The following is a 72,089-nucleotide window of genomic DNA, read 5'->3' on the forward strand; positions in this document are numbered from 1 at the left end:
AAATAAACTTTTTTCAAATTCAGTTCCGTGATCACTTCTTATAGAAGAGATCTTCAAATCCTTTTTATTTTGAATTTTCTTGCAAAAAGGTTCAAATCCGAAAAGGCTTCATTTTTGTGTGCAAGAAATAAAACCCAACCAAACCTAGTATAGTCATCCACAATCACTAAACCATAATATTTACCACCTAGGGTTTGAGTTCTTGTTGGACCAAATAAATCAATGTGTAGCAATTCAAGTGGCCTTTTAGTAGAGATGTCTTCCTTTGGTTTAAAAGAACGTTTTGTTTGTTTTTCCATTTGGCAAGCATCACAAGTGATGTCTTTGTCAAACTTTATCAAAGGAAGACCTCTTACTAACTCTTTATTTACAAGTTTGTTTATTTGAAACATACTTGCATGGCCCAATCTCTTGTGCCATAGCCACTTTTCAGATTCTTTAGAATAAAAACAAGCTACATTTTGATCCTTTAGTTCATCAAGGGTAAGTCCATACACATTATTGCAACGCTTGACAACAAAAAGCACTTCATTTATCTTTTCATTTACAACACAGCATTCAAGTCTTTTGAAAATCACTAGATATCCTAAGTCACACAGCTGACTTATACTCAAAAGATTGTGCTTTAAACCACATACCAAAAATACATCATCAATGAAAGTAGATTGTTCATTACCTACTTTTCCAACTGCAATAATTTTACCTTTACCATCATCTCCAAAGGTCACAAAACCTCCATCATACTTGTTTAGTTTGATGAAGTAAGTTGACCTTCCAGTCACGTGCCTAGAGCATCCACTATCCAAGTACCACATATCCTTTTTGTTTTTGGATGCTAGGTAAATCTGCATGAAAAACTTCAAGTAATCTTAGGTATCCAAATTAATTTGGATCCTTTGAAGTTAATCCATCTTGATTGCCCAAGTGTATTGAAATCACAAACAACATTGTAAATTTTGTTTCCCACAACTTTCTTTTCAATGAAACATTGTGCATATGAGTGACCAAATTTTTTGCAATTAACACACTGATTTTACTTTTCAAATATGAGGTTTTGTTATAAAATGGTGGTTTCTTGAAAGCAACCTCATTTTTTGAAATGTACTCCAAACCTGGCCTGTTTGAACTAGGTTCGGTTCTTGGTGAAGGCTCAGTTTCACTTGTGTATACTTCATCAAATTTTTCTTCAAATGTTGAAACATATCCAATACTAGATTTGTTTGGTGTGAATTTAGTATTTGATGAAAAAATCACAAATTTCATAGAGGAATCATTTAAAACTGCACTTTCCTTGGCTATATAACCTAAACCAGATTTTTCAAATAATGGTCTTTGGCTTGCAAGTAATCTGTCCATATCGGATTGGGTTGAATCCTAGAGAAATTGGTATTTGTAAACATTGAGAAAGAGAGTGAAAAATTTTCCATTATTGTAGGAAAAGATTGGATGTAAGTCACATTGTACATGATAATTAAACCAGGATACATGGCTGTGTGATTCTCTCTTCTATCTACTTTTCTTCTGTTTTACTTCGATATGAGACAAAATAAAAGTATCTCCTGCATTTTCTATTTCTCAGAAGTTACAACTATCCAAAAGTTAAGAGTTTCTCTATTTTTAAATACATCGTGAAGAGACAAAATAAAATTGTTCCCTGATATCTCAATTTGACAAATTTAAGAGTAACTAAATTTTTATTTCAATAAAAAACAAGAACAAAAAAATTTCAAAGAAGAGACATAAATTTAACTTCCTTCTCTAGGCCATTTACAAACCTTCCGTTAGACAGATAGTACTTGAGATTTACAATGCAATAAATATATGGGTGGTTCTAGTGTAAAGATACAACTTTATACAGATATATAGATGTATCTTCTTCTTATATATGATTCTAACACATGTTGTTTTCAATTTACAGGATCAAGCATGTCTTCAAAAGGTTACTGGCGCTCATGGGAGGCTGATTGAGCCGAGCTGGTGGCGTGAAATCGAATGGAGTTTGATTGTGCTGGGACCCGTTGGTGGGAGCTTGTTGAATTGGGCTTTGCTGAGCGGGAAAAAAAATTGGAGAAAAGGCAGTATCAACTTGGGTCTTCGTTCCACCCTTCACCTACCTTCATCATATTATATTTATTAATCTTCAAGAGCATGTGTTTAAAAGTGTCACTCATGTGTATGTATTGATTGTGAAAGATCCATACTCTAAAAGATTTATCAATGTGAAAGATACAAGTATTTTCTTTCCACAAGGTGCCAAAGTTAGGTTAATTTAATAATTTAATTTAGAAAAAAATTTATTTTCTTTTTTAAAAGATGTTAAAATAATATTTTTTTCTCTATTTATAAAATGTACATTCTTCTGAGAATTTTTAAAAAAATCTTCTCTTTAATCCATTTTAAATTTTTTGTATTAACTAATGTTAACTTTATTCAATTTTTTTTAAAAAAAAATTGTTTTCTACAAAAAACTCTTTAACAAAAATTTTATTTTTTTTGTCATTAAATTTTACTTACCAAAATATTCTTTAATAAATTTTTTATTGATTAAATTGTATTTTTATCAAAATATTTTTTTAAAACATTAATAATTAAATTATTTTTTTCTAAAATATTCTTCAATAATTTTTTAATTATTAAATTGTAATTTTACCAAAATTTTTGTTATCAATTATTTTATATTTTACTATTAATTTTCTGATATCAATATATATTATTTTAACATTAAACAAAAAAAACTTGGTAAGATTATTTTCCAATATTAATATATACTAATTGTTATACATATTAACAGTGGTATGATTTTTTTATTTAATTTTAAAATAATATATATTGATATCAGAAAAATAATAGTAAAATATAAAAATAATTATTAACGAAAATTTTGGTAAAATCATAATTTAATAATTAAAAAATTATTGAAGAGTATCTTAAAAAATAATTTAATTATTAATTTTTTTAAACAATATTTTGGCAAAAATATAATTTAATCAATAAAAAATAATTTAGTAAAGGGTATTTTAATAAATAAAATTTAATGATAAAAAATAAAATTTTTGCTATAGAATATTTTTATAAAAAATCAATTTATTTTTTTTTAAAAAAGGAATAAAATTAACATTAGTTAACACAAAAAAAATTAAAAAGGATTAAAGAGAAAGATTTTTTAAAAGTTATAAGAAAAATGTATATTTTACAAATAAAAGAGAGGAAAAATACTTACTTCAATACAATAACAAACTTATTAAATATTTATTATGAAAAAATACTATAAATTTATAAAGTTCTATAGTAATAACTGAATTATAACTTGTTGAAAATAACTTAGTAAAAGTTGATTGAATTGGCACAAGTATTAGTGAACACATCTATTTTAAATTTTAGTTTCACACTTTTGACTATTTTATATTTTTTATCTATGCAATACCAGTTTTATCGGTTTAACTAATAATTAATCGGTTAAACCAAATAAATAGTGAACTAGTAATTTTATCGGTTCGATTCTTACAACTATGATTCAACCCATTCTACTGATCGGTTTATCGGATTATGGTTTACGGTTGACTGACTTCGGAATACGAATTTCAATTTACAGATTCGGATTCAACATTCACATCTCATCCTCCATGGTTCAGAGTTCAGGGTTCACGGTTCAACATACATTATTACGATGTCCTTTTACTAAAAGAGATAAATACATCAACTGCGATTTACGATTCCGAGTATAGTTTTTACGGAATTTGGTTCTCTGGCTCCCAGACCATGGTTCACCGTTTTCACGGTTGCGAGTTTCTGGGTTCGGCTTGCAGGGTTGAGGTTCTAGAATTAATCTTGCTATGTACTGTTCCAAAAAGGAATAACCAAATCAACTGACTTTTTATGGTTCAGGATTTGTCTTTTAGAAATTTGTCTATATCGTTTTGTCTCTCAAGGGTATACGAATTATGTTTTGTGGATTAGGGTTACGATTTTCGTTCTTTGGGTCTTCCAAGTTTGGAGTTCAAGGCTCATGGTTCATATTTCTTGGTTCAAGTTCAGGGTTCAGCTTTTACGCTTTCGTGTTTACGGTTATAATGTTACGGATTAGTATGACGATTTAGTTTCAACACAATGAATTAACAACTTGTTTGCATTATTCATGAATCTCATATTCATTTTGTCTCGTCCTTGCTTCTTCCACTATTTCATAACTTCTACTCAGAATATGTTGAAGACCAACTGTTTTCTTATTTACATCCTACGCATCAACAATTCTATTTTCACATCAAAAGCGTACCCACATGTACTCTAACCAGAGTAACTTTTTCTTTTGCCTTCTTTTAATTAATAGTAAAACTTAGAAAGAAAAAATAAGACACCAGAATACAATACATTGGACTAAGGGTTTTGTATTCAGTAATGAGGAGTGTTAGAGGACCAATAGAATTTGTGATATTTAACCATCAATTAGCCATCATCAATATTTTCAATGGTGTGAGATGAGATCTAATGGTGTAGGATTAATTATTTTTCCTTTGATGGTTAAGTGCTGGCCAAATTTCAACAAAAATGCTGGCCCATAGACTTTCTCTTCAGTAATTATAGTGCCAACTAATGATGGATACTAAAAAATTTAGACTCTAAAACAAAAAGTAGTATATAAAAATATTAAAATAATTTATATTTCTAAATCCTAAACTCCAAATCTTAACCTCTATTTTCTAAATTTTAAATCCCAAAATTTAAACTTTAAATTCTAAAATATATTACCTTCAAAAGAGTTTTTTCTTGCAATTTTTTGACAATATAAACTGATTATACTTCTATTATTAATACAACAGTGTTTAATCACATATTAAATATTGGTTAAATCACATTTATTATATTAAATTAATAATATTTTTTTGCCTCATATATATATATATTTGGTCCATTTGGTTCATAAGCTCTTCAATTATATATTTTTCATAGAGCATATTTTTTCCTGCCCATAAAATCGAATACATCACCCAAGACCTTCAGTTGATTACTTTTTTGTTCTCGGGCCCATTCATTGCAAAGGCAAAGGCATGCAATGATCCAACTATCTATTTGGATATTGTCCAAAAACAAAATTAAAACCAAACAGAGCCATCCACCATTCCAGCGTAGGAAGCTCGGCTCTGTAGTGGGTTCTGCACAAATCTTAACTTTCTATGCACAATTCTACGCTGCTTCTACTATCATGGCTCATAGACACGTGTTGTTATTGTCTTCTTCTAATGAGAATATCTGTAAATCTTTATACACTTGCATCTGTACATTATAATTACCCTAAATATATAGGAGTATATCTTGAGTAAACATCCAAAAAAAACACATAATATCTATATCCTTGAGATGAAATAATGGGAGCTGGTCCCTAAACATGACAAACAAACAATTCAAGCGGATTAGAGTGAACAGTCTTAGAATGAGTATGGTAGTTGATGGAATTTAACCATACAACAAGATTGACATAGAGAAGATTGAAATTGATCTTTATTCACTAGCGAAGAGCATTCATTCACAATATTCTGTACAATTGTCATAGTTGGATGACCAAACCTCTTATGATGTACATCCAAAGATATACTTTTTAAGGGTAAATAGAAAGCAGACAACACAATGGGATTAATTTTTGGTGGAGGAGAAAGTGCATTGTACATAGATAATGAGGGCCGGGAGTGTGTTGTTGAGCATGCTAAAAGTTTTGATCATGACTTAACTTGCCATAAATTTAACATCGTGGCCAATTCATATTTGTCCAGGATCCTCTTTTGCCTCGAGATAATCTTCTTCCACGGCCTCCTCTTCCAAAACTACCTCTACCAAAATTTCCAAAAGCACCTCTTGTTAATGTTACAAGTGTGAGAAGTATATAAAATTAGTCCCACGTCAAGAAAAATAAGAAAGAATAAGAAATTTATAAGATGAGAAATCCATTAATTTATTATCTTAATTTACACACCAGTCTTTATAAATCTTTGATTCTATATTTGTTGTTTTACAAAGTGTGGTCGCAAATCTTAAAATGAATTTTTCTTTTTTTAGCAATATGAAGAAAAGAAAGTAAAACTGTATTGAATTTGAGTTGACAGTACGAAGGAAGTGATATTTTATTTATAGTATAACAATAGCACCGAACCTTCATGAGGGAAGGAAATTACCGTAGTACCCTCTATAACAACATGTTTTCTCGTCAAGTTAATTAATTAAATTGACGGTTGAAAAATGAAATGACAGCATTGTACACTACGTCTTTGGCATTGACCCCCATAACGAAATCAAGATGAGCATAGTCCTTGATGAACTGAACACTAAGCTTATCAGCATCATGAGACTTTAGGGAATCAAGTAAAGTTTGCACATCAACAACATCAGAAAGAGCATCTCGAGCACCATAGCTCAGAAATAGAGGTAGGTCATGAGGGATATTAGATAAGTTGTAAACTGGAGGGACTGCTTCTCCATAGTGCATAAAATTATAGTCTGGTCTCACGTAATTATACTTTGCAAGAACCCCACTTCTAATAGCTGAAAAACAAAATCACGAATAATAATCATCATATACGTCTCTCTACTGTGCTTGTCTGCTAGTTTAAAATTTAGATTTAATATTTAATTTTGTCTTTTAAAGATAATTTACTCTCTAAATTATTTATCGAAAGATTTTGTTAATAAAGTTAGTGTTTGAAAGATACAACCATAAATTAAATTAATGATTTAATAAGTTAGATGATAACGTATAATAACAAGTAACAATTATGTTAATCAATCATTTTGTGACATATAATATTAACATGTCATATCATCATATCAAATAATACTTAGTATAATATGTCATTCTCTAATGAATGAAATAATCGATTTAAATTATAATTATATTTTTTAAAAATTAATATGGCATCTTGTAAAGACTAATTTAAAAAATAAATTATCTTTTAAGAAAATTTTAAATATTACAAAATATTTTCGACAGTAAGCAATTACTAATAATGGACTACGTACTCTGGGCCAAGTGTATCAAATTCTTTGTTGCTGTTGACTGAGGTGCATTCTTCAATAATAAATCAATAGTTGAAGAATTGAGGCAACAATTTTTACCTGAAAGAACAACACGGAATTATACTTTCATAAAAAAAATTTGAATGTAGATAGTTATTAAAAGGAACCAGAAATCAACATGTATGTGTGTAAATTTAATGTTTTATAGTTATTATTTTTTATATATTTTTAACAAAATAATTAATTAATAAAATACGAAAATCTTTTATTATATAATAATTAGACTCTTTTATGTTCAAATAATCAAACCTTTAAACATAATATAATCAAATTTTTTATAAATATAAAAAATAAATTATCTCCTTATTTTTATATTTTAGTCATATTTCATTATATTTTTATTATGAATATAAATTTAATTTGATTATATTATTTATAAAGTTTTGTAATAAGTGTAAATCAAATTAATTATTTATAAAATTTAATTACAAACATAAATATATAATTAGTTTATATAAATAACTAATTTTTAGTGATTATATAATATAGTTATTGAAATGAAATTGTCAATAGAGTATGGTGAAGGTCAAAACCGGTTATAACAGGCAACAAGTCGTAACAATCTACTCCAGGGTGATCGCAAACTAGCTTGAGAAAGGCTTGAACAGGTATCCTATAAAAAAAATAATAATAAATATAGCATTATACAAAATTACAAACACATAAAAATAAATAAATTATCAATTCTGCTACGTAACCAATAAGAATTCTACTAACTTCTACCAACTTTTATTTATAACTGTATTTAATGAAAATATTTTTATAAATATGTCTAATAAAAATATCTTTTTTATAGATGTATCTAACAAAAATATTTTTATGTAAATGTATCTTCTTATACATATATTTTTTATAATAATTAATTATTATTGACAATAAATTAACAGATAATATATTGATATCCTATACTTTTCTATAAACTATATTACACATGCATGGAAACGTGATAGAGTTGAAGTCTACATAACATTAACGACGAACGAGTCGGCTATTTTTTGTTGTGTTCTTAGTTCTTACCCTTTGGGAATGAATTCCGATAGCCCAAATATTCGAATGAACTGTTTGGCAAAACACAAAAACAATGGGAACGGATAATGTTGAGTCTTGATAATTAATTAATTAATTAATAAGTATATATGGTTCATGAATATTAAACTTGTATTAATTTATTTACCTCGTCTAGATAAAACTTAGCTGCAACATCTAATAATTGAGTGGTTAAATGACTCAAATAGGCTATGGGGCTCAATAATGCTGCTGATTTCAGCTGATTCACCAATTTCCCTTCCGACAAGGAAGCCAAAACTGTCAATGTTCCCTGCCAAACATGCTCATTAATTTCTAGTTTTACATCAATTATATTCAATAATCTTGATTTTAAATTTCCCACACAATATTATTGTATGTTATTCACTTGTTCTATGTGATTATTTATTCTCATCACGATATCCATGGCTGTCGTAAACTTGTTTCAGTTCAATAATTCGTGTCATTTTCACATTTTCAAGTATATACACTAAGTCACTGGTATCCGCCAAACTGTTAATACGATGAATAAAGAGTAAACTATTTTTGTTAACCATCAAATTTTAAAACGCTAACATACAATATTAATCATGAATGAACAAAATTAATTTTGTATTTACGAAAGATGATTTTTATTTAAAATATCAAAATATTAATTTTATTCATGTGTAGATTTATTAATATTTAACATTTTTATAGATAGAAAATTAGAAATAACGGTTTTTCGTTTATCATAAGTGCAAACTAATTTTATTTATTTATGAATAAATTTATTAATATTCTAAATTTTTATAGACAAAAATGACAGTTTATTTATGAATAAATTAATAATAAATAGAGGTATTTTGGTTAAAAATTTGTAATTGTAAATTTTAATGAATCTGTAAATCAGTAAATATCAAAATGATAGATGTGATTAATTAAACCGTATTTTAAATAAAGTGTTTGAAAATAAATAAAATTAATACAAATTTAATATACTAAAAATTTAAAATCGATATGTTTTTATTTTTTATTTATAATATCAATAAAAAATGACACGTTAACAATACGAAAAATATATATAAAAAATAATTTTTGAAATTAATAGTATTCAATTTTTTATTGTAAAATTATCTAAAATTTAAAATTTAAAACAAAAATTAACTGTATCAGTCTCCAAACAATGTAAGATAACTGAAGGCAAAGTTGAGTAAAAGTAAGGAAGAAATAAAGTAGATAATGTAGTACCAGTGAATGGCCGACGTAATGAGGCTTTTGTCCTGTTTGGCTGGATACATACTCCACAACAGCAGGTAGATCATAGCTACCCAGTTCATCCCACGACCAATCCCAATACGCCTGTGTTTTTTACACCAATATCCTTAGCATTAAGATTAGGTTTAAACTATATTTTCTGCTTTCATATTTTTAAAATTTTATAAATGATTTAAATAGTGAAATATTTAAATAAAGTAAAAATTTATGTAAAATTAATAGTTAAAAATTATTAAATAATAATTTAATTAAATTTATTAAATTATTTAATGATTTTTTATTATTAATTTTACATGTTAATAAATGTATGTGAATTTTTATTTTTAAATAATCAAAAATATTATTTATGTATTAAAATTAATTATTATATTTAATTTATTTGTAATATATATTTTATATTAGTGATTAATTTTAATATATATATATATATATATTTGTTAAATGAAAAAATCTAGGAGTCAGCAGATTTTGTAGTTTTTAACTATCAATTAGTCATTAATAATGTTTTTAATGGTGTGAGATTGCATCTAATGGTGAAAAATCATTCAATTTTTTTTTTTATGGTTAAGTGCTGGCCAAAATTTAGTAAAAGTGTTGGTTCCTAGCACTCTTCTTGTTAAATAATATAGGTTAAAAGTAAGAAATAGTAGTATCAAGAAATTAAAGTTGAAATAAAAGAGAAAAGAGAAAAGAAAGTAAACCTTAGAAGAAGGGTCCAATGAGGTATGGCGGCGGCTGAATCTGGTGCCTCTGGTGTTAGAAATCCAAACATCGAAGCCGTTATCAGCTAATATCAGTGGCAGATTTTGCTCTGGACCGTTCAAAAGCCATTGCGTTCCGTCCTGCACCCACGTATATATACACTATTATTTATTTGTTAAATTCAATGAATATACTCATAATATGTAAATTTAGAATACGCATGCATTGGTTTCTGGGTTTGTCGGATTTCGCAAGCTTACTCTTATCAGCAGAGGTGGTGGATGATGTTGTGTAAGTGTAACACAATTAATTGGCAATAAAAGATTACCATATGCATGCATGGGACCACAAGATAATTTATTTTGGAAATTACAGAACACACTCGTAAGTCATAAATAACAATTTTTTGCGTCGTGCAAGATGGGAAACATCCACGTTTCGGTACTATTTAGGAGACACCTTCGACGTTCACTCTGTTATACTTATATCTATGAGTATATAATATAGAAAAGAAGAAAATGTGGTGATCTACTATCATCTATGCAGCAGTGTTGTAGTGCCTGTGCCGGGCGCACTCAAATTGTGGAACTTAAAGACAAATCCATTAATGGTCCTTATATTGTGACATATGAGGCCCGTTTCGATAAAATTTTGAGATTTTTCAATTTAAAATATTTTTTTCTAAAAAAGAAACGGGACATTTGACCTTAGCTTGTTTTAGTAAAACCCGATATACTTACCCTTTTTTAATAAGAATGTTTATAGATCGAATTTATAAATTCACTCTATTTATTCGTATCTAATTTGCAAATATGATCTGATCCGTAAGATGATCGAATCGTCAGATTCGATGTGATTCGCACTCTAATCAAATTGAATTGCAGAATATCATATTTATATATGCGGATCTACACTAAATAATAAATAAATAAATAAATAATATATATGTTGTATATATTTATGTTTTATTTTAATTAATAATTATTTTTATATGTTGTATTATTTTATTTTTATTATTTAAAAAAAATTGGTTTAATAATATTTTAAAAGTAAACATTTAAAATAGTAAAAAAAATTATTAGAGAAAAAAAGAGATTTTATTGATTTTTTTTTATAAAAATAAAATTTTTGATATATTTTTTATTTCATGAATATATTTGATATCTGATATGAACATAAAGAGTATAAATATTAAATTTGATCTGATAAATTTAGTACAAATCGAATCAAAATTTTGACCATATCAAATCTGATCCGATAAACAAAAACACTTATTTTCTGCTGGAAAGCAAGGAGATTTTTTGTTGTTGTCTAAAGCAGGAGATTTGATAAGCCTAATCATCCACCAAAATGCTATTATTCCATAAACAAAACTATGACCCATTTGCTTTTTCCAAAAATAATTTGTTAATTAGCTTAGTTGTAAAGCCAACAGATTGAGAAAGTGTGCCACTTTCTATGTCTAAAAGCAACATGGGCGTCACTTACGTTAGTCAGGAATCATGATATCTTCTTGGACTCAATTAAATAAAGAAATGAAAGGGAAAGGAGTAAGAGTAACTTAGCGCCATTAATTGTGTGACAGACGCGGAACTCAACCCTTTTTGTTGTCACCTTTGTCAAGTATGGGCTATGGAGTCAAGTTCACACTTCACACTCAAACAACCAAAAGATGCATCATGTTTAATTTCCCGGAGATAAGGAGAAAAACATTTTTGAAAAGTATAACTTTTTTTGTTTAATTTTTAAAATTACTTTTCATGTTAGTTTGTTTAGGAAATTTATCCAACATTTTAAATTAAAGCTATTGACATAGCAATAACAATAAGTTGATGTGTCACAAATGTGTGGCACTTGAATATGCTAAATTGCCACATTACCCATGCATGTCAACATCCCGGAGCATAATTGACATCTATTTTAAATGTGATACAATTGGTAAAATTGAAAATAAATGTAAAATGTATATCATGATGTTATTGATCAATTTTAATTTATTACGTTTCAAATTTATTTCATTAACACATTTTTCCAGTATTGTTGTATCAAATTTTGTAATAACGTTAATTCAGGAATATAGTTAAAAAATATTTAAAATATTATGGAAACAATTAAAATAAATTAAAAAGGAATAGTAATTCTAAAAAATTTTAAAAATATTAGAAAATAAAAAATATATTTTACTATTTTTTTAATAATTAAAGTTTAGGTGAGATACGCACAAAATTCAGGTGATGTGGTAAGCGCTATATGCCTCACAAACCTCATTGAGAATTTTCAGAAAATATTAATTATTAGATAAAATATAGATTTTACTTAAAATTTGCTCAGCTAAATGATCAATCAATCCAGTTTGGTTTAGTAAAACTTTTTAAAGAGTTATTTTTTATTTTATATTTGATAAATAAAAATATCATATACTTATACTTACAATTTTTAAAGATACGAGTGTTTTTTAAATTATCTAAAATAAAATTTTTTAAAATTGACTTGTATTTATTAAAATTTAAAAAATTTAACATATCTTTGTACATTAATTAATTTTTAAAATTATTTTTTATATTTATATCTATTATAGTATTTTTAAATTTTAAAAATTATTTTACTAAGTGTAATTATTATTATTTATATTTATTAAAAATTAATTTTAATTTAATTTATTAAATATAGATGCTATAATTTTTTAAAAATAAAAAATTTTACCAAATCAAGTTTTAGTGTGTTTGGTGAAAATTGAGTTTTAGGCTTTTAGCATAACCATTTTTAAACGGATATAAGAAGGAAAAAGAAAATAATAAAGGGCGGCGTACTAATTATTTACGCCTCTTAAAATCTAAAACAGAATCAAATTGGAAACAAACCGTCAACAATAATAATTGAACACGCATATGTATCTTAATAAGTTCATATTATGTGAAATTAGTTTTCGCGATAATAACCAGCATTTTCCACACATATTAACGTAATTAAACTTTACTTAAAAATAATTAATCATCTCACGAACATATTAAGGATAACACATACACTTCAAATTAAATCTAGCAAATACAATGCAGTATGAATATGATGCATACATTACACTATATCTTATATATTCGGAGAAATAAAAAAGGTGTACTGTATAGTACTTATAAATAACACACGTTTTAATTTTATAAAAAATTGAGTTTTATTTTTTAATATTTATATTTAGATAAGTTAGACAAAAATTTTATAGGCACCGTAGAATTATCCAAATAAACGATCGCTAATTATTGAACATTATATTGTACTAAGTAGGTAAAATATATTTATTGTTAAAGTAATTTATGTAAATTGGCACATGTTACATGCATGATAGGCAAATAAAGAGTAGTAATTTAATAATAATAATATAGTAGGGTATTTATTGTGTGCACTTACCACTAATATTCCATGCTGAAGTATCACTGCCTGCTTCGTCTGATTATTCCCATTGCCACTTCTACCTTCTGGGATTCTTTGGACGCTAAGAATGTACCCATCTGCAGTAGTAACCTGAGGGAAAAAAAAAGAAAAAAAAAGATGATATAATCCAATTAACATTTACCAAATATAGTAGTTTCTTTCAAGTTAATAAATAACCTTTATGTCTCCCACAATTTTAACATAACCATCACAATTCACAAATATACACTACAAAACAAATTAATCTGTTGATGACATATTTGACTAAATTTGTATTTATTAATTTTCAATTATCAACTTCGGTATGTGAATTTTCCCCCTTTACAAGGGATATTGAATAACGTTGCTACTTATAAAAAATGTCACCTAAAATTATCTAAGAGCTTTGCAAGGTCATTATATGTCTAATCTATCGTCGTATCGATCCTATTCTATAAGCAACGTTTTTCATATGCATGCGTTGCCTTTGTGGTAGTGTAGATTAACATGTGTGTTTTTTAAGGTCTCTGTTGTGGTTTTCTTACTTGAAGTTCCTGGCACTTGTAACCATGAATAACAACAGAAGAGGCGCATATGCCATCATCACCCAAGAGAGAAGGAGGAAAGGTAGTAGCACCGTTTTTTCTACCTAAGGAGGCACGGCTAGAACCCTGTGCTACGCGAAGCACAGAAGATGAAAAGAATAATAAAAGGTACAGGGTATTAGCCAAGAGAGACATAATAATAATAACTGTTTATTATTTTATGTCAATGAAGGTGTGGGGATAATTGAGTAGTAGTAATGTTGCGTTTATTTATAGAGAGAGAGAGAGAGAGAAAGGGAGGAGGTGTGTGAAATAATGAAAGAGAAGTTAGGAGGAGAGAGGAATGGAAAAACAGAGCTGGTTTCTGATTCTCATGTGTTTTCCTCTCTTTACAGGGTTTTTTTTAGGGTCTAAAAAGATATGGTTTTCTCTTTTCTTTGGACATTTTGGGAAGTCATTGAGGGGTCCACTATTATTTGGAGCTTCTTCCTTACTGCTTTTGGTAAGTAACAAACTAACAATGAGTTGATTAGATTCGAGTTTAAGGATTGGATTGGTTCTGACAACATTGCAAAATATTAAGAATCAAAAATAAAAAATAAAGATATAAAAATTAATGTTTATAAATTTTATTTGGTGATAAATTAATTCTATCTTATCTTTTTTAAAAAAATATAATTATAAAAAATTGATAAAAATAATATAAAAAATAAAAATAAATTATATTTTTTATTAGTATTTTTGTTGTCATTAGAAAAATCATAAAAGACATAAAGTATATTAATTCAACTCTCTATAAAATAATGTGTATATATATATCAAACATAATTTTGTGTAGACTAAAATAATGATAGATAAGATAACGCGTTGAATTATTTATCTTTTATATTTATCCAGGAAAGATTATTTCCTTTTTTATTACTTGAAAATAAATTAATTTATTAATCGACCACATACATTATCCTTTTATATTTTATAAATAAAAGAGAAAAATCTCTCTCCCCTTATCTAAATTTGACAAGGCATATTGTTTATGATATCGATAATACCAGTGAGCTGGGACAAGGTGGAAATGAGGGTTCGTTATGGCTAATAAATTTTGATAAAATTTCTAGTCACAGCTACTTCCTATTTATTGGTTTAAAATTAATTAATTTTCTAAATTGGCCGTAGCGTTACACAGGGAACGACTCACATTAAAACTGTAAAAACGTATTTTTTTTTTTTTTTTAAGGATCATATCTAATAAAATAACACGTATTTTATTTATTTGAGTTAAATATATTAATTGAACCGAAATATAATACATATAATAAACCAATTTTTAGACAAATAAAATAAAATTTTAATTTTGATGTATTATCAGTATAAAATCATTTACACGTATATTTAATCACATAACATTATATTAACAAAAATAATTACCTTTTATATTATTCTAAGAGAACGATTATAATTACATAACTGTCTAAAATATTTATACTATCAATACATTAAAATTAAACTCATAAATAATGGATTAATTTATACTTTAAGCTAACATTTTGGACTAGTTCTACTGAATTTCTCTTTATAAAATTGGACATTTATTTTTTAGTTAGATTATTTTAATTCAAATATTCAAATATATGATAATACGCCTTAAATTATTTTAAGAGCAGAAGAATTAGGGGAAAAAAAGAAGAAACAATAAAATGAAAAAGATAATAGAAAAATTAAAATTAAAAAAATTATATAACAGATTAATTGTTATAGTGCCTAAAAATAATACTTAACTTATTAAAATAAGTTAAAAATTAATATTTAATTTAAAAAATAAAAATAAATAAATTTTAAATATATTTAAAATTTATTATAAAAAAATAAGTTACATAAAAATTAGCTCTTTCAATTTTTATTTTTCTTTTTCTAGTTAAGTAAATTTACTATTTTTCTCTCTTTGAGTTTATTTCTAATATATACAATTAAATACGTATGTGATATTTATCAAATCAAATCAAATACGAAATAAAATAAGAAAATAAACAATATAATTTTAAATTATTATGTAAATATTAGATATAAAAATGAACATAACTTATTGGGACAATTAAATATAAACTTATATAGCATGCACATAAATACTAATTTTTCTTCTCTTAAAATAATTTAATTAAAATGTCCAATTTTGAAAAGAAAAATCCAATAGAACCAATCCAAAATATTGACTTAAAAGTATATATTAGTTCATCATTCTATTTGTCCAAAACCTGGTTTATTATATAGAAAATGCAGCTTCTCTAATTTTTTTAACACTTGAGAGAATAAAGTGTGACCTCTCACTTTTAATTTTATAAATAGGACCAAAACTAAAAAAAAAAAAAGAATAATAAAAAGTAAGATTAAACACTGAATATCATCTAATTTTTTTCATCGAAAAAGATCTACTCCCTATTATATATGCCTTGATTTCGATTTAATTAATTTATTTAACTCAAATAAATAGGATAGATATTACCTTATTAGACATCGTATTCATAAAAAGATTTAAAAAGTCGTTTGGATAATTCGTATGGCAGCATTTGATTTATGTATTTTTTTAGACAAAAACACAAAGACATAACATCAAAAAGCATGAACACAAATTATTAAGGTATATGCAGGAATATACTTAGAGGAGGGTGAGGGGAGGCTTTGGTCCTCCAATTTTTTAAAAAAAAAAGTTAATAAAAAAGTTATTAAGTATATAAAATAATTATATATTATATAATTTTTTATTTAAAAATATATTTAATATTTAGTCTAATATAGATAAAAATTTAACTCAAATATTAATGATTTTTAATATTTAAAAAATAAATAAAATAGTAAAATAATTTTATATCTAAATGAGTTTAGTGACCAAAAGAAATTTTATATTAGAATTTAAACTCAATATTATAAATTTGATGTTTTTAATCATGTTGAATTAAGTAACATGTACACAATTTTTAAGTTATGTCATCCATTAATGAAGATAGAAAAGTCTTTAACGTATCATTTGATTGATCGTTTTTTGCTTGGTATTAACTTTTTTTGTTTTAACTGCTACAATTGAGAGATTTTTCTCAGCTATAAATAGACTCAAAAATAAAATGAAAAATGAATTTCTTGCTAATTATTTTTTAATTTACATTGAGAAGAAGATTGTTGAAAGATTTTAGACAAATTTAATTATCGATGAATTTTATGATATGAAGAATCGACGTGTACCATTTTATTAATAAAAAAATACACATTTTTTGTACTTTAAAATATATTCTCTATCAGTATATTTTTGCAATGCATCTTATATTATATAATTTATTTACATAAATCATATTTTAATATTATATATGTTATTAATCCCATAATAATATTTTTTGATCCATCATGTGTATATGTATTGTGTTTGGAAAAACATTAAACAAGACATAATAAAATTAAAAAAATTCCATATTATTATTATGTTCTTTCACGGTTGCTGCCACCACCATCCAATATCTTTACCACTACAAATTTATCATCACACATAATTCACCACAAATCAGTCAGCAAAAATTTTACAAGAATCAACAAGAACATTTAATTTTTAAAAAGAAAAACAAAAGAGGAGGAGAAGGCGACAGAAGAACAGATCTGTGAAGGGGAAGAAGAAGACAGCGGAAGAGAAAAATGGCAGCGACAAAAGGCGACAAAGATAAAGGAGGAACCAAAATCGAGGTAGAAACGAAACTAACCATGGAGAGACATGACAGTGACAAACTCGAAGAGAAAGAGGGAGAGGCGGTGGTGTACACCGCGAAGAGAAGGAAAGGCGAATGTGAAGGAGGAATAGAAGAAGAGGACGGAGGAAGAGGAGATGTGACAACACCGATGAATTTGGACAAAGAAGGAGGAGACGCACAACTGTGGGTCTGGACAAAAGAGGAGGAGGAGACGTGACAGTGACAGATCTGGACGAAGGAGGAGGAGACGCAGCGACAATGATAGTAACAAAAAGAGTAGTGATTGAAGAAAAGGTTAATGGCAGAGAGAAGATGCAAGAAGGAGATCAGAATGGAGAGCATAACAAAGGATGAAGAAGAAGAAACACAGAGAGGGAAAAAAAGAGAGATTAGAGTTAGGGATAAAATTGTTATTTTAAAAATTAATAAGAGATAATAGTATAAAAATTGTATTTAATTGATTGTGTCTCTATATCTTAATATTTTAAAGAAACATTAAATACATATATTCTGTGTATATTTATGTACTAATATGTTTATAAAAAATTTATATCTCAACAAACAAATAATAAATGAGAAAGTATAGAGAGCCAATGAAATATTTGTACTGTATAATGGAGGTTTAGAAAAATACTAGAGATATAATCATTAGTGTTATCTTTTCACATCAACTGAAGTTTTTGAGATGAGTGGTATAATGACATGTTATTAGAGCTCTAAATCCAAAAAGTCAAGAGTTCGATCTTTAGTAAACCCAAAAAGATAATATATGTGATATTCATTTTTTAAATTATATAGCCCTAATATGTCTATATTTCTGTGTTCATGTCTATACAACCAAACATTGCCTGTGTAAGTCGTCCCCTTAGATTAAATTAAAGATAAAAATTTCTACTCACCTATCTAAATTTAACAAGTGTAAGCAGGGGACAAGGTGGAAATGAGAGGTCCACTATGACTAGCCAATTTTTATGAAATTTCTCTAGTAGTGAACAATTAATTAGATCTTTGATTTTTTTTTAAGGATAAAATGTCTTCTAACAAAAAGTAAGTTCAATTCAGTTCTTGTGGTTTTTAGTATTTTAGGATAATGTGACCCTTTCATTATCTTTATTATTAATTTTTAACAAAAATTATTTAGATAACACATTTTAATGATAAATTGGCACGTTAAGGGTCATGTTGTTATTCTTAAATTAGTTAGCAATTTATTTATTTCTAAATTTAAATTAGTTAGAAACCTCTTTATTTTTATTCTCTTAGATAAAACAAATTGTTTGGGCATTAAATTCATAAAGGACATATTTGTGAGAAATCTATTTATCTAAAAAAATTTTGATGCCATATTTATTTAAATTAATTTTTTATTGCTATAATATTTATTATATTAATATTTTTTAATAAATTCAAATTTTAAAAAAATTATTTATTATGAATTTAAGTAAATAATTCTCAATGTAATTTTGGAATATATAAATAAAAAATTATGTAATTAAAAAAATTATTAATAAAAATTAAAACATAGAGTAATTATTCAAATTAGTTTCTGAAATTTTTGGAATTGGACACTTTAGTTTTTTAGGTTTTAAAATACACAAAATAGTCCCTAACGTTTATTTTCGTTAGACAATACAGTCTTCTCTCTGTTAGTCACCAACGGTAACTGTTGATGTGAAATGTCAACTCGCACATGTAGCTGTTAAGTATCTATATGTGCAAGATGAACAAATTAATCTCCAAGATAAAGTACAAAATAGTCTCCGACAATTTTGAAAAATCTTAAAACAGTCCTTGAAAAATTTTTAAAATTTTAAAACAGTCCCTTTGAATATTTTTAATCCTTTTTCAAAAGTCAACGTCTTATAATATTTTTATTAATTAGAATAATAAAATATTATTGAAATTATATACAATACAAAAAATAACAAAACATAAAATAAAAGATAATTTTATTCATTAACACTAAAATATCATAAGAAATAACATTATTTAATCATAAAAAATGGACATGGTATATTTGTCTTATTTGATCGTGAGGTTGCTTATTTACTGAAAAAATCATGTGCTGATTTGTTTGGCAAAATTCAAAAGGATGCAAGTGTATGATTTCTTCTATCTATATGTTGTTGAATTTAATAATGGATATCATCTATTTATTCTAGATATAGTTGTGTACTGATGGAGATTGAATCTGTACTTGTTTCGTGATTTGCTAAGAATCATGTGTTTAAATTATTACACAGGTTGTACGTGGACGGAGATAGCTATCCTGTGATGTTCTAACAATTGTTGGTGGGAAAGAAGTTGCTTCTTAAGATAGATACTAAGAGTGTTGGTATTGACAAATATTTTGGAACTTTTCACGTGAAAAGAATTTGCAATGATGCTGCTATTATTGTCATGTTTGAATTGCCTAACTATGATGCCGATGATAAATATACTCCAATCAAGGTTGCATTTTGATATTCATGTATTTGATATGTGGATGTTTGATAATTTTGATTTAATTTATTCGTTACTTCTGCATTGTTGATTTCTTTTCCTTTTATTTTGTTTTATTTTTTGAATTCTGTTTAGGATGTTTGTTTGCGAAAGACCCATTTAAGTGACGGTAAATTTGTTGTTGGCGAGAAGGATCCATGTCAGGTCTTGGGAGAATGTATTTCTTCTGATGGAAATTGTTCCGAAGACAAAATGTGGACTTGTTATTGATTTCTTTGGTGAAAAGAATGTTAAAGTTGCTGGATTAGATGATATAAGTATTGACATTGATGTTATCAAAGACAAAGGCAAAATTGTTGAGGAGAGTGTAGATGCTATTAGGGAGTGTAGTGCTGAAATTGAACTTCTCGAGTTCTCCTCTCAAGGAAACTATGGTAATCTATTCATTGGGGATGATTTAAATTATGATTGTGTTGGTTGGTTAAATTGTTTGTTGTGTTTGATGAATTAGGAAGAATAAAAAAATTTTGGGGCTGGAAAACTAGCATAATGTGTGTATTTATATGTTTGCATGTGCTCTGTTGCATATATTTATTTATTTAATTCTTGTGCATAGCAGGGGATACTTTCCATTGTTCTTGATGCATCCTCATTCATATGGTCAAGAAAGAGATGGTTAAGAATCCTCCTAGGAGTGCAAAAGTTAAGAAAAATCTGAAAAAAAAAAAAAACTTTTGAGGCTGTTACGGATGAGGAGCTTGGTCCTACTTCCAAAATTTTCAAGAATTGTAATTCTTGAGATGTATTAAGGGAGCTGCTGGTGTTATTGTAAAATAGCTTATTAATCTATGAAATAGTTAAGTTAGAGGCACCAAATTCGAAATTATAAATGACTGTCAAGATGTTGCACTTTCGTCACATTTATTTTTTTGTGTTGTGTCCAAAAACTAGTATGGTTTGAGAATTTGCTTTTTTGCTAAGAATTATACACAGTATCGTGTATAAATGATATGATATGGTCAAATTATGAATTCTAGTTTATTCTAAAGTGCTAGTTATGTATATGTATGTTTGTATGCAAGTGCACGTGCACGTGCACGAGAAAATAAAATTCAACAACTTTTCTATTTAATAATGTAGTGTGTATTTTTAGTTTTATTAATAATTATTTTACAGTTATTTGACTATTTTATCACATTATTTTTTCCTCCGACAAGTAAATAATAATAATAATAATAATAATAATAATAATAATAATAATAATAATAATAATAATCTATCTATCTATCTATTCTATTATATAAAAATCGGATTTCTGTACTTAATGATGGAGTTGACGTGGCATGCTTCTGAGAGTGTTTCCTGATTTATTTCTTTTAACTCATTAAATACAAGTTATTACGATAAACTAACTATATCAACTAATTGATTTGATTAGATATATAATTTATTATAATTTATATCAATTTGATTTGGTAATATTTTTTAAATTATTTATTTTAATATTTTGTTAGTATTTTTTAATTTATTTCTTTTAATTTATTAAACAAAATTTATTGTGTGTAATAATTAATTAATTTGATTAATTTATTAGTCATTAAAATAATAAATCTATAAATAAAATAGGTAGTTGAAATATTTTTAACTAATAATTAAATCAAATCAAATCATATATATTGAGCTAAATTCAAATTATGTGAAGTAATGACTAAATTAAAATGAGATAATTTCTTACTTATTCAAATTGAGTGCAATAATTACAAATTAATTTTGTTAGATAATGATAGTTGTCTGGTCTACTATATATAGATGGCCACACAAAATTATAAGAATCGTGATTTTTATCGCTCTTGCTATTTCAAGTTTTCAACTCTTCTTTTCTTCTTTTTTTTCTTTATGTATAATTTCTTTTATATATAAATGTACCCAAAATGAGAAAGTACATATGAGTGTTTTATTGATTGTTTGTTTGATGAATATATCTTAATTTAGACATTCTACTACTATAGATAGAAGTTGACCTGTAGCAATTCAAAGTGGCCAATGTATTTTTTTTATAGTATTAGATTGAAGAATATTTGTTAAAATGAATATACTCATTGTAATGATTTTTTTTTAATTGTTATATTTTTATGTCAGTCGTATAAATTATTTGAAGGCACAAGATAATAAAATAGGTTGACTTTAATATCATTAGAAGCTAAATTTATTGGTTCAAATAAGCACCACTAATTATATTAAAAAATAATTTTGTATTAATAATGTGATTTACATATTAATTTTTTCGTGTATATTCATTTCAAAATGTAGAAATTAGACTCAATTACGCTAAAATTTTAAAAGTAATATAGAATTTGACGACAAAATTAACATTTATTAAGGAAATAAATTTATTTATGGCTATTTTCTAACTATAAATAATAACAAGACTTATGAAAAAATATTAATGTCATCATTTTTATTAATTAAATCATAATATTAGGTAGTTGATAGTTTTATAAGCGAAAATTATTAAGTAATTACGTAAAAATTAGCAACGAACAAGTAATAAGAATTCAGAAAAAATCTATCATATAATACCAATTTCATAATTAAAATAGGTCACATATCATATTCTCAAATATTCTATTTATTATCTATTCTATTATATAAAAATCAGGTTTTTGCGCTTAATGATGGAGTTGACATGACATGTTTATAAGAGTGTTTAACAATTTGTTTCTTTTAACTCATTAAATATAATTTATTATGATAAATTAACTATATCAACTAATTAATTTGATTAGATATTTAAATATCACATAATTTATTATAATTTATATCAATTTAATTTGGTAGTATTTTTTAATTTATTTCTTTTAATATTCTATTAGTATTTTTTTAATTTATTTTTTAATTTATTAAATAAAATTAATTATACTAATTATCTGTATTAATTAATTAGATTAGATTAATTAATTAATTAATTATTAAAATAATAAATTTATGAATAAAATAAGTTCTTGAGATATTTTTCACTAATAATTAAATCAAATCATATTTATTAAGCTAAATTTAAATCATGTGAATTAAGGACTAAATTAAAATAAGATCATTTTTTAATTATTCAAATTGAATGCAACAAATAAAATTAATTTTGTTAGATAATCATGGTCTTTTGGTCTTCTATATATAGATAACCACACAAAATTATAAAAATCATTATTTTTATCGCTTTTGCTATTTCAACTTTTTTTAATGTACTCAAAATGAGAAGGTATGGATGAGTGTTTCATTAATTATTTGTTTGATAAATATTATAGTCTGAAAATGTTTCAACTTAGGCATTCTACTGCTGTCGATGGAAGTTGAACCTCTAATAATTCAGGGTGACCATGATATTTTTTATAGTATTACATAGAAAAATATTTTTTAAAATGAATATACCCATTGTAATTAATTTTCTTTGTCAATCTGTTATCTTTTACCTAACAAACAATATCCATGTTGTATTATTTTCATCAGAAACTATACATAATTGATTGATCTATATATAAAAATACTTATGTAGTAACTAAATACCATATTGTTATCTCACTAAAGTTAATTCACCTATGATTATGCGAATGTATAGCACTATCAGATGAAAATTGATTGGATTACATTTATTTTCAATGAGGTAGGTGATCTTTTAGGCCCAATCACAGTAAGAGTTGAGGAAGGTTTAAAAAATGCTAACAATACAAATACTTTTTATTTTTAAACCCAATAATAAATATATAAATTAAAACTAATATTGTTTTATACAAAATTATAAAATGTATAGCATACTCAAAACATATCCAATCCGTATTAACTGTCATTGTTTATCAATTACGTTATGACAAATCTGGTTATTAAAAAAGATTAAAATTAACTTAAATAATATACACAATATTATTTCATGCTTTTCATTTTTATTTTATTATCATAAAAAGTCATATATATTATAAGAAAACCTTATCTTTTTACCAACGATTCTTTCATTCAATGGTTTCTATAAAGAAAAAAGACATAATAATATTGTGTTTGGCAAGAATATATGGGATTTTGAAAGATTGAAGTATAGGTTTAGTTCTTAACATATTCGTAGATAAAGTGCAAAGTAGATAAAAAGACAGCTAATAAAAGAATAAATAGTTAAAACTTTCTCAATACTAACAATAGTAGTGTATGATAGGTGTTCTATAACTTTTTTGGATTTGATTGTTTCTTTATTATTATATGTTGTTCTATTTAATTTATGCTAAAAAGACTTATGATAATTATTTTATCGTAGTAGTGTAAAAGTTGTAGGTATTATATTTACTTTATATGTTCTTAATTCTCATGTCCTTGATGGATATTTGTAATTGAGTAATTATTAAAAGAAATTGGTTTAATATCTATTTTATATTCTATTTAAATTATAATAGTGAGCAAATATTTTTTTCAAAATAAATAATGCGATTTTTTCATAAAAACAACGTTTAAATAATTGTGAAATTAGATTATACCACAGATGATGATTAATATTTTGGTATCAGATCTGCTATAAAACAAATATTTAGGAATAGAATGTTGTATTATATAATTTAGTTATATATTTCTTATCTTCAATATATATTATTTAGATTGGTATATTTCTAAAAAGGGTTATTTAATTTTTTTTAAATTATTAAATTAAATCAGTTACAAACTAATTAATTAGGTTGATTAATTTCTAGATATCTTATAATTTAATATAATTTAATTTATATAGATACATAATTTTTACAATTTTATTATTTATTATAATAAATTCTAGAGATAATTTTTGCAAGTTATAATTTATTTTTTACCTGCATATTCGACTTTTAAGAATAATTTTTTTAATTTTGTATTTATAAATAAATTGTTTTCTACTTTAATATATAAATTTTTTATGAATTTTTTTATTGCGTAATTCACTTTAACAAAAATAAATTAATTTATCAAAATTTAAACTTGAGCGCTTGCTATGGTTAAACTCAAACTTTAATTTATTTTGTCATATTATTATATAAATATTCAATTCTCTGATTAAACACTTATTTGATTACGAAATGATATTATATGTTACTTTCATATTGACAATTAAATTTCAGTTATTATACAAATATTATATTTTAGGTAATTGTATAATTATTTTGTTATTTTAAAAATTATTATATAATTTTAAGATCATTTAATTATGTTTATTTTTTTAAAATATTGTTATTATTGGAGAGTAACTAATATTTGTGATAGTCTAAAATTGAGACATAAAAATACAAAATATTAATATGCTGAATTTTCGAAGTATAAATTTTGAAGTAAATATATGTGATTATAATTAATGATCATAATTAAAAATCTTTATTTTATTTCAATTTGTTTGGACATATTTATCTTAAATTTTATTTCTTTATTAATTAATTTTTTTGTACATTTAATTGTCATTAATTTATATAAATTAAAATGTATAACTTAAAAAATTAGAGACGTGTCTAAAAAATAAAAAATAAAATATATTTTTTTGTTAGTAAAAAATTTATATTGCTTTAGCTTTTTTTTGGCATCATATCTTACATTTTTATTATAATTAAAATTTAGAGATAAATTATTAAATATAAATTAGTAAAAAAATATAATACTTAATGAATTATCATAATCACATTTAAAGGTATTTAAGTTATTTTCATATAATAAAAGTGATATGCTTCAAAAAATATTTGTATATAATTTATTAACATATATGAGATATTTATCGTAATTTTTATTTTTTATAATAAAAATATTTTATATACACGTGAAATTACAAGTAAAATTATAGAATTTACATAGAATTTTTTAATTAGCGTATGTTTTTACAAGTGAAATATAAGTTATTGTTATATGAAAAATGTGACTTATTTATGCATTGTTTCGATTAGAAGAATTTGTGGGAAGATAAAATGTTTGAGAAGAAAATGGACGAAAAAAATCATTTTTTCATTGTTTGGATCAACAAATAAATTGAATGGAAAACATAAAAGTGTACGTGGAGTTCATGTAAATTTTTTCTCTTTAAAGTTGTGAAAAAAACTGATATAAAAGTGCAAACATAGATAAAAATACAGAGTTACCATTTGAATTATAATTTATATATAATATATAAAAATATTAATATAATTTTACTCTATTATATATAATTTTTTCTATTATATTTTGGATTATGTTTTATGTTTGATTGATTATAAACTTAAAGATGTTTAATTATATATTTTAGACAATATTTATTTTGTTTTGGACAATGTTGATTTTATTATTTTGTTTCAATAAATTTGGTTTATAATTATATTTATTACATATTTATAATTATAAAGACTTTAATGTGTGTGAATTTAAAAATTATATTTTTTATATTCTTAGAAATTATAAATTTACTGAAATTGTTGTAAAATTATATATATTGTTTAATATTTAATGGTTTATAAAAAAAAGGATAACCCGCCAACTCGCTAGCGTACCATTAGGTGAGGCGGGGGAAAAATTCAGGACTGCCTTACTAGGCGGGGCGAGGCAGGCCAGCCCACCAGATGGCGGGCTTTTCTGTTTGTCACCCCTAATGGGACATGAACATAAGTACGCGCCGCATATAACCTATTAAATATACGAGAATATAAAATTATTAATTTATCCTAATTTATATATACATAAATCCATTTCTTAAATTTAGTAACCCTAATTTCTGCCTCCAATTCAAATTCTTCCTTTTTCTTCCAGACTCATTCTCAGCCTCAATCCTCTCTTTCTCTAACTCACTTTTTCTGCCTCTCAAGTCTGTCACTACGTCGCTTAGTATTGTCCCAAAAAATTATGTTATGTTATTATGTTGGAATATGTTTTTATGTTTTCTCCTTTTAAAATATTATCTTTTATAACGAATATGTTATAAATTGTATTGAATTATATTGAATTGATTATTTTATGATTATTATATTATGTCTTTTTGTATTAATTTTTTTCAAAAGTTTTCAAAGAATATTTGTAGATACTCGAGGAGATCTGCGTTCCCTAAGGGATAATTAAACAGGAACTTACAATGACAGAGAAGGAATGTGAGAATTTTTTTTAAAATAGGAGTGAGGGATGGGAAGGGGCTTCTCACGCTCTCCTGAGTACTCATTACCATATCTAACTAGCAACGGGATCCAATCTGAGCCGATTTAAGAAGGGACACGTGGACTTTATCTGCATTGGGCATTTAATGTAATGAACGTAAGTCGGATTTGAGACCCTAACAATGGATTTTAGTTGATCTTGCTTGCATTGAGGTCTTAATAGGCCCAAATATATTTTAGATTAATATTTTGAGTCATTGTTATAGCAAATACTATACTATTTAATATTATAACACTTAATATTTACAAGACATTTTTTAATTCAAATTAAAAAAATTAATTATCTCTTTTTTATTTATTTATTAATAGTAAAAAATATGTAAATAGTATAAATTGATATTTTTTTAGTATAAAAGCAATAATAAAGATTATTAATTAAGTTAATTACATAATTAAAAAATTATGAAGAATTTTTTAAATAATAATAAAAAAATAAGATTACTATTTACACATATTATAAAGTTTATGAAAAAATTTTTGGATAATAAATTAATCATCAATAGATTATACATTAATTCTGTCAAAAAATTAAATAATTAATATATTGGATATTATTATTTACATACTAATATATATATATATGATTACTAAGTTTATAATTAATTTTTAATCCAATTTTTGGTAATTAAAATTTAAATGATTGAAATTATTAAATGCTGAATATTTTGTATCGAATCAATTTATTTTTTATTGAAATTAAAAAAATGAGTTGTTAATCAATTTTAAATTTAAATTTAAATTTGAGTAAGAAAATAAAAAAATATTTTAAATTCTATCTCACTAACCAGAATTAATTTCAAGATAAGAAATTATTTTATACATCATATATGTTGTAAAATAGTATGGTCATTTGCTATTTTTTAATGGTAAATATTGTCAAATAAAATAGTGTAAGAAATTAGAAGAAATATATTTACAAGTTTAGAAAATATTAATTTATTTTTCAATAGAATAAATTATATATTAAATAATAAAAGTTGTTATTGGTTTCTCTTCACACTAACTAATACTCAACGATGGTGTTTCGATACACTATATTACCAAGAAATATTAATCGATCTAATAACTTTTTGTAATGACATAAGTTTATGAATTTGAAAATTTAGAAATCATTTCATAAAATGTGAAGTTTTAACAAGTAACATGGTTGATCATATTGTTTTGACTTCAAGAATGAATATGATACCAACAAATAAAATTGTCTCAAGTAAATTTCAACAAAGACAAAAGTCCATGAGTATTGCTATTAATGAAAAATTAATCTATTTTAAAGACAAATACAATTTTTTTTCTACGGATTTCCTAACTCGACAAGTCGATGACTAATTCACTACATATTGATACTCTATTTATTAAGGTCTGTCGCTAACTAATGGATTGTTATACACACAAGACGAAATTCAAACTCTAAATACTTACTTAAACAAACAAATGAGATGACCATTCAACCAATCCAAATTAATTAAAATAAATATTAATTATTTTTAATATTTTTAAGTTGTAAAATATTTATAATAATAATTATTATAGATATTTTTCATTTAAATTTTAATAAATTTTTTTTATATAATTTTATGTATTATCCCGTGTAGGACACGAGAACATACACTAGTAATAATAATAAATGGTAAAAGATGCGACATTACCGTATGAAATAAGCAATGGTAAGTTATAACCCGTCAAAAAAAAAAAAAAAAAAGCAATGGTAAGTTATATATTGTTCTTTTAAATACCTATCTATTAGTTATTTTGTGTTATTAGGCATAGCTTACATACTATTTATGGTGGGTTAGGTTGCTTTTTCCTACCTATTTGTTAGACTAGATTCAGATAGATATTAGACATTTTGGTACTAGATTTTAGTCTCATCCCTATTATAGCTTTAATTCATATACATATACTTATATATATAGTTTTGATAGTTGAAGTGATTAATTGGTATTCCTTTATAGAAAAAATAAATGAGATATCACGTTGAAGATTGTTTGTTGCATAGTAGTGAATTTAGATTGAATCATTTTTGTGACATAAATCAAGTTTAAATGTCTCAATTATGTGCTTGCAAGATTATATAGAAAGAAATATTTAAAAAAAAAATAAAGACAAAAATTTCAAGATTTAGGTAGTTGGGATATTTTTTTTTTCATCTATTTCTGAAGTAAATGTTACATATAGTATTTAGTGTGTTGTACTTATTGCTATTTGTGATATTTCCTAGGAAATGTTGAGAACTACACCCACAAATACTATATATATCTTTTTTTTTTCTAATTTTTTATTTTTTATATTTTTTTTATTAATTGTATTTATAGTTCTGGTGATAAGAAGATAGTTTAAAACATACTTAGATCAACAAAAAAGAGTGTTAATTTTGTCCTAATATATAATTTTATTACATAACTATATATAACAATAAGTATGTTAAATGTTAGTTTTTTTTTCACTCTAACAAAGTTTTTTGTTTGTTATTGATTATTGATTAATTGATTATTGGTTTTATATTTATTTTATATATGTTTTTTTCTGAGAATTTATGCACATTATGTTCTTTTGTTGAATATTCAATTTTTAATTTGATTTCTAGAGATTATAGAAAGAACAATACAAATGAAAAGATCGTGAAAAACACATCAACAATAATTGTTAATCAGATATGTTATTCTACATCACTACAAGATCTTAATTAAATGACATTAAAGCTGATTAATTTGTAAGTTTTTATAATTGTAATTTCATAATTATTTGTTACTTTATTTTTTATAGATTAATTATTATTTTTTTACACAGTATATTCCGTATCACTTTGTTAAGTTACTACTTTATATTGGAGGATTAGAACACTGAAAGTTAGTTGTTGAACTCTCAAAGAATACTAAAAGTTTTAGAATGAATTTACTGAAAAATAAAAATAGAGAATGGAAATACAAAATTGGTCCTAAGTGAAAAGATTTTGTGAAAATGCATAAACTTAAAACCACATATTTTTGTGTTTTTAAGAATGTTTTCTGAAGAAGATCATTTAATTCGAGTTTATGTAACTAGAAGGTAATGATTTAGGTGGTTTGAAACTTTGTGGTATTACCTTTGGAATTGATATTACATTTTGGAAGGTTAAGTACGATTTTGATCCCTAAGGTATGGGTCAAAAATTTTTTCGTCCCCAACCTTTTTTTGCATACAAAATCATCCCTAAGGTTTAAAATAAGTTTTAAAATCGACATTTTTACTTAAATATTAAAATTTTGGACCAAATTACCCATAACAAAAAATTATTAAAAAAATGAAAAAATAAGAGAAAAATAGTGTTTCTGCCTGTGAAGGGGAAGGAAAGAAGAAGAAGAAGTTGTTCACGATCCACCGCTGCCTTTGCTTTCACTGCCACCTCCGTACGATTTTGGTCCCTAAGGTAAAGACAATTTTAGAACCAAGTTAAACCTTAAGGATGATTAAGGATGATTTTGTATGCAAAAAAAAGGTTCAGAATGAAAAAAATTTCAACTTATACCTTAGAGACCAAAATCGTACTTAACCCACTTTGAAACCTAGACTTCTTCATACTCTAAGACTTAAAATATGTATAATATGTGAAATTGTTAGTTAATCTAGGTACTTTTTACTTTATGATATGAATAGTTGTTGTAAAAAATGTGAAGTATTTATTATCTTTTTTCTTCGTTTGTATTAACAATCAAATTAGTATGGTGTTTCTTTAAGTTATAATTAATTAACATGCTGAATGATTGTTATATCCTATGATTCTATTTTAACATAGTAATAATTTTTTGGTTATTTAAATGTTATGAATGATTGTTATATCCTATGATTCTATTTTAACATAGTAATAATTTTTTGGTTATTTAAATATTAATATAACATATGTATTTTTATTCAAAATATTTTGGTTATATTCTAATATTTTTTATTTGAAAATTTTGAGAAAACATTGATTGCACGGTCCTCATGCTAGTGGCAAGTAAAACCTTGTCAAACACTATTTTAGATACTTATCTATAGCTCATCTACTACTATAACGTGGGATAATTTTTTAGACATTGAAAAAAAAAAGTACCTACTACTATAAGTAGAGCTCTTCAAGAGTGATGGCCAAGTTATCTTTTATTTCTATATATGATCCATTAAACTTATGTATTTTCCAATTTTAATTTACATAAGTCTATTTTAAACTCTTATTAACTTAAGTATTGAAATTCTTTATACATATTCCCACCATCGTCTAGGCAAGAACGTTGGACAACCCACTATTTTAATAAATAAGTCAAAACCTTTATCTAAAGAAATTTAGATCTCACGTCTGAACTCATATCTACCTTAATTTCAGATTTTACCTCGAAACATCTGTAATAATATATTACTACTTGATACATAAATGAATTATTAGACATATTATATAAAAGTTTGTCAATTTTTTTATAATACTATACTGTTTACATATATAAATTTATAGATATTTCAATCTAAATCACTTTATATCACTATATATACAAATAATTCTTGAAGTTCATCATAAGTTATCACTCTGTATTTATTAATTATTACTATGCATATAATCGAATTTCATCAATGGTTTCTAATACGCACACATAATATTAATAGATTAATTATAAGAAAATTTTTACTCCCCTCCTTTCTATTTGTAAAATGTACATTCTCTTCCCTTATAACTTTTAAAAAATTTTATTTTTGATTCGTTTTAAATTTTTTGTGTTACTTAATACTAACTTTATCCATTTTTCAAGAAAAAATAAATTATTTTTTTACAAAAATACCCTTTAACAAAAATTTTATTTTTTTGTCATTAAATTTTACTTACCAAAATACTCTTTAATAGATTATTTTTTATTAATTAAATTATATTTTACGAAAATATTTTTTTAAATAATTAAATTATTTTTTTCTAAGATATCCTTCAATAATTTTTTAATTATTAAATTGTGATTTTACCAAAATTTCGTTAACAATTATTTTTATATTTTACTATTAATTTTTTTATATCAATATATATTATTTTAACGTTAAATAAAAAAATCTTACCACTGTTAATATGTATAACAATTAATATATATTGATATCAAAAAAATCTTACCAAGATTTTTTTATTTAATATTAAAATAATATATATTGATATCAGAAAATTAATAGTAAAATATAACTATAATTGTTAATAAAATTGATAAAATCACAATTTGATAATTAAAAAATTATTGAAGGGTATCTTAGAAAAAAATAATTTAATTATTAAATTTTTTTAAAAATATTTTGATAAAAATACAATATAATCAATAAAAAATAATTTATTAAAGGATATTTTAGTAAGCAAAATTCAATGACAAAAAAATAAATTTTTGTTAAAGGATATTTTTGTAAAAAATAATTTATTTTTTCTTGAAAAATGAATAAAGTTAACATTAGTTAATAAAAAAAAATTTAAATGGATTAAAAAGAACGTTTTTTAAAAGTTATAAGAGAGGAAAATGTACATTTTACAAATAGAGGGGAGAGGAGTGACATTTTGGTATTTCTCAGGGATGGGAGTGAAATTTTCTGTTAATTATATTATTGATGATTTGATATTTTCAATTTATCAATGATTTTTAATATTAAAAATATTATTTGTGTGACGATCCAATTTTCAGTATGTTTAGATCATACCAAAAATTGACTGCTACCAACTTGTCTTTCTAATTATTATCTATTATTTATTATATGAGTCTAATTCGTTGTTAAAAGCATAGTTATTTTGCGAGATACTTTTTTTTTTTGAAAACGTTTGGATTAATAAACGGAATTATTCATAATCATTTAACAAATAATAATAGATACAATCGTTATAAACAATCACACTTATATATATATCTCAAGCAGTTAACAATATTCAGTTATCTACCCTTTATTAGAGTATATATCTTAGTTAATTAGAACATCCCTTGAAACAACTAGATAGTAATTATATATATATACACACACATACACAACATCCCTGGCTCTGACCTGTTCAAGAAGTTCCTAAGCTAGCGCCTAGGCTAATCTTGACTCTATACTTACCTAATCCCTATAAACTACAAAAGTGAGGAAAAGTACGTTCTAGGTCTTCAAAATTCGGGTAAGGTTGAACGTCATCAAAAGGTGAAACATCATCTACTACTCCTCTACATGATCATATGTTATCATAGGGCGTCTCATTGGTATTTCATCAAGTACCCTCATAACAGAAGCCTCGTACAAAGGATTTAAGTTAAAGTTCGTATTCAAATGGGGTACAAACGTCAACTGGTCTTACAGTATTTACATATAAACAGAAAACAGAATTCACCCTAGACCCAAAATACTACCTAGAGTAGAATTTTCTTTGCAGAACGATCATCAACAGATTATGGAAGGGTACTCCTACTTCCATCTGAAGGGGGAGAAAATGGGTAAGAACTGGGAAGTTCTTAGTAAAGTCGGGCTAATTAGTCATGTTAATCGCTTCTGTTGTTGTGTCAGATAGTAAAATATTTTGAATGTATATTCTTACAGTAAACAAAGAAAATAGAGAAAGCAGAGAAAATAGAGAAAACAGAATAAGACAAGAAATAGATCACAAACACAGAGAACATACAATAGAGAAAGCATACATTCATACAATAAATATAATAGAAAAAGATGCGCAACCAAGTATGATGCATGTCTGTCTTATGCATGCCATGAGCTCATGCGTCAGTTAATTACCAGCAACCCGACGTTTCCTAGGCACAAGTCCCAGATATGGTTTCCCAATTGCATTAGTCCGTGTATATATGTCAATGTGGCTAAAATACTACCAGTCCATGACAACAGGCAATCGTCACAAAGTTTGATGTCAAAATATACGTACAACGGGAACCAGCGATCTTCAATCTGTGGGCGTCCCCGAGATCATTTCTTAATCATTCCATAGGTTTTCCTGAGATCCATAATCATTCAGTCTGTGGGTACTCCCCATATTTAAATAATCAATAGTCCGTAAGTTTTTCCGAGATCAATGATCATTTAGTCCGTGCACTGAGCAAGCGGGACGGAACCCTCGTCCTTGCCAGGCAGCCTCTTAACCATTCAGTTTTCTTTTACTATAAGATATTTTATTCTTACTTTCTTTATCTCTTTAACTTTTACTTTGCAAACTGTTTCAATTTCGGTATCAATAATCAACATGTTCCAAGCATAGGTTCATTAAGTCTATACTGAACTAGTTTAATTTTTCATAGTTTACCTAACCCTAAATACAATGTTGAGTACTAACTATGTTGCCTCTAGTTCGCTTCTCTAAACGATATTTATCTTTACTTTTAAAGTTTTACTTTCTTTTTCTTCAGTTTTCATTTTTTCTTCAACATTTTATCTTTATTTTATCTTCTCTTTACTAACATGTTCTTATCAGTCCCTAGATATTTTATGAAGGTAATTATAGAATTCTGAGCTTAAAATTGTCTTCTTAAGACTTTTAGAAAAAATTACCTTTTTGTCATTATTTTATTATTAAATATTTTTAATAATATTTTATTCATAATTTTTGAAAATTATATTTTGATTCCCAATATTTTATAAAAATTATATTTTGACCCCCTTAACTTTTGATATTTATACTTTAACTCCATAATTTTTAGTATTTATACTTTCTCCCCAAAACATAATAATATTTTCACTTTGACCCTAAAATGAATCAAAGAGTTGTTCTTGAGTGTTCTTGACAATATTCAAAGTGTTTATCGTAAATTCTTTAAATTCTTTTTCAATTCTGACACGTTTTTTAATTTTTTGGTAACTGATTTTTACCATGATTCAAAATAAATTAGCAGCCACTAATTCATTCTCAATTTAAAGGTTAGGGTTCGTTTTTCCAGCTGCACCCAAGAAGAACATTCATAGCTTGAATATCATTAAATTTTTACCAAAATTTCACCAATAATCACTCATATAAACAATCAATTTCAAGCATAACCAAAAGATTACAACAATCACACAACTCAAACACAATTAATTAAGATTAATTTTACCAAACTCTATCTTAGTTTGCAACTCCAAATTCGGTTACTCCTCCAAGTGCTCTTAGATCACTTTTTCATCCTAAATCCAATCAAGAAAGACTTTAAACTTCAAGAACATCAACTGGCCGAACCATAGCAGCAGGTTAGGAAGGGATTCTTCACTTTAAACTTGATGGAAATTGAAGTTTCTTGACCCACAAGTCAAGCTAAACAAGAGATTTATGGAAGAACATCAAGAAAACACAAGTTTAGCAAGGTTTTCTTGAAATCGAATTGATGAAGGAGGGAGAGCAATCATCTCACCTGATTTTTTTCTAAGAAAAATCACATGGTTTTGAAGAGAAAGAAAAGAATATCACTTTAATCGATTTAGAATTTTAATTTGAGTTTTAATTTGGAAGGAATCAATCTTTGAATATCAAAGTGTCATAGAAGTTCTCTCTTTTTCTTTCTCCTTATTTTTGGCCAAATGAACGAAGAATGAACAGTCTTGTGGGGTGGGAAAAAAACGTGCTTGATGATGATTAGTTGGTTAGGAAGGTTAGTGAAAAATATCCCAAATGTATAATTACTAAAACTAGATGAATTAAAACACAAATAACAACACTTCTAGAGATTAATATATGAGCTACTAGTATAGATGATACTAGTAACATGATTAACATGAGAATAGAAGATATATGATAAGGCATTAGCATTGCTAAAGTCATCAGAGAATGCCGGTACTAACATGCACTAGTAGGCTGTTGATGAGCGGATAATTTATACGCTTTTTGGCATTGTTTTTAGTATGTTTTTAGTATATTTTAGTTAGTTTTTATTATGTTTTTATTAGTTTTTAAATAAAAATCACTCTTCTGGACTTTACTATGAGTTTGTGTGTTTTTCTATGATTTCAGGTATTTTCTGGCTGAAATTGAGGGACTTGAGCAAAAATCTTATTCAGAGGCTGAAAAAGGACTGCAGATGCTGTTGCATTCTGACCTCCCTGCACTCAATGTGGATTTTCTGGAGCTACAAAAGCCCAATTGGCGCGCTCTTAATTGCATTGGAAAGTAGACATCCTGGGCTTTCCAGCATAATATAATAGTCCATACTTTACCCGAGATTTGATGGCCCAAACAGGCGTTCCAAGTCAGCTCAAGAATTCTGGCGTTTAACTGCAAAACTGGCACAAAAGCTGGAGTTAAACGCCCAAACTGGCACAAAAGCTGGCGTTTAACTCCAAGAAAAGTCTCTACACGAAAATGCTTCAATGCTCAGCCCAAGCACACACCAAGTGGGTCCGGAAGAAGATTTCTGCATTAATTACTAATTTCTGTAACCCTAGGCTACTAGTTTTCTATAAATAGGACCTTTTGCTATTGTATTTTCATCTCTTTGACACACTTGATATACTTTTCATAGTTCTTTTCACGTTTGGGGGCTGGCCTCACGGCCATGCCTGAACCTTGTTCTTATGTATTTTCAACGGTGGAGTTTCTACACACCATAGATTAAGGTGTGGAGCTCTGCTGTTCTTCATGAATTAATACGAAGTACTATTGTTTTTCTATTCAACTCAAGTCTATTTCTTCTCCAAGATATTCATTCGTTCTTCAACTTGATGAATGTGATGATCCATGACACTCATCATCATTCTCAGCTATGAACATGTGACTGACAACCACCTCTGTTCTACTAGCAATGGCTTGAATGCGTATCTCTTGGGTTTCTAATCTAAGATTGGAACCTTCGTGGTATAGGCTAGAATTATTGGCGGCCATTCCTGAGATCCGGAAAGTCTAAACCTTGTCTGTGGTATTCCGAGTAGGATCTGGGAAGGGATGACTGTGACGAGCTTCAAACTCGCAATTGTGGGGCGTGTGACAGACGCAAAAGGATCAATGGATCCTATTCCGACATGATCGAGAACCGACAGCTAATTAGCCGATGTTGTGACAGAGCATCAGGACCATTTTCACTGAGAGGACGGGATGTAGCCATTGACAACGGTGATGCCCAACATAAAGCTTGCCATGGAAAAGAGTATGAATGATTGGAAGAAGGCAATAGGAAAGCAGAGGTTCAAGGGGAACAAAGCATCTTCATACGCTTATCTGAAATCCACCAATGAATTACATAAGTATCTCTATCTTTATTTTATGTTTTATTCATCTTTTAATTATCAATCCTCCATCACCATTTGAATCTGCCTGACTGAGATTTACAAGATGACCATAGCTTGCTTCAAGCCGACAATCTTCGTGGGATCGACTCTTACTCACGTAAGGTTTATTACTTGGGCGATCCAGTGCACTTGCTGGTTAGTTGTGCGGAATTGTGACAAAGAGTGATTCACATTTGAGAGCACCAAGTCTTTGGTGCCATTGTTGATGATCACAATTTCGTGCACCAAGTTTTTGGCGCCGTTGCCGGAGATTGTTCGAGTTTGGACAACTGATGGTTCATCTTGTTGCTTAGATTAGGTGCTTTTTAGAATTTTTAAGAATGAATTCTAGAGTTTCATGATGACTTGTTGAAGTCTGGCTGGCTGAGAAGCCATGTCTAATCTTTTGGACCGAGGTTTCAACTTATCATCACAAGAGATTGTTGATTTCTATCAATTTTGCTGTTGTTAGCAATGATCTGCTAAAGTTTGGCTGGCCATTGGCCATGTCTAGTGTTTTGGACCAGAGCTTTCATTGAAAGCTTGGCTGGCTAGTAAGCCATGTCTAATTCCTGGACCGGAGTCTTAGACTAGCATTGCAATGATTCTTGGAATTCTTATTAAAAATTTTGAATCCCTTCTATTTTCTTTTCCACTAAAGTTTCGAAAATCACAAAAAAAAATTTATAAAACCATAAAAATAAAAAATATTTTATGTTTCTTGTTTGAGTCTAGTATCAATTTTTAAGTTTGGTGTCAATTGCATGTTTCTGTTCTTCTTGCATTTTTTGAAAATATGCATTATGTTCTTCATTGATCTTCAAGTTGTTCTTGATGATTTCATTGCTCTGATCTTTAAATTCTCTTGTTTTGTGTGTTTTATTGTTTCTCATATGCATTCTCAAATTAGTGTCTCCTATATGAAAATTTCTAAGTTTGGTGTCCTGCATGCATTGTTTATTTTATCTTAGTTGCATTCTTATTGTTTCTCATCATTAAAAATTCAAAAATGTTTTCAAAATTGTATCTTTTCAAGTCAATAATACAGAGAATTGAAGATTCAGAACATTCAGCAGAGGAATCAAACAGAAAAAGCTGGGCGTTCAAAACGCCCAGTGAAGAAGAAAAACTGGCGTTTAAACACCAGCCAGGGTACCTGGCTGGGCGTTTAACGCCCAAAAAGGTAGAGATTTGGGCGTTAAATGCCAGAATGGGCACCATTCTGGGCGTTTAACGCTAGGATGACACTAGAGGGAATATTTTGTTTTTAATTCACATTTTTTTTCAAGTTTTCATAATTTTTCAAAATCAAATCTTTTTTAAATCATATCTTTTCAATCATATCTCTTTCAAAATCAATTTCTTTCCATTTTATATTTATTTTTATTATTTTCAAAAATCCTTGCTTCAATTAAAGATTTACTTCAAAATTTTCAAGTTGTTACTTGCCTATTAAGAAAGGATCAAACTTTAAATTTTAAAATCATATCTTTTAATTTCTTGATAGTCAAGTAATCAACTTTAATTTTAAAAATTTTCTTTTTCTAAATTGATTTTCAATCATATCTTTTCAAACATATCTTTTCAATCACATCTTTTTCAAAATTAATTTTTTCAATCATATCTTTTTTTCTAATTTCAAAATCTTTTTCAAAAATAACTTTATTTCTTTCCCAATCTTAGTTTTCGAAAATCTCAATCAAATTTTCAAATTTTCAAATTTCTTTTTAAAATCTTTTAATTTATTTTCGAAAATTCTTCCCCTCTTTTCACATCCTTCTATTTAAAGGACTAAGACTCCTCATCAAGGTGCAATTCGAACTCTGTCCCTCTTGATAAGTTCGAATTCCCTCTTCTCCACCTCCTCTTTCTAATCTTCTTTTCCTCTGACACTTCAAGGAATCTCTATACTGTGACATAGAGGATTTCCTACTTTCTTGTTCTCTTCTCTTTCATATGAGCAGGAATAAAGATAAAGGCATACTTGTTCAAGCTGATCCTGAACCTGAAAGGACCTTGAAGAGAAAGCTAAGAGAAGCTAAAGAACAATTCTCTTTAGAGGGCCTAACAGAACTCTTCAAAGAAGAAGAAACCATGGCAGTCGAAAACAACAACAATGCCAACAATGCAAGGAAGGTGCTTGGTGACTTCACTGCACCTACTCCTGATTTCTATGGGAGAAGCATCTCTATCCCTGCCATTGGAGCAAACAACTTTGAGCTTAAGCCTCAATTAGTTTCTCTAATGCAACAGAATTACAAGTTTTATGGACTTCCATTGGAAGATCCTCATCAGTTCTTAGCTGAGTTCTTGCAAATCTGTGACACTGTCAAGACCAATGGGGTTGACCCTGAAGTCTACAGACTTATGCTTTTTCCTTTTGCTGTAAAAGACAGAGCTAGGACATGGTTGGATTCACAACCTAAGGAAAGCCTGAACTCTTGGGAAAAGCTAGTCAATGCCTTCTTGGCAAAGTTCTTTCCACCTCAAAAATTGAGCAAGCTTAGAGTGGAAGTCCAAACCTTCAGACAGAAGGAAGATGAATCCCTCTATGAAGCTTGGGAGAGATACAAGCAATTGATCAGAAGGTGCCCTTCTGACATGCTTTCAGAATGGAGCATCATAGGAATCTTCTATGATGGTCTGTCTGAACTATCCAAGATGTCATTGGATAGCTCTGCTGGAGGATCTCTTCATCTGAAGAAGACGCCTGCAGAAGCTCAAGAACTCATTGAAATGGTTGTAAATAACCAATTCATGTACACCTCTGAAAGGAATCCTGTGAATAATGGGACAACTCAGAAGAAATGAGTCCTTGAGATTGATACTCCGAATGTCATATTGGCTCAGAATAAAATATTGACCCAACAAGTCAATATGATTTCTCAGAGTCTGTCTGAAATGCAAGCAGCAACAGGCAGTACTAAGGAAGCTTCCTCTGAAGAAAAAGCTTATGATCCTGAGAACCCAGCAATGGAAGAGGTGAATTACATGGGAGAACCCTATGGAAACACCTATAATCCTTCATGGAGAAATCATCCAAATCTCTCATGGAAGGATCAACAGAGACCTCAACAAGTTTTCAACAACAATAATGGTGGAAGAAATAGGTTTAGCAATGGCAAGCCTTTTCCATCATCTTCTCAGTAACAAACAGAGAATTCTAAGCAGAGCCACTCTGACTTAGCAACCATTGTCTCTGATCTAATCAAAACCACTCAAAGTTTCATGACTGAAACAAGGTCCTCCATTAGAAATTTGGAGGCACAATTGGGTCAGCTGAGTAACAAAATTACTGAACTCCCTCCTAGCACTCTCCCTAGCAATACAGAAGAGAATCCAAAAAAAGAGTGCAAGGCCATAACCACATCTCACATGGCCGAACATGGAGAGGAGGAAGAGGCAGTGATCTCCACTGAGGAAGACCTCAATGGACGTCCACTGGCCTCCATGGAGTTCCCTGATGAGGAACCATGGGAATCTGAGGCTCACACTGAGACCATAGAGATTCCATTGAATTTACTTTTGCCATTCATGAGCTCTGATGAGTATTCTTCCTCTGAAGAGGATGAAGATGTTACCAAAGAGCAAGTTGCTAAGTACCTTGGAGCAATCATGAAGCTAATGCCAAGTTGTTTGGTAATGAGACTTGGGAGGATGAACCTCCATTGCTCATCAAAGAACTAGATGACTTGACTAGGCAGAGATTACCTCAAAAGAGACAAGACCCTGGAAAGTTCTCAATCCCTTGTACCATAGGCACCATGGCCTTTGAGAAGGCTCTGTGTGACCTAGGGTCAAGCATAAACCTTATGCCTCTCTCTGTAATGGAGAAGCTAGGGATCATTGAGGTACAAGCTGCAAGAATCTCACTAGAGATGGCAGACAATTCAAAGAAACAGGCTTATGGACTTGTAGAGGATGTCTTGGTAAAGGTTGAAGATCATTACATCCCTGCTGATTTTATAGTCCTAGAGACTGGGAAGTGTATGGATGAATCCATCATCCTTGGCAGACCCTTCCTAGCCACAGCAAAAGCTGTGATTGATGTTGACAGAGGAGAATTGATCATTCAAGTGAATGGAGACTCCCTTGTGTTTAAAGCTCAAGGATATCCCTCTGTCACCATGGAGAGGAAGCACAAAGAGCTTCTCTCAATACAGAGTCAAACAGAGCTCCCACAGTCAAACTCTAAGTTTGGTGTTAGGAGGCTACAACCAAACTCTAAGTTTGGTGTTGAACCCCCACATTCAAACTCTAAGTTTGGTGTTGGGAGGTTCCAACATTGCTCTGAACATCTGTGAGGCTCCATGAGAGCCACTGTCATGCTATTGACATTAAAGAAGCGCTTGTTGGGAGGCAACCCAATTTTTACTTATCTATGTTAAATTCCTATTTTCTATTGTTATTTTATGTTTTCTGTAGGTTGATGATCATGTGAAGTCACAAAAACAATTGAAAAAGCAAAAACAAAGTGAAAAACAGAATAAAAAATAGAACACCCTGGAGGAGACAGTTACTAGCGTTTAAACGCCAATAAAGGTAGCAGAATGGGCGTTAAACGCCCAGTCTGGCACCATTCTGGGCGTTTAACGCCAGGAATGGGCAAGAAGCTGGCGTTAAACGCCAGAAATAGGCAGCAGCCTGGCGTTTAACGCCAGGATTGGCAGAAAGGGGCGTTTTGCACGCCACTTGGTGCAGGAATGAGATATCCTTGACACCTCAGGATCTGTGGACCCCACAGGATCCCCACCTACCCCACCACTCTCTCTCTTCTTCACCCATTCACCAATCACCTTAATACCTCTTCCCCAAAAACCCTCACCTATCAAATCCCACCATTCTCTTCACCACTCACATCCATCCTTCATAAAACCCCACCTACCTCACCATTCAAATTCAAACCACTTTCCCTCCCAAACCCACCCTCTATGGCCGAACCATACACACCCTTCTCACCCCTATATAAACCCATCTTCACTCCTTCATTTTCACACAACCAAAACACCACTTCTCCCCCTTGGCCGAAACACAAAGCCCACTCCATCTCCTCTATTTCTTCTTCTTCTACTCTCTTCTTTCTTCTTTTGCTCGAGGACGAGCAACCTTCTAAGTTTGGTGTGGTAAAAGCTAAAGCTTTTTGTTTTTCCATAACCATTTATGGCACCAAAGGCCGGAGAAACCTCTAGAAAGAGGAAAGGGAAGGCAAAAGCTTCCACCTCCGAGTCATGGGAGATGGAGAGATTCCTCTCAAGGGTGCATCAAGACCATTTCTATGAAGTTGTGGCCAAGAAGAAAGTGATCCCCGAGGTCCCTTTCAAACTTAAAAAGAATGAGTATCCGGAGATCCGACATGAGATCCGAAGAAGAGGTTGGGAAGTTCTCACCAACCCCATTCAACAAGTCGGAATCTTAATGGTTCAAGAGTTCTATGCCAATGCATGGATCACCAAGAACCATGATCAAAGTGTGAACCCGGACCCCAAGAATTGGCTTACAATGGTCCGAGGGAAATACTTGGATTTTAGTCCAGAAAATGTAATGTTGGCATTCAACTTGCCCATAATGCAAGGAGATGCACATCCCTACACTAGAAAGGTCAACTTTGATCAAAGGTTGGACCAAGTCCTCATAGACATATGTGAAGAGGGCGCTCAATGGAAGAGAGATTCAAGAGGGAAGCCGGTTCAACTAAGAAGGCATGACCTCAACCCCGTGGCTAGGGGATGGTTGGAGTTCATCCAACACTCAATCATTCTCACTAGCAACCGGTCCGAAGCTACTATAGACCGGACTATCATGATACATAGCATCATGATTGGAGAAGAAGTGGAAGTTCATGAGGTTATATCCCAAGAACTCTACAAGGTGGCGGACAAGTCCTCCACTATGGCAAGGTTAGCCTTCCCTCATCTCATTTGTCACCTCTGCAATTCGGCTGGAATTGACATAGAGGAAGACATCCTCATTGATGAGGACAAGCCCATCACTAAGAAAAGGATGGAGCAAACAAGAGATCCCACTCATGGACAAGAGCATGAGGAATTTCCTCATCATGAAATCCCTGAGATGCCTCAAGGGATGCATCTTCCTCCACAAAACTATTGGGAGCAAATCAACACCTCCCTAGGAGAATTAAGTTCCAACATGGGACAACTAAGGGTGGAGCACCAAGAGCATTCCATCCTCCTCCATGAAATTAGATAAGATCAAAGAACCATGAGAGAGGAGCAACAAAGGCAAGGAAGAGACATTGAGGAGCTCAAGCACTCCATAAGATCTTCAAGAGGAAGAACAAGCCACCATCACTAAGGTGGACCCGTTCATTAATTTTCTTGTTCTTTATTTTCTATTTTTCGAAAATTGTGCTCTATGTTTATTTATGTTTGTGTCTTTATTACATGATCATTAGTGTCTAAGTGTCTATGCCTTAAAGCTATGAAAATAAATCCATCACCTTTCTTAAATGAAAAATATTTTTAATTGAAAAAGAAAAAGAAGTACATGAATTTTGAATTTTAAAACAGTTTAATTATTTTGATGTGGTGGCAATGCTATTGTTTTTCTGAATGAATGCTTAAATAGTGCATATTTTTGAATTTGATTGTTTATGAATGTTAAAATTGTTGGCTCTTGAAAGAATGAAAGGAAAAGAAGAAATGTTATCTGATGATCTGAAAAATCATAAAATTGATTCTTGAAGCAAGAAAAAGCAGTGAAAAGCTTGCAAAAAAAAAAAGCAAGCAGAAAAATCCAATACCCCTTTAAACCAAAAGGCAAGGGTGATAAAAAGGATCCAAGGCTTTGAGCATCAGTGGATAGGAGGGCCCACAGGAATAAAATCCTGGCCTAAGCGGCTAAACCAAGCTATCCATAACCATGTGCTTGTGGCGTGAAGGTGTCAAGTGAAAACTTGAGACTGAGCGGTTAAAGTCGAGGTCCAAAGCAAAAAGAAGAGTGTGCTTAAGAACCTTGGACACCTCTAATTGGGGACTCTAGCAAAGCTGAGTCACAATCTGAAAAGGTTCATCCAGTTATGTGTCTGTGGCATTTATGTATCCGGTGGTAATACTGGAAAACAAAGTGCTTAGGGCCACGACCAAGACTCATAAAGTAGCTGTGTTCAAGAATCAACATACTTAACTAGGAGAATCAATAACACTATCTGGATTCTGAGTTCCTATAGATGCCAATCATTCTGAACTTCAAAGGATAAAGTGAGATGCCAAAACTGTTCAAAAGCAAAAAGCTAAAAGTCCCGCTCATCTAATTAATACTGATCTTCATAGATGTTTTTGGAATTCATTGTATATTCTCTTCTTTTTATCCTATTTGATTTTCAGTTTCTTGGGGAAAAGCAACAATTTAAGTTTGGTGTTGTGATGAGCGGATAATTTATACGCTTTTTGGCATTGTTTTTAGTATGTTTTTAGTATATTTTAGTTAGTTTTTATTATGTTTTTATTAGTTTTTAAATAAAAATCACTCTTCTGGACTTTACTATAAGTTTGTGTGTTTTTCTGTGATTTCAGGTATTTTCTGGCTGAAATTGAGGGACCTGAGCAAAAATCTGATTCAGAGGCTGAAAAAGGACTACAGATGCTGTTGGATTCTGACCTCCTTGCACTCAAAGTGGATTTTCTGGAGCTACAGAAGCCCAATTGGCGCGCTCTCAATTGCGTTGGAAAGTAGACATCCTAGGCTTTCCAGCAATATATAATAGTCCATACTTTGCCCGAGATTTGATGGCCCAAACAGGCGTTCCAAGTCAGCTCAAGAATTCTGGCGTTTAACTCCAAAACTGGCACAAAAGCTGGAGTTAAACGCCCAAACTGGCACAAAAGCTGGCGTGTAACTCCAAGAAAAGTCTCTACACAAAAATGCTTCAATGCTCAGCCCAAGCACACACCAAGTGGGCTTGAAAGAAGATTTCTGCATTAATTACTGATTTCTGTAACCCAAGGCTACTAGTTTTCTATAAATAGGACCTTTTGCTATTGTATTTTCATCTCTTTGACACACTTGATATACTTTTCTTAGTTCTTTTCACGTTTGGGGGCTGGCCTCACGGCCATGCCTGAACCTTGTTCTTATGTATTTTCAACGGTGGAGTTTCTACACACCATAGATTAAGGTGTGGAGCTCTGCTGTTCTTCATGAATTAATACGAAGTACTATTGTTTTTCTATTCAACTCAAGTCTATTTCTTCTCCAAGATATTCATTCGTTCTTCAACTTGATGAATGTGATGATCCGTGACACTCATCATCATTCTCACCTATGAACATGTGACTGACAACCACCTCTGTTCTACTAGCAATGGCTTGAATGCGTATCTCTTGGGTTTCTAATCTAAGATTGGAACCTTCGTGGTATAGGCTAGAATTATTGGCGCCCTTTCTTGAGATCCGGAAAGTCTAAACCTTGTCTGTGGTATTCCGAGTAGGATCTGGTAAGGGATGACTGTGACGAGCTTCAAACTCGCGATTGTGGGGCCTGTGACAGACGCAAAAGGATCAATGGATCCTATTCCGACATGATCGAGAACCGACAGCTGATTAGCCGATGTTGTGACAGAGCATCAGGACCATTTTCACTGAGAGGACGGGATGTAGCCATTGACAACGGTGATGCCCAACATAAAGCTTGCCATGGAAAGGAGTATGAATGATTGGAAGAAGGCAATAGGAAAGCAGAGGTTCAAGGGGAACAAAGCATCTTCATACGTTTATCTGAAATCCACCAATGAATTACATAAGTATCTCTATCTTTATTTTATGTTTTATTCATCTTTTAATTATCAATCCTCCATCACCATTTGAATCTGCTTGACTGAGATTTACAAGATGACCATAGCTTGCTTCAAGCTGACAATCTCCGTGGGATCGACCCTTACTCACGTAAGGTTTATTACTTGGACGACCCAGTGCACTTGCTGGTTAGTTGTGCGAAATTGTGACAAAGAGTGATTCACGTTTGAGAGCACCAAGTTTTTGGTGCCATTGTTGATGATCACAATTTCGTGCACCAGCTGTGAGCTTGGTTAAACTTATCTCCTGTTTTTTTTTTTAATTAAAACAGATTAAATAATATTAAAATATTACTCAAATGGCTCTAATATTAATATAATAATATTATTATATTATTAATCGAGTTTGACTCGTCAAATTGAGACTAAATACGGAAACCAGAATCTGAAATTCTTAACTGACGTGGTTCAAAAACTAGGTTTTCGCAACTGAGTTGTCGAGTTTAGCTCAGTAGAAACGTTTGCTTGAGGATGAAGCAGATTGAGGTGCCTGCTTTACTGAACTTCTAGAAAAATTCCGTTTCTTCAGAAAAAATTTCGTTTTGTAAAAAACTAGGTCGTTACAATTTGTACACTAAATCAGCTATCATTGTATTTGTGTATTTATTTTAACATATATTTTATACTAATAACTAATTTTAGTAACTGATTTTAATATACACGTAATATAATTATTTTAATATATATATATATATATATATTTAGCACTAGTAGTTAGCTGCTAGTGTATTTCAATGCAAGAATATCAAAAACAATTATTAATTTAATTTAAATTAAGCTCGTCATGCTAAAAAAATTGTGTGCATATCAAGACCTAAAATGAATATTATATTATTATTATATATGTCACATATGTCAAAATTAAAATAATGTGCTAATTAGTTTGTAAATTCTCTTCAATTCTTATTAATATTCTTTGTTCATAGTTGTATATCTTTTATTTATATATTTAAAAAATGCATTGAGAATTATTTATTTTGCTTCATAATAAATAGTATTTTTAAATTTAAATACTTTATTAATTAGTTTATACTTATTATACTATACATTTAATAATTTATGAAAAAAATAATAATATAATGAATATCATAGAAATAAAAAAATAATTTTAAAAAATATTGTATCAAATTTTTTTAAGATAAATAAATTTTTAATCATTTTGACGTCAAAACAGCATCATATTATCTGAGTAAATAATAAAATAAAAATAAATAGGTCTGACCAATTTAAATTTTTAGAACAAATAAATTTTTAATCAATTTAACAGTGATAGTATGACACTTAACATACCCGCTCATTCCTCAAACGTATCACATAAGTAATTTTCTAATTAGTATAGAAATGATTGAGGGCCATGTTTTTCCAAAATGTTAAAGGACAAGAATCGAATTGGAATTTTTTTTTTGTTAGGTGGCATTTTTTTTTTCGAAATAATGGTTAGAAGTTACAACTTAGGAATCAGATTGAAGCGTTCACTCAAAATTTCTCTAATAACAACTATTTCTTTTTTTTTTATTGGTTGAAAAGAAATTAATTTACTAGTTGACGGTATTTTTATTTTTTGTAATAGAAAAAGTTTCTATCTATTTCTATTTTAATTTTACAGGTTATCTAATTAAATACCAATTTTTTATTTTTTTTAATTTGATGTTAAATTTATCGAATTTTTTTTAAAATAAATATTAAATATTTAAAAATAGACAACAAACCAATTAAAATAAATAAATTTTATTTAATTTTTTAAAAAATAATATATAATTTATTTTTTGTAACCTATCAATTTTTGATTAATTAATATTTTAATTTAATTATTAATTATATTAGTAATTTGAGTTACATAAATTTAAGCAGAGGTAATACATGCAAATTATATTTGTGAACTGGGACGGGTGGAAATGAGGGTTCCACTTTGGGCAACCAATGTTGATAAAGAATTTTATTAAGTAATAACAACAATTTCTTTAATTATTAATATAATTATAATTAATTAAGTTATTTTATTTTTAATTGATTAAGAATTGGTTTCATATACTTTTCTTTTCTTAAAATATAACATTATCCATGATATGATGTGCATGCCATCTCTCATTCAGACAGAGAGGCTGAGATAACTGATTGCGGTATGGGAATTTGGGGGAGTTTTCTCCCCACACACTTTGCTGATAACAATGTGTCCAGAAGGTGATTGTGGGTCCATTTTTCATTTCTTCTTCTTCTCTAATCTCTCCCTCGTTGCTAGTTACTGGCTCTTTATTTTCGGAAACATTATCACATTATGATATTTGGAAGCTGGAAACTGGAACCGGAATTGGATGTTCATGTAGTAGTAAATTCTTTGTGGTGAGATTTGATTTAGTTTTTTTTAGAAAAAAATCACCCGATTCAATAGTTTATTTTTTTTTTATGACTGATTCAATAGTTTATTTAAATTGTAATTCGGTTTTATTTGATTTTTTTTATTGAAATTATGCGAATAAAATTAAACCAATTAAAATCGATTGATTTAGTTCAATTTGTTTAGTTTTTTCAATTAATTTAAATAAAAACTGTCATATTATTTCACAAAGTTATATGATAGAACACAATTACACGATAATTAACAAAAGTTTTGGTCAATAAAATTTGACTACAAAAAAAATTAAAATACAATAATTAAAGGAGTTTAAAAATTCAATAGTCAATATAACAAAAATAAAAAAAATTTTCAGCAACAGATAATTATATTTTGGTGTCTTCTCCAACAAAACAATAAATTTTTTTTAAACAAACTAACCTGAAATAAAAAAGTAGTTAAATAATAATAATAATAATAATAATAATAATAATAATAATATAACACCAGTAAAAAAATATTCTAATATACATTCTAATATTAAAGATAAGACATTATTGCGTCCATCACGAATGAAGTGTTTGGCTTTTTGCTTTATGGTGTGAACAGGAGAAATTCTTTTGTGGGCGCCGCTGCATCTGAAAAGAAAACGTTCACATTTAGTGGCGGAGCTCAAAATAATTTTTGAGGAGGCCAACAATTTTCAATTTTTCATATAAAAAATATATAATAGCATTTATATAAAAATAAAAATTTACAAATATTATTATTCTTAAAATTTGATAATAAATGAATAATTTTATAAATAAATTTTATAAAATATCTTAGATTAGTATTTTTTGAGTTTTGAGTAATTTAAAACTTTTAATAATTGAATTAGAACTAAGTTTTTAGTATTTTCACTATTTTTATTGTTTAATTTTAAAAAATTAAGATCAAATTTATTAAATGCAATTCTTTAAATATATAAGCCGTAGCATATGTAAAAAAAATATCATTACAATGATAAAAAGTTAATATAATAATTACTGAATATTTTTTTACAAAAAAAAAAAAGGGTCAATTCAGAAGCCAGTAAAATAGTATTAAATTAAATTAGTTAAAAAAATGATCTAATTTCTTGAAGATGGTATAAGAAAATACAGTTGTATAAAACTTAATTTAAAATATTTATATTATAAAAGTTGTGACTTACCGATTCTTTATCAGTCTATGTGAATATAATAAAATTAATATTTATTTAATATTTTACTATTTTTATTTAAAAAATTAAATTGAAAAATCAATAAAACATAAAATTGTATTTAAAAACAAATAAATCAATTATTGTAATAGTTATGATGATGACAAGTCTTGTGTTCTACACTTCTACTAAATTATTATAATTTTCAAAAATTCATTAGTGTATAATTTTCAAAAATCCTTTAATAAAATATGTTATAAAATATATTGGGTGAATGGGAGAGATATAAGACGTATACAGTAGTTGTAGATTAATTACCATTAGTAAAACACGTTACAAAATATATTGAGTGAATAAGGAGGTATGAATCGAGCACACTGTTTCTAAATTAATTAAAAATAATTTAACAAACTAAACTAGTGATAATCTATGATATATAACTACTAAATATATTATGAAATTTGGGGTAGCCTCCATTGTCTATTAGGTTCTGTTTGATTTGTGTATATATTAACACATAAACATTAAAATATAGACATTTAAAATATAAGCATAAAATATTTATGTTTGTGTATGGTATTTAAGTATAAGATCTGCCTATGTTCACATTGGTAATTTGAGTTCTGGAAAATAGTTTTATAATTCTTTTTGGAATAAACCTAAAATTAAATGTTGAATTTTATATGAAAATCAGAAGAAAATTATCACCTCTTATTAGGACAAAAGATTTGAAGCTGATATTAAAAAAAAACGACTTTAAAGAATAAATTTTGATTCAAATTTTACAATTATTATTAGAAAAATAAGATTTTTTCATTCTTAAAATTTGGTAATTTTTTTGTCCGGTGAAATTTTTTTTATTATAAATGATCACGTTTTTTTAAAAAATAAAAAGAAAAATCTAGAGATCATCAATTTTTTTTGAATTTTTTATATATCTTCTAAATATTTATTTAAATATTATTACTAAAATTTAGATATAATAGATAAGTCGTTTGTTAAATAAGAAATTTTTTTTATTATTTACAAAAAATATAATATTTATTAGTTTTTTTTTGTGGTATTTTAAAATCATTCAGAGACTATTTTATTAACGACTATGCTATAACCTATGTGTACACTAAAATCAGCCACCAGTATAAAATACATGTTAAAATATAAATACACATTGAAAATAAATTAAACCACATATGTATTTATATACAAATATATTTGTGGTTAATTTTAGTGTACGAATATTATTTTTAATTTGTTTTATTAATAACATCTTTAAAAAAAATTTCTCACCACTTAAATATTTAAAGTACTAAATTGATAATTAATCCTGATACTAATTATCAAAGTTTTAAATTAATTTTTTGTTCATTAAAATTTTACTAAGTTTATTGGTAGTTCGAATTAGAAAATGTGTCAATAACTAACTCTTTTTCTAGTCAACCTTTTAACAAATCAGACATCTTTTTTTAATTATGTTGATTATGTATCACTGCTCTTTTCTCACCACCATCTCTCAACGCTAATAACCAATTAACCATCATCATCATTCACATTTTCCATCATTCTCTCTTATTTCCGTCAACCATCATCACTGCCGCACTCAGCAACTCCCGACGACACCATTCATCACCCTCTCAGCTTGGTGTCGTTGTACTTTCTAATTTTTGTTGTTTTTCCAGCGATTGGATTCTTTTATGTCCACCGTAAATGCTAGATTTCTGTGGCTAGGAAGAAAGAGATCAGGAAGCTTTTGATTTTGGTTGTTGAGGAGACCCCAGAGTCAAAAGAGAGGCCACATATGGTTACAATGCCGTGGCGCGCGAAAACCACCATCAAAATAAAGCAATTACTGTGTTATGCGATATGTTGGAAGTGAATGCAACATATGGTGGTGTAACTCTCTTGTTCCTGACACCGTACATGTTTGATGTGTTCTCTCTTTTTCCTTCTTGTGAGAGAAAATTTTGGATATTTTAAGTTGGTGCAGTCTATGGTGGCAATGAATGTTTGGTGGCTACAATGACTAACTTTATTGAACCAATATGTGACTAACACGTGAATATATGGAGCTATATTGACTTTTGTTTTGAAATTGCTAATCACGGTCAATTAGGTAACACATGGTAAATAAACTTTGTTTGATAGAATCCAACACAGTAACCCGAAACAACATCTCCAGCCCAAATGCCGACCCGGTTCTTCTTCTTCCTTCGAACCATTCCTAAGCGCTGCTCCATGCTTGGTGAGGATACCCTGAGGTTGCGCACGGAGCTTCGTCGTGTTCTGGTTCTATAACCTCTACCAAGCCTTTCGAAGGGCACCCCTGTTGCGACGAAAATCTCCTGGCCATCTCCGTGGTGATCGCCTTTACACTTTTCTGTCAATTTTATCCGCCACTACTTGGAGCATGATCCCTGAGTTTCTCGTCCAGCTTCCATCTCCACTCTCTGACCACCATGTTCCACCATGTTTTTCTGCTGCCATAAATTTCAAGTCTGCTACTTGCCTAGTGTAGCTTGGATGAGGTTGTTCATAGCGCTCTGCCACCATCTCCTGTTCGAACCCCCTTCTCTTTGGCCGAACGTCATCACTGCTGTCCTATAGATCTACTTCCTCCGCGATGCCTGATGCACCACTATTTCGTGGTACATCTTGTGCTTAATTGAGTGGATTATATCCATTATTCTCACACTTATTCATACAATTCGCATATTTTACGTTTTTCTTCCTGATTTTGTGCTATGATTGAAAACATGCTTCTTTGGCCTTAAATTTCCTAATTTTAAATCCTCTCTTATTACTATTAGATGCCTTGATATGTGTGTTAAGTATTTTCAGAGATTACAGGGCAGGAATGACTTAGAAGATGGAAAGGAAGCATGCAAAAGTGGAAGGAATACAAGAAACTGAAGGAACTGCTAAAGCTGTCCAGCCTGACCTTCTGGTACTAAATCGACCATAACTTGAGTTACATAGATTCAAATGAGGTGGTTCTAGTTGCGTTAGAAAGCTAACATCCGAAGCTTCGCAACGATATATAATTTGCCATATCTGCCCCGAAGCCAAATGACGCGAACGCGTGGATCACGCGGACGCGTGACCTGGCAAAAACGCAATCCACGCTAACGCGTGGACGACGCTTCCGCGTGACTTTGCAGGGACCTGTACGTACCAGAAATCGCTGGGGGCAATTTTTGGGCTATTTTTGACCCAGTTTTCGACCCAGAAAATATAGATTAGAGACTATAAAATGGGAGAATCAATCCATTCATTCAGATAACAATAGACAATATTCATACGCAAATTTTAGGATTTAGATGTAGTTTTAGAGAGAGAGAGGCTCTCTCCTCTCTCTTAGGTTTTAGGATTAGGACTCCTTTTATTTTATTTTATGATTACTACTTCAATGACAGGTTCAATGTTTCTTTAATTTATTTTCTACTTTTATTTATTCTATTACTTTAATTGTTATTTATTTTTTCAAATTGGCTTATGAACCTTCACATATTAGATTTGAATTTATGTTTAAATGCAATTTGAGGTATTTCAGATTTATGATTGCTTTATTCTATTTTTGATGCTTTCAATTTAATTTAGATTTATTTTCTCCTTTTGACTTTGGTTAAGTAATTGGTAATACTTGAGTTGTCAAACTCAGCAGTAGATTGAGATTTGGAAATTGCTGATTGGTTTGGATTGCTCTAAAGCTAGTTTTTCCACAGGAGTTGACTAGGACTTGAGGATCAAATTAATTAGTCCACTTGACTTTCCTTTATTTAGTAAGGGTTAACTAAGTGGGAGCAAAAATCCAATTCTCATCACACCTGATAAGGATAACTAGGATAGGATTTCCAGTTCTCATACCTCGCCAAGAGATTTTCGAATTATTAATTTATTTTTCTTGTCATTTAAATTACTTATTCCTTATTTTAAAAAAACAAAAAAAAAACACACATTTTTCCATAATCAATAATAAATCACACCTCTCTGCAATTCCTTGAGAAGACGACCCGATGTTTGAATACTTCGGTTATAAATTTTATTGGGTTTGCTTAAGTGACAACCAAAACTTTTGTACGAAAAGGATTTTCTATCAGTTTAGAAACTATACCTACAACGCGATTATTTTTATAAAATTCTTTACCGGCAGGAATCAATTCGTTCAAAATGGCGCGTTGCCGGAGAATTGCAAATGTGTGCCTTATTATTGATTATTGTAAATATCTGCTTTATTTTAAAAAAATTCATATTTTTATTTTAAAAATTTTATCTTATCTTATCTTAATTTTAAATTTCAAAATTCAAATCTTTTTCAAAAATCATATATTTTTCAAAATCTTATCTTATCTTATTTCAAAATCAAATTTCAAATTTCAATATTTAAATTCCAAAATTCAAAATTCAAATTTTAATATTTAAATTCCAAAATTCAAAATTCAAATTTCAAAATTTAAATTTAAAATTTTAAAAATCAACCATTTTCAAAATTTAAACCTTTTTCAAATCTTTATCTTATATTGTTGTCAGTGTTTCTAGTTTTAGGAGTTTATTTTTATTAATTTTTATTAATTTTTGTCTTTAATTGCTACTATGAATTCTCACCCTTCTGGTTTCAAGTTTGGTTCCAATGTTGTTGTAAGGAATGGAAACTATAATGAAAATAGGCATCAAGGTTGGAAGAATCAAAGATGGGAGGATCCACAAGGATTTGATCAACCCTCTTGGCAACAACCCCCTCCAATGCGCTGTAACCAACAACCATTCTGTGATGCATACCAAGACAATAGTTATGGTGGACCCTTTCATGACAAACCACCTCCACCAAATTACTATGGTCAAGAGCCATTCCAGGGAGCGTACCAAGATGATGAATATGGTGGACCCCCTTGTAGTTACCAGCAAGCTCCATCATATGTCAATGAACCACCTCCTCAACATAGCTTTGAACCACCATACTCACAAGCCACCTACAACCATTCACCCCCATATGATCCTAATCCTTATCCACCATACCAACCACCCTATGAACCGTATGAACCATACATAGAGCCACCCCAATTCCAACCCAATTACTCTCAAGAACCACCACCTCCATATGCACCATGTCCATATCCATCGACCCGAGAATCACAGGAGCGTCTCAAGGAAACAGTGGAAAAATTTCATGCAACCTTTCACCAACTGGAGCAAGCGATCAATCGATTACCTTCTCAACGTTCGGATACTCAAGGAACCCCCATGGCTTCATGTGGACAAACTAATAAGGAACATAGCATGAAGGAGATACTAGAAACTTCGGTGGACAGTAAGGAGCATGACTTTGTACTGGAACAATTGGAGGAAGCCGAAATTATCGAAGAAGAAGAATTGGTTGAAGACTTAGGAGATACGGAACCTCCATGGAAAAGTCAAGTCCTAGAGCCTCCTTCCAAGATGTTTAAAATTGATGTTGAGGATGGTGTACAACCTCCAAGGCATATCATGGTTGAAGACTTTGAAGGGGATGATCAAGAGATGGATTCAATCATTGAGGAATTCTTATCTAAAATTGAACCCTCTCCCATTGGACTAGACATGGAGATCAAAGAAGAAGAAGCACAACCTCACATGCCCTTGGTAAGCAATGAAGAAGAGATTGAATTGGAAGAAAGCTACCAAGAGGAAGAGGTTGAAATTGAAGAAGCTTGCAAGGAGGTGGAAGTTGTCAAGGAAGAGCTCAAGGGAATGGAGCTGGAAATCACCTTGTCAAAGTTGTTGGAGACCTCTCCCCCAAAGCTGTCACCGTCGATTCCTTCATTCAAGTGGGTAAATATTTCATCTCTAAACTTAATTAGCCCACTTGAATATGCTTTGCTTGAGACGGATGGGCAACTTAGAGCTCTTTGTGGCTATAAGAGCAAGCGGGAGATGGTTAGTAATAGGAATTGTCATGCAAGATTCAATATGGTGGAAAGCTCAAAGTTTAAATGCAAAGATTGGTGTAAAGCTTAACTGAATGAGCCTAGGAAATTGTTTGGATATCTCCATAAGAATATCGACTGTTCACCACCCGGATGGAATCATAATGATCAACAAGAAGACGGGTGCAAAAGCAAGGTTTGGGACCCCAAAATTTATTCTGGCAATCAACACTCGTAGGGCCTTGTCACTTGCTTTAACTTGCTTGAAGGATTTATGCAACTAGTATGGGATCCCGGAGGCTATTTGTAACACCCTAACTACCAAAGGTCACGCTTCCGGCTGTGCGACTCTGATAGCTCGGACATTACGACGACACTTATACTATTTAATACTAAAATATGAGCCTGTTTAAAACTTTAAACCGCAATACCGCTCCCAAAGATACTTTCGTTCGATAACGTACATCCATAAATACCATACAACTTACAAAAATTCAAAACTCAAGGAGTACATCCATATATATACATAAATATATATAAATAATATTACAAACATAATCCAATACAATTCCTATCCCTCTTACAGATTATATCAAGATAAAGGCGAGGGTACGGTAAACCATAACTAAAACAGTACAGAGCATCACAACAACAATTAAATAAGTTCTTCGTAACTTCTGCGCCCATATCCTGAAAGGGGAAAAATGTAGGGGGATGAGAACATCATCCTCGAAAGGGTTCTCAGTAGAGGGTTTTTGGGAATTACTGTAATAAGATACGTGAAGATAAACCGTACCAGTGATTAATAACCGTCTTATGCCTCTTTTCAAAAACAACAGTTTACAATAAAAGTAAAGTCGGAAATCTTTTCTGAAAAAGGAACCATTCAATTCTCAAAAACTCAAAAGCCCTTCAAAATGGTTTGTCTATGCTGAACCAAAACAGCCTTTCATATTTTATTCCAAACCAGAAACACAAAACCGAAATCAACCATCGATTCATCTCATTTCAACCACGGCCCTAGGCCCAAACAATCCAACCATCAACCAATCACCACAGTCCAACAGAGTCCCAGTAGCAAACACAAATAGGAAGATGCAAGCACAAACAAACAGTTATTGCGAGTAGAACAATTAGCAATTAATCACATAGGCACACCAAGTATAATATGCACACCCAAACAATGTCACATAGATGCATATGATGCATGCCTGTCCCTAGTGGCTGATGATATCATCTGTCGGTTATAGAGCCAACCCGACAAGTCCTGGTAGCTAACCATTGGACTGTCCCTCTGTCGCGCATCCCCAACTCGAGTTATACTCAATATAAACTTGATCATAATCATGATCCATATCCAACACCCTCACTGGTGTATATTCATGGGGGCGAGCTCATCCGGGCCTTTCACAGTGCCCGACCACACTTACGACATAGGGTCACAAGAGCTTCGAGTCTCAATCTGGAGCACGTGGTGGCTAGCCACTGCTTTCTCCCAGGGAAACTCTTATCTCCGATAGTGGAAGTGCAACATTCACATTTATCAATGATTCAGCATAAACATGCATTCAATCTCATCCATGGATCAACATCCATCTCAGCCATCCGGCTCACGGTTCAATCCAGAACCAATCAATATGTATAATCATACACAGCCATTCCGGCTCTCAACAAAATAGCACTTCCACATTCAAAATCATCAAATTCGTGAAATCGGCATTTAAGCCATAAATCATTTTCTCAATTCATTTCACTTTGAAATCAAGTTTCAACTCTTTTCAGCCTTGGCTTTAAAGATCTCATTTCTCAAATTATCTCAGGCTCATAAGCCACTTTTACTCAAGGAAAATTCCCTTTTTAAAACAAGCCACTCTTGGCTTCCTCTTTCCAAAACTTCCAAAACCATGAAAAGTTAAAGATTCCTTTTGAAACATTCAAAATCACCCATCCAACAATGGGATTTTTGTAACAAAAGTTTCTCGACAGAGTCCCAAGTCCTTAGGGGAGAATAGCATAACTCATTTCGCCAAATTCATTTAAAATCATTAAAACCTTGGCTTTCCGATTTGAGTAATAAAATAATATCTAAGCCAAACCGAGTCACGTAATCATTTATTTCCTTCAAAGCCGTTTCCTTTACTTAGGCAAAACCAGCTTCAACCCCCATGACAAATTCTAAAGCGTTTCAACTGTTCAAAATTGTTTGTCTTGCAAAAGTTCAGGATTCAAAGAGTACTTAAAACCTTTCTCAAAACATTTCAAAATGAAACTTGTCAATAGACATTTAGGTTCTTTCAAAGTCATTGAAACTCCTCTAATTGAAACTCTCGAGTCAAATTCAAAGGCATTACCCTTGTCACATTTAAAACAGCTTTAAAACATAAGTTTCATCTAAATAACTTTCTCCTGAAAGAGATACAACCCTTCTTAAGAAGCAAGATTAAATCACAATTTCCTCTTTAATAATTCATTTCAAAAGCATGGATCATCCTTTTCTTGATAATTCAAATAAAATAGTAGAAGTCTTTAACTCATCATTTTTCCAAACAAAATTTCAATAAAGACTCGGATTTTATAGAAATTCCGGCAGCATCTCCCCTAAAACTTGGACTTTGCCACCCGGTTCGGGTTCCAACAAAACCATTCCACAATCCTTTTCCAACAGCCCAAAATCCAAAATCAGTTCAAGGCAAGCCAAATCCAACAGTCATCTCAATTCGATATTTCAAGGAAACCGTTTCAAAAATCAAATCGTTATCAGCCGAATAAACTCATTTCCAAAGCTTTAAATAAACGGTTTAGTAACAATCATTTATCAAAAACCAGATCATTTAAAGCAAGCCAGGCTGAATTCAAGAGTGTATTCTATTTTCCACATCATCAAAATAATTGACTCAATTCAAACCAATTCTCAACGGATTAAACTCAGATTTCAAATCTTTTAAAGAATCAACTTCAAAACATTACATTTCACAAAGCCGCACAACAATTCAACCAAACCAACATCCATAATCACTCGAGTCAATCAAATGACACATAAGGCAGATACAATCACCAAATACACAATATCTCACAACAGTATCCATATGTAATAATTCCAATATATAAGAATATAGTTTTTGGAAAGCGCCCTTACCTCAAAACGCAATTCCATAACCCAAACGCCTCACAGAGTCCTTTTCGCCTCAACCCGAACTGACGGCAACCAAAACCTCAGCTCCCAGCCACTTTTGCAATAACCATAGCAACTCTAGTCGTAACATATAATAATCAGGACTCAACCCCACGTTACCAAAACTCATATTCATTAACCAACACAACCGAATACTAACGCAAGACTTTTCGAAACATAATTACTTACTGAACTAGCGAAACGAAGCAGCTGCGATTTCGAACAGGCCCGGCAACAGCTCCGGCGGCGGCCAGAAGCTCCGGTGGATCAACTATAAAAATCATGCAGCATTAAAACCTTTTCGAAATCCAAAAAGGCAGAAACCTCAATTAAAACCCTTACCGGCAAACTTTTCCGGCGACGGCAGCAGGGTCTCAAGTGGCAGAAGCTCAACCCGGAGCTCCGGCAGCAATCCCGGAAGTCACAGGACCATCCCTGGCGGTCAGAATCACAGAGATGCAGCTCTCTTCTCCGGCAGCGACACCCGCGGCGGCCTAAAACCCTTTTTTGACGGCGGTAGTTCCGATCAAGGCGGCACCGGCAACGCAAGCGCGGCTGGACACGGTGGCTGAACCCCGGCTCAGCCATAGATATCTCTGTCTCACCTGTTCGGTGTGACTGGACGGCCTTCTCCTCAACGGCACGGCGGCAGAGCAAATCAGATTGGCGGCGGCAGAGGTTACGGCGCGCTCGGCGGCGACGCGGGCTGGAGGTGCCGGCGACTGCGGTGGCTTCACCTTCTCCACGCGCGCTCCTCCTTCTCCATCGGTGGCTATGGCTCGCGCTCTCTCCAGGTCACGGTTCTGCCTGTGACGCTGCGCAAGGATGATCGGCGAAGGTGGCAGTAGCAAGGGGTGACGGCAACTGCGACGGCGGTGAGCCCTGGCGGTGGCACCGCCCCTTTCTTTCCTCTGGGCTCCTTGTTTCGCGGCAAAAAGGCAGAGACGGCTGGGCGTTAGTGACGGCAACCCGTGGTGGCAGTGGCACGGCTTGCTCTCTCTCGATCTCCACCTTTGGATGTGCGACGGCGTTCCTCTCTCTCCCCTCCTCCCTCAATTTCATTTTTCTGCCTCTGCTCCTTCCCTTTTCATGGAAAGAGAGGAAGAAAACCGTGTGTGTTGTGGCTGCTGGGGCATGGGGGAGCAACGGGTTACCGGGTAGGGTTTTAGGATTTCATTTCTTTTTCAAAATAATTAGGGTTAGGGGCATTATGGTAATTTCGCATAAAATTGGGAATAATATAGTAATTGAAACTCAATTAAATCCAACCCTAATTATATATAGAAAATACTATTTGTTCCTCACTTTCGCAAATTATTTTCAATAAAATGCCCAAATCTAAAAATTAGAAATAATATAATTAATGTCTTCATTTTTTCCAAAATAGTAATAGTAATATTTAAAATATTACTTATCTAATCCAAATCATATAAAATCTTTATTATTTCATAACTATCAACTTTATAATTCAAATATAGAAAATAATCCAATAATTGTAAAATTGGATAATAACTATAACTTATTTCAAATTCAATAAATCAAAACTTGCTTTAATTATCTTTTATAAGACAATTTCTGAAATTAAAGCTACAGAAATACTGAATTTGAAATTAGCTCATGATAGCTCTCTTTTAAAAGTTTTGGGTCTTACACTATTGGAATCACAAACATTGGTGGAGATTCCTGGATGAGTTCAAGCACAAGCCACCATAACAGGGAGCTCATCAAATGTTCAACTTAAGGACTTTAACTAAAAGTGCTAGGTGGGAGATAACCAACCATGGTATGATTGTTCTTTTTCAGTCTTGGTTTTATTTTATTTTGTTTTATTCTTAGTTTTATTTTATTCTATTTTTCTTAGTGTTCATGCATATAGTCTGCATTTGCATCTGCATTCTGCACAAAAAAAAAGGGGGCACGCGACGCGCCCGCGTCATAGGTACATTAGAAACAAGGAAGAAAAGAAGCAGAGAGTCACGCGAATGCGTGGCTGAAGGCATGCTTTAGGCACAAGCATACCCACGCGACCGCGTCACCCACGCGACCGCGTCATTCTAAAAAAGAGCCCCCCACGCAACCGCGTCACCCACGCGACCGCGTGACCCTGCAAAATCGATGTAAAAAGGTGTATGGCAGAGAGTTATGATGGAGTAGGGCTGGAATGGTGCTGATAGCACAAGCCCTATCACGCGACCGCGTGCCCCACGCAGCCGCATCATTTTTCAAAATATGCCATTCACGCGATCGCGTCATCCACGCGAACGCGTCACCCTAAATTTTGGCAATGAGAGTACGAAATAGAGAGCTGTGCGTACGCGAGGCTGCTCTCGTGCCACTAGCACGAATCAAGTCACACAACCGCGTGACCCACGCATCTGCGTCACTTGAAAAACATCGCACACCACGCGACCGCGTCAACCACACGTCCGCGTCGCATGCAACGCACAGTTTATCCAGATCAGCGCCAGAATTCCTATCTTTTCTTCTCCAATCCTACTTATCTTTCTATTATCATTCTTTCTTCTTTCTTCTATCTTTTCTTATTCTTTCTTCCTCCTTTCTTACTTTCTTTTTCTTCATCACTTTAACTTCTCATCCTTCTTCACTTTCATTCTATTTTATTTAATTTATTTGCATACTTTCATTCATTGTATTTTAATTTTTTGCATATTTTTATTTTCTTTTCTAAATTTATTATTTTTTCGTTGGTGTCAAATTTTCTTATTTAACTGTTGCATCTTCTCTTGAATTATCATGGTGCTTCATGACTTGTTTTATTCTGATTGGATAATATTATTTAAATCAATGCTAATCTTTTATAATACTTGTACTCCTCTTGCATTGACATGAATTTATATTTTCTTTTATTACCCACACTCCTCCCCTTTGTTGCAAATTTTGCACTACTGTTATGCCATGTGCTTCTATTGTTTTCTCACTTGCATGTTGTAGCTACCATGTAATTGAGACCCTTATTATTTGGCATTAACCCAATCATATTTTAAATTGTTTCCTATCTTTATTTTTGGGTTAATTTTCTTCTTTTTCCTCTTCTTTCAGGATGGCCACCGAGGAAGGGAAACAAAAGAACTTCTACATGGGGCGACAGACAAGTCCACCTGCACAATCTTTGGAGAAAAGCGTCAGTTGTAGCAACCAGTCCACTTGCACATCTCAGCATGCACCGAGGACGGTGCAATCTTTAAGTGTGGGGAGGTCGATACCGACTTCCGTGGATTAGTTATATTCTTCTCAACACCAATATTTTATTTTCTTTGTTTGTTCATTGTTGCATTTGCATGTTTGATTCTATATTTGTTTGATTTTGTGCATATTTTACCACTTGGTTAAAGTAATATTTTCTTTTTCAAGAAACTTTTTAGAGTATTTCACTAATTTGAATTAAAATTTTTATTGAACTTGTTTGAAGGAATATTATACTGGAACATGGTTTAGAGCTCAAACACACAAAATTAGTGAGATTTTGAGCCTATTTGATTGGTTGTATTTTATCAACCAATATTCTGTTTTAGTGTGTATTTTTCTCTCTAAATTTGTGATCTTTGTCTTGCTTAATTCTATATTTCCATTGTTTGATGTATGCATGCACTTATGTGATAGAGGCCTTGTTTCACTAAGCTTACATACCCATATGGCCTTAACCTTTCATTATCCTTTGCAAATCAATTTGAGCCTATTTTACCCCTTTTATTCTTTACTTTGGCACATCATTAACTCTAAGCGAAAAACAATAATGTCCTTAATTTGAATCCTTGGTTAGCTTAGACTAGCGACATTGCTCACGAATTAAGTGTGAGGAAATTGGGTTTGGAAATATTTGGTTTGAGAACTGAGTATGTTAGAATTTTCTGAAAATGTGAAAGAATGTTGAGAATATGTTTATGCATTCAATAATTTAATTATATGCATTGAGAAAAAACAGAAAAAAAAAAGAAATAGGCATATTTCAGATTAAAACAAAAGAAAATAAAAAAAATAAAAAAAATAAAAAAATAAAGGAGAAAAAAAAATAAAAAAAAGCAAATAAATAAAAGGGGACAAAATGCCCCAAAGTAAGTGGTGAAAGCAATGCATATGTACTGTACTTGAAATTAGAATGCATGAATATGTGGAAAAAAATGGTTAATAAATAGTTATATGTTGTATTATGATTACATGGATTGTCTAAAGTTAGGTGGAAAGTTTAAGTTAATTAAGGATTCAGATTTTAGTCCACTTGACCAAATACAATCCTACCTTGACCCTAACCCCGTTACAACCCTTAAAAGACCTCTTGATATGTGTCTTTATGCATTAAATTTTTGTTGATTGGTAGAAGAAAAGCAAGCCTTAGAAAGCAAGGTTAGTAGAGAATTGAGAGAATCAAACCTTAAACACTTGAGTGATTAGAGTGTATACACTTCCGGTGAGGGTTCGATGCTCGATTCTTTGTTCCCGGCTTTCATGAGCTATTTTCTTCTGCAAGTTCACTTGTACTTTATTTTGTGATTTGAATTAGTGAAATCCAGTTCATATTTGTTCTTAAAATATTTGTTTACTTTTAACCAAGTAGGTAAAAACATTTTTATATGTAGTTGCATTCATATAGATAGGTTGCATTACATACTTTCTACCATTCCTCTTCACTCTTATAGTTTCTCTTGAACTTAGCATGAGGACATGCTAATGTTTAAGTGTGGAGAAATTTGATGTACCACTATTTTGTGGTACATCTTGTGCTTAATTGAGTGGATTATATCCATTATTCTCACACTTATTCATACAATTCGCATATTTTACGTTTTCCTTCCTGATTTTGTGCTATGATTGAAAACATGCTTCTTTGGCCTTAAATTTCCTAATTTTAAATCCTCTCTTATTACCATTAGATGCCTTGATATGTGTGATAAGTGTTTTCAGAGATTACAGGGCAGGAATGACTTAGAAGATGGAAAGGAAGCATACAAAAGTGGAAGGAATACAAGAAACTGAAGGAACTGCTAAAGCTGTCCAGCCTGACCTCCTGGTACTAACTCGACCATAACTTGAGCTACAGAGGTCCAAATGAGGTAGTTCCAGTTGCGTTGGAAAGCTAACATCCGGGGCTTTACAATGATATATAATTTGTCATAGCTGCCCCGAATCCAAATGATGCGAACACATGGATCATGCGAACGCATGACCTGGCAAAAACGCAATCCACGCTAACGCGTGGACGACGCTTCCGCGTGACTTTGTAGGGACCTGTACATACCAGAAATCGCCGGGGGCAATTTCTGGGCTATTTTTGACCTAGTTTTCGGCCCAGAAAACACAGATTAGAGGCTATAAAGTGGGAGAATCAATCCATTCATTCAGATAACAATAGACAATATTCATACGCAAATTTTAGGATTTAGATGTAGTTTTAGAGAGAGAGAGGCTCTCTCCTCTCTCTTAGGTTTTAGGATTAGGACTCCTTTTATTTTATTTTATGATTACTACTTCAATGACAGGTTCAATGTTCCTTTAATTTATTTTCTACTTTTATTTATTCTATTACTTTAATTGTTATTTATCTTTTCAAATTGGCTTATGAACCTTCCCATGTTAGATTTGAATTTATGTTTAAATGCAATTTGAGGTATTTCATATTTATGATTGCTTTATTCTATTTATGATGCTTTCAATTTAATTTAGATTTATTTTCTCCTTTTTGGCTTTGGTTAAGTAATTGGTAACACTTGAGTTGTCAAACTCAGCAGTAAATTGAGATTTGGGAATTGCTAATTGGTTTGGATCGCTCTAAAGCTAGTCTTTCCACAGGAGTTGACTAGGACTTGAGGATCAAATTAATTAGTCCACTTGACTTTCCTTTATTTAGTAAGGGTTAACTAAGTAGGAGCAAAAATGCAATTCTCATCACACCTGATAAGGATAACTAGGATATGATTTCCAGTTCTCATACCTCGCCAAGAGATTTTCTAATTATTAATTTCTTTTTCTTGTCATTTAAATTACTTGTTCCTTATTTTAAAAAAACAAAAAAAAAACACACATTTTTCCATAATCAATAATAAATCACAACTCCCTGCAATTCCTTGAGAAGACGACCCGATATTTGAATACTTCGGTTATAAATTTTATTGGGTTTGCTTAAGTGACAACCAAAACTTTTGTACGAAAGGATTTTCTGTCAGTTTAGAAACTATACCTACAACGCGATTATTTTTATAAAATTCTTTACCGGCAGGAATCAGTTCGTTCAATGCCCTCCTCCCCACTCTTCAATCAATTTTCTTCCCTCGTTTTTTGTAGGTTGTTGTTCTCCCGCCACTATTATCGCAGGAGATGCCAAAGACATTCATACCTCTCACACACCCATTTTAGCACTCCATATGCACATTTCACTCGTCAATTTTTCATTGTTTGATCAATGTATAGTCACTGGTAGTCACCAAAGACACGACCACTAGAGACATGGCTTTTTAGGCTGTGTTTGGTTTGTGTATGTATTAAGACATAGACATAAAATATTTGTGTTTGTGTAGGGTATTTAGATATAATAGACATAACATTAAGATAGTGTTTAATATTGTGTTTGTTATTAAAGAACAAGACACTACATAATTAATAAAAAACCATTTTCTCCTTATAATTTAAATTAAAAATTAAATAATTAAAAAAAAAACTACTTCAGAAACCCCAAATTGGCTTCGAGGGTTTCTCCTCCCTCACCCCTACCCCCAAAAGTCTCTCTTCTGGCCTCCTCCTTCTTCGTCGTTGGGTGGATCTTCTCTGGGCGCATCTCTCTATGGTTCTCCTCCTCCTCTTCCTCCTCCTCCTCCTTCTTCTTCCTCTTCTTCTTCTTACTCCTCTTAATTGTTGGACGTGTATTTGCAGGTCCATTTAGCCAGCGATACTCACAGAGCATTGCTCATCGATGAAAAGCGCCGTATGTTGATATTTGGTTTTATTCATTTCCATCGAAATGCTCCGGAGGTGCCACTCTCTTTCTCTAAATTCATATCAATATTTTTTTGTTATTTTCTACAGAGCATATGATGAGTTCTTGGTACCATGAAAGTGAATTAGTTACAAAGTTAATAATTTCTCATTGCTTCTCAAAGTGTAATTGATATAAAATTATCCTGACAAGGGTTGAAAACTTAAAATGCTATTGCATCTTGTATGACCTATTTAAGGTGGATACTACAAAATTCAATAAGACTTTTGCTGAAATTCATTACAAATAATATTCAAAATTAATTAACTTTTGTACTCATAGGACTTCTTTAAGCATATAACTCTTATTTTATATATACGTGTGAGTGTGATCCTTGCCACTATCCCATTCTTGAAGATTAATATAGTCCCAGAAGCATTCCAAGGACCATTAACCAAGAATCTGGCAAGGTAACCAATTTAATTTCATAGGAGATTAAAATCTTCGAACTCTACAATTTTATATATATGGCAAAGTGATCCTTACATCAATAGTGAAAATTAAGCTTAAATTCTTACAATCATCTTTGTAACAAGCTAGGTTGATTTTGAATTCAAGGTCCAAGTTCTTGTTTATTGCTGGGAGTATCCACAAAGCTCCACCACTAATGGTGAAGACAATGTTGACATCTGAAGAATCAAAAGGTGACATGAAAAGTGGAAGGGGGAAGAGATTGGATGAAGAGGGAAATTGCAGGCTAGTTGGTGTGGCAAAAGTTGATCTGTTTATAATTTTCTCACGAATTATTTCCTTGCCCTTCCAACTGAGTGCCTTGCTGCCCTCAATGCTGTGGTCTCAATTTCTGCCTCATCTTAAAGAAGAGATCATCGTCACACTTTGGACGTTGTTGAAACCTATTTTAATTCATTTCATAATCCAAGTTGAAAATGTTGAAAATATTGAGTAAAGGCTTCAGTGAATTGATCATACTATTAGTAAAGAAATTGCTTTATCTTTATAAAGTACTAAAGATAATTGAACTTTATCTTTTTCTTTTGTTATTGGATTCTTTAGTTGTGAACTGTTCAATTTGTTGTATTACATTTATCTCATTTCAGATAAACATGACTTCAAGAATGCGTAAGGAGCAAACAAAGGAAAAAAATCTCAAGGAATAAAGTTACAAGAGGAGAAGACAAAGTACTACTATCTTATGATGGCTGTTGGGATATTAATAGACTTTGAAAGTTGTATTTTTCTTTTGTGATATTTGGCTTTGTATCTTTACAATGAATCATGACAAACAATAGCATAAGACTTATATTGGTATAGCTTTAGCAAATACATAATTGATTGTTGGGTCCTTCATTTGTAATGAAATTATATGAATTAAAAATTCAATAGAAAGTTGTTTCTTTGATGTTTATTTTGGTTTGCTCTGTTTCTTTTTTTTAACTGATAGTATTTGGAGTATATCTTGTATGATTTGCATAAATATGTAAGTGTAGAATTTAAGAATTCAGGTTATAAACATCAACATAGAATTAAGAAAACACAAGTTGTAAGCAAGACTTGATTCCAAATCTGCAGAAGTGCATAAATCTTTGAGACAAAATTATACAATACAATTAATATTCACCTGTTAAATAAATTAAGTGCAGAAGATTAATATAGATAATACAGAATTCAATGGAATTTTGTATGTTTGCACAAATATGAGACAAAATTGCACAATACAAAGAATACTCACCTAATAAATAATTTAAGTGCAGAAAATTAATATGCATAATGCAGAATTCAATAGAATTTGGTAGGATTACACAATTTTAAGTGCAAATTGCACAACACAATAAACATTCACATGATGGATAACTTAGTTGCATAATAGCAGAAAATCAACACAGAAAACTGGACAATATGAATAAAATTCTGTTCATGCATAAAAGAGTTGCAAACTAGTTAGTGTACTTCACTTGATTAGCATCTGAAAAAACAACATAACACTAAAAAGTCTAATAAGTTCTAGCAAAATACATATAATAAGTTAACAACTAAGACCACCAACATCACCAACAATAGCTAAAAGTTGTCCATTATATCTCGTGCGAATGCCACCCTTTCCTCGTCCAAACTCCAAAAGGTTGCCTTCAATTCTGGATTTTGCACAAATTTCTTTGCAATTTGTACGATCTCCATTGTGTCGAAACTAAGACTCTTCAACGTTCGGCCAAGATTCACTTGCTCATTAACCCCAGACATTGCATTGGCTAGTACCTGCACATGCTTTCCTTGATTCTCAACCGCAGCCTTAAAAGTTTCAACTAAGTTTGATAGGATTGCAGCATCATTGCTTTTTTTAGTTGCAATTTGACGTACTTAATTTCTCTCACTTGAAGAGGTCGAAAAGGTGTTGGGTAGTTCGCTCTCGGCAGCTGCTCAGTCTTCCATGTCAATATCGTCTCCGCCTAAACCCAAGCCACCAAATGTGGCCACAGCAAATGTAGAGCCCGGTGTGACATCTTCTTCAGCATCTTTTCCACTGTATGCATCAAGATCGGTAGCTCTATCCTTGCCAAAAATGTTCTCAAGACGTTCAAACAACGGAAATGGCTTGCCTGGAGTGTAAAGCGTAACATTGTGACCTTATACAACATAAAACAAAGTATACATTATAAATTAAGATACGTATAATTACATGAAAATTAAAAAGTACTTATAAGAAGAATGATTAAATGTTCAAAAATTCATACCTTTCCCCATGCTTCTAATACTTGTTTACTATCCACTTCAACACACATCTTTTCAGAATTCCACCCAAAACTACTACAACTCAACATCTCAGCCACAAACATATATTTTTCTTTGAGGCATTTGTGTTTATTTCTGATGTGCTTTACAGTGAGACCACATCCAGAAAACTTCTCATTCATTTTGTCCGCCAGCTTTTGAAATGCCTCTGGTTTAAATTGACCAGCATCTGCCTCTTGCCTTCAACAACCAATTCCTCCATGAACACCACAAATTGTTCAATTTCTTCTTCAGTCCATTGGCAGGGTATGAAGGCTATTTGCTGCTAGATAATATTTATGCACAATAACAAATAAAATCATGGCAGCAGAATTACTATCAAAATTAGAGTTCAATGGTAGTAGAATTATCTTGTCTAATTAAAACAAACACTTGTTTAATTATATGTTTAATTAGAATACAAGTTATAAATCCGAATTTGCAAATACATATTGCATAAAGAAAAAAACTCAAATGAATTCAAATACAAATAGTCTAAGATAATTGGATACATAACAAAACTTGCAAAGGTAAAAACTCTACACGCCACGTTCTCCTCTCTATATTTGCCACATCTCGATTGCTTGGTCCTCACGCCATTGAGTCCACTCATGGCTACTTTCTACAACATCAATTGTATTAGGTTCATCAACTATAGTGTCATCTCCTACGGGTATATGTTCTGGTAAAAGAGTTGCATCTTCTTCAAGATCAACATCCATGTTCATACGAATAAAATTTTGTAACAAACAACAAGTAATAATAATGTGGCTTTGAATCCTAATAGGATAGAACGAGGGACTTCGTAGAATTGCCCATCTTTTCTTAAGCAACCCAAAACACCGCTCAATCACATTTCTAGCCGAAGAGTGCTTCTTATTAAATAACTCTAGATGATTTTGTGGTGCCCGATGACCTTGAACCCACTCATTCACATGATAGCGGACATTTCTATAAGGAGATAAAAATCCTCTCCCATTAGTATAGCCAGCATCCACTAAGTAATAACACCCTAAAATGGAAGGATGGAGAAATATAAGAAATAGATTGTAATTCTCATAATAAATAGTTATTATTCTTTTCAAAAGATTGATTTAGACATACCAACAGGTATTTTCAAGCCATTACGTCGAGTAATAGCATCCCTAAGTATTCGTGAATCAGATGCCGATCCTTCCCAACCGCTAAGGACATAGACAAAATTCATGTTCTGATTGCAAACTCCTAAGACATTGGTGGATATTCTAGATTTTCTTGTTCGGTATCTAGATTTGTCACTCTTTAGGACTGTGACATCTATGTAAGTTCCATCTAATGCTCCTAGACAACCCTATCAAATGTAAAAAAAAAAAAGTTATTACACGCAAAGTTAACTTGACCAATAAAAATTGGAGCTACATACACGACCTACCTTGAACCATTTCCATCTGGGATCTACACAATCTTCCGGTACAGAGTCTGCCTTTACAAATAAGATACTTTAGACACGCAAAACTGAATACAATACCTTTTGAAAATACCTACTAATAGTTTCATCAGATCTATAGAACCTAACTTGTAAGCTGCGATTTTTCGTATGGTGAGCTAATATGATTAAGAAAGTAGCTACTTGCTCGCCTATGCCAATATGACCGTCTTCATCTAATCCACCTTGAACTTGTAGCAATTCACATAAAGTTGCAAATGTATTTAAACTCATTCTTAACTCCCATATGTAATTTCTATCTCCACCCTCCCCAATGATATTATCTAATGCATCTCGCCTTAATGGCAGTGTGTTCACTTTTCGACCAATCGAAGAATGACCCTACCTTCTATTCCTAATATACATATATAAAGTAACTAAAAGTAGCAGCATTAAGGTGTCAAATTGCATTTTCATAATCTAGTAATATCCAACACATAGCTTAATTTGTTCAGAACGATCCATCATCACTTCCTAAGAAACAATAACAAGTAAATACATAAATGAAGAACTCCAATAATTTGTACGAATAGGAAAAATGCTCAATTAAACTAAAAATAAAAAAAACACTCATTACATAAGCATATGTAATTTTATTAAGTAGCGATGAACAAAATAGAAAAGACATGATTGAAATCTAATTAAATACATATCAATAAAAATATCAGCTAAAAATAATTAAGAGTTTTAATATGTAATTTTATTAAGTAAAAGAAAGGAAATAATACTTTGAGATAGGTGATTGATAACTTTCTAAGACAAAATTGACTCTGACTACTATCACAATGAAAAAAGATCCAAACTTATAAATTAACATGTCAATTTCTACAAACGATTATCCTTCAACTTATTCAATTTCTACAACATATAATACAAACAATTTGATCAACAACTTAGTAAGCAGACTAATAAGCAATTTTATAGACACAATACAAATAATTTGTCCTCTTTGAATTAGACACATGGCTTTTTCCATTATTTTTTCTCTTCAATTAGGAAAAATAACTTATCAAACTTCAAAATGCTTTGAAACAACCACCGCCGAGATTATCCATTGTCTATTGAAGAATTCAGATGAAAATAAAATGAGTAATTATAAAGAATTCCTGTGTGTACCTACAATTCGATCAGCCATATACCCAAACATTAGAATATCACTCAATCAATAATAACACATGTTATCAATAATCAAAATTAAAAAAATATATATATCACAAGAGAAAAATACCAGAGGCAACAAGGCAAAGCACAGCTAGGAGGAGGCTAATGCAACTGCGGGATAGAGAGGCAAAGGCAGTGGAGTAGCAACACAAGCTCACTGTGACCAGAGCACAGCATGCAATAATCAGAGAGGAGAGTCAGCGGGAAACGGAGACGATGTGCGGCGGTGGTACAGCTTCAATGGTGCAAAACAATTGCAAAAGAAATCATTGGTTAGGATTTGTAACAAAAAAGGGAGATATTTGGAATTTCAGAAAATGAATGAGGATAAAATAGTCTAAAAAAAAGAATACAGATCCGTGTCCATCACCCAAAATCTGTATCTCACCATTTTACTGAGACATGAAATACATGTATTTTGTGTATGTTTGTGTGTAAGCGTGTCCTTCTTATTTTTGTGTCTCACAAACCAAACAATAGACACGGACATCAAACAAACGGGGCCTTAATTTACTTCTAATTTGGTTTTAGATATTTTTTTATAGTAGTTTTAAATATTTTTTGATATGATTTTAGTTGCTTTTTTATTCTTTTGTATGTTTCTTATATATACTTTAATGGCAACTAATAAAATGAAGATGGCAAAAATATCTTCTTATGAAGATGCTTTATTTAAAAGTGTGACTTATTTATTTAGCCACACTTTAAACAAAGACAACACTTTTACAAATATCAAAATGGGTTAATACTCAAAATCGTCCCTGAAAGATCACGCATTCTTCATTTTCGTCCCCTAATGATTTTTTTAATCAAATTAGTCCTTAAAAGATTTAAAATCAATCGCATTTGTCCTTCCGTCAA

At 30.3% G+C, this 72,089-nt stretch overlaps 2 protein-coding genes and 1 non-coding gene across 4 annotated transcripts; all 3 read right to left on the reverse strand.

The window, feature by feature from the left end:
* Nucleotides 1-5,681: 5,681 nt before the first annotated feature.
* LOC112755108 (triacylglycerol lipase 2) lies at nucleotides 5,682-14,383 on the reverse strand. Of its 2 annotated transcripts, XM_072221254.1 has the most exons (10): nucleotides 13,998-14,300; nucleotides 13,450-13,563; nucleotides 10,047-10,187; nucleotides 9,319-9,429; nucleotides 8,237-8,380; nucleotides 8,080-8,120; nucleotides 7,596-7,675; nucleotides 7,006-7,101; nucleotides 6,165-6,531; nucleotides 5,682-5,822 (listed from the first exon to the last, which is right to left on the reverse strand). In XM_072221254.1, the coding sequence occupies exons 1-9, from the start codon at nucleotides 14,190-14,192 to the stop codon at nucleotides 6,206-6,208; spliced, it is 1,248 nt and encodes a 415-aa protein (XP_072077355.1). In that variant the 5' UTR covers nucleotides 14,193-14,300; the 3' UTR covers nucleotides 5,682-5,822; nucleotides 6,165-6,205. The 2 variants fall into 2 exon arrangements, with proteins under 2 accessions (XP_072077355.1, XP_025658796.1); XM_025803011.3 differs by lacking the exon at nucleotides 5,682-5,822 and having other exon boundaries at nucleotides 6,089-6,531; nucleotides 13,998-14,383.
* Nucleotides 14,384-39,996: 25,613 nt separating this feature from the next.
* Nucleotides 39,997-40,104, reverse strand: LOC112760623 (small nucleolar RNA R71). Its single transcript, XR_003181055.1, has one exon. It is a non-coding gene; the product is annotated as a small nucleolar RNA R71 (small nucleolar RNA).
* A 29,058-nt stretch (nucleotides 40,105-69,162) lies between these two features.
* On the reverse strand, nucleotides 69,163-70,301 carry LOC140180254 (protein ALP1-like). Its single transcript, XM_072220708.1, has 4 exons — nucleotides 70,110-70,301; nucleotides 70,014-70,064; nucleotides 69,707-69,932; nucleotides 69,163-69,614 (listed from the first exon to the last, which is right to left on the reverse strand). The coding sequence occupies exons 1-4, from the start codon at nucleotides 70,299-70,301 to the stop codon at nucleotides 69,163-69,165; spliced, it is 921 nt and encodes a 306-aa protein (XP_072076809.1).
* Between the last annotated feature and the right edge of the window lie 1,788 nt (nucleotides 70,302-72,089).

Source organism: Arachis hypogaea, chromosome 16, assembly GCF_003086295.3.
Source record: "Arachis hypogaea cultivar Tifrunner chromosome 16, arahy.Tifrunner.gnm2.J5K5, whole genome shotgun sequence".
Taxonomy (NCBI): domain Eukaryota; kingdom Viridiplantae; phylum Streptophyta; class Magnoliopsida; order Fabales; family Fabaceae; genus Arachis; species Arachis hypogaea.

What these genes read in the sequence shown, in the direction of transcription:
- LOC140180254 (XM_072220708.1), bottom strand. Translation starts at nt 70,301, where the DNA reads ATGAGTTTAAATACATTTGCAACTTTATGTGAATTGCTACAAGTTCAA. An exon ending in CCAGATGGAAATGGTTCAAG is followed by an intron (nt 69,933 to 70,013) that starts GTAGGTCGTGTA and finishes TACATTTGATAG; the next exon opens with GGTTGTCTAGGAGCATTAGA. An exon ending in TGGCTTGAAAATACCTGTTG is followed by an intron (nt 69,615 to 69,706) that starts GTATGTCTAAAT and finishes CTTCCATTTTAG; the next exon opens with GGTGTTATTACTTAGTGGAT.
- LOC112755108 (XM_072221254.1), bottom strand. Translation starts at nt 14,192, where the DNA reads ATGTCTCTCTTGGCTAATACCCTGTACCTTTTATTATTCTTTTCATCT. An exon ending in TTCAGCATGGAATATTAGTG is followed by an intron (nt 10,188 to 13,449) that starts GTAAGTGCACAC and finishes ACGTGGGTGCAG; the next exon opens with GACGGAACGCAATGGCTTTT. An exon ending in ATTACGTCGGCCATTCACTG is followed by an intron (nt 8,381 to 9,318) that starts GTACTACATTAT and finishes CATGTTTGGCAG; the next exon opens with GGAACATTGACAGTTTTGGC.